The following is a 72,089-nucleotide window of genomic DNA, read 5'->3' on the forward strand; positions in this document are numbered from 1 at the left end:
CTAAACACCTGGTCAACAGTACTTGTCTTAATTCTAAATCCCGCTTGGTATTTGGAGAGGATTTTAGTTTCCTCCATCCAGTCTAAAAGTCGATTTAAAATATGTCTGGCAAAAAATGTCTGTAAAATGTCGATTAGACTGATCGGTCTGTAATTGGCTGGATTATAGCGGTCCCCTTTTTTAAAAATAGTAACTATTTCCGCCCCCCTCCACGACTCGGGGATAGAGGTCCCTGCCAGTATTGAATTGCACAAAAAATTGATGTATGGGCACCATACTTCAGTATTATAGATAAATAAGTCCCCGGGCAATTTGTCAGGGCCTGGTGCCTTACCCGCCTTAGTGGCGTGTATTGCACGTAGGGTCTCTTCTTCACTGAATTGGGATAGACCAGTACACAAGGACGAGCTATTTCCCTGTTCAATGGTACCCAAACACACATCTTCCGAGTCATATAACTTAAGAAAATGGTCGCACCATATTTCCTCGTCGAGATAGTAGTCCATATTGGATCGACCTGTTTTTTTTTTTTTTAGATATCAGACTCCAGAAGGTGCTTTGGTCATGCTTCCTAGCTGCATTTAGGAGATCTTCCCAAATTGAGTTTTCCCATTCTTTTTTTGCCCGGAAAAGAGAGTGATTGTACTCTTGTCTGCACTCTCATATCTGAATCTGATCCTTAGATTTGACAGCTTTAATTAAATTACCTTTCGCCATGCGACACTGTTTATTATACCATGGGGTCTCTAATTCAAACTGCCTACTTTTATTACTTTTATCATTACCACATGTTTTACTCAGAAGGGGGGTCAGGGATTCTACCAAATGGTAGTGCATGTTGAGGGCTTCCTGGGAGCCCAGAAACAAATTATTGTATAAAGAGATTGTGTCTGAAAAAGTATTATAAATACCGGCAAGTGTTTTTTTTTTCGCTAGAATATATGGCCACTTTACAGCTTTCCTATTATTGGAGACCTCAACATCACCCGCCTCCCTTGTAGGCTCTATTTCGGCAAGCGGTTTCAAAAATAAATTAGAATGTAACCCCAATTGTAATGGAAAATGGTCGCTTTCAGGCCTATTCTCAACTCGGAAGTCCAACAGTAAATACCACAGATTAGTAGTAACCAGCATAAAGTCAATGAGTGATTTGGAAATACCCTTACTATATGTGTAATTCGCAGGTTTATCGGAATCAAATCGACCATTACAGGCCCTTAACTCATTGGACATGGCTAGTTGGAAGATCTGTATAGCTGCCACTGAACTTTTGACTGTCTTTACACTATCTAGTATGGGTATACAATGAGCCCTGTCTTCGTCTTCTAAAAGATTTTCAAGCCCCAGTACAGGCTCGAATTGACAGTTGAAGTCCCCACCTATTATAACTTGAGGATTTGATTCTAATGTATCCAAATACGAATTGAACTGTTCTACAACCATGGATTCCTTGTTATGTGGGTTGGGCCTGTTGTAAATATTTATAATGTGCACGACCCCCATTTCCTTCGTAATCACCTTTACCCCAAGCAGATCATTAGAAGGGAGGCAAAGAGGCAGAACAACAACATTCAGGGTTATTCTTACCCAAATTATTAAACCCCCTGACGGTCTACCTCTTGTAGACAGAATTGCCCACAATAAAAAGCCTTGTAACCAAGTCTATGGATCATGTCAATTGCCCAGGTTTCTTGCAAGAGTATAATATCATGCTCTTCCATGAAAGAATTCCAAATACTATCACAAAGATTTCTCGTCACCCCTGCAATATTCCATGACAAAATTTTTACTTCCGACATCGTTTTGAATAATTCTGTGCTACTAGGAGAGTCATTCATGACCCTGTGTACATTTGGTAGTCCCCCCCTGATTGATCGAACCGTAGACCCATTACTAATAACTAATTCTTGGCCTTCCATACATACTGGGGAAGGCTCATGTTCGCCCGGGACAGTAAACACATCTATAGGTGCCCACCTTGGGCGTTCTCCAGTAATCTTAGTAGGAGTTAAACCAACCCATTGGGTTTTGTTAATTTCAATTTCAGGAACCACTGTACATGGTCTAGCACACCGGCCCGGCAAAGCTTCATTAGGAGGAAGAGAAAGCTTTTCCCCGACCCCGGACTCTCCATCTTGTCAACAGCCCCACCATGACCAGTTTGTGTTTGTGTCCACGCCCATATTCTGCGGCGGCATTCCACCGCCCGGTGTTGGAAGATCAAAAAACGAATACCTACTACTCCTCATAGCCTCGTGGGGTAGACCTCTATTGCTTGACACTGTTTGCTTTGGGTAAAAGTAACTAAGATCACGAGTTCCAATTCCTGGATATCCTCTCCGTTGTTCTTGGCTGTACACACGGTGGGCTACTGAAGGATCTTTAAAATTGACCAAGATATAGTCCCCCCTTATATCTTTTGTTCTAGTGCCCAGCCAATTAACTCTTCTAAAGTGTATGACCTGACAGTTAATAGTGTGGTGTAGAGGCCTGTTTTCTCTGAGCCAATACAAGGTCTTATTTTTAAGTTCGTCATAGGATTCCTTTCTATCTTGTTTCAAAGGAGGAACCCCAGTAAGGACTACCACGTAGGGATGGCAGCCAGGAGGAAGGTCCGCATTTGGAACATATATTGGCCCTATTGGACCTATGTTACAATCGGGTACTGGTTTCTTAACGTTGTTAGCTTTGGTGTTTTCGCTAGCACAGTTTGCACTGCAATTAGTAGTGCCTGCCCCTTCGTCAGTTCTTAGTGCCCTTAAGGTTTCAGTGATTGTAGGCACTTTCTCACTTGTTGGGGGATCAGGTTTCCCTTTGCGTGGTGCTGGTCTTGGAGGGGCAACAGTTGGTAAATCTGCGATATTTTGCAATGCCCCAAAAGGGGTTGGTGGAGAGCCCCCCTGTACAGCAGGGCCTTTTATCTGAGGAGTCGGAGCCTTCTCTTTCCTTGGTTGTCGGATTTTCTCGGGTGGATTTGTAGTTATCGAGCTTGTTTCTCCCCTTGGCACATCAGCCCCAATTTTTGGGTGCAATTTAACTAACGATTTTAGTGCGAAAAAATTATCTAGTGAGACTTGTTCGAATTTGTCCAGGCGATCCGAAAGCCCTTTCAGTCTTTCGATCACAGGAAGAATCAAAGTTGACATTAATAGTTGGATCTGTTCCATAAAGGGTTTATCTACGGGTGGATTTGTTAAGTGATTAACCTGGTCAGTATCAGATTGGCAACTGTCTTGGACATTTGAAGGTTCCACCTCTTGTTGGTCGCCTCCTTTCTTAGTCTCAGTCCCTGTAATTTTGCAAGGAACACCCTCTTTCGCATAATTTCTCCGTATTCTTTTGAAAACTTTTCTTCTATGGCCCTTACGCGGAGTAGCTTGTCTTTTCCTTTTTGATACTACACAGTCTGAGTTTACGGGAGAGGCTAATAGTTGTTGTCCTATAGGTGCATCATGTATCACTATCGTAGGTAGAGTGGGCGATATTGCTACTAATGAAGCTGGATGATCCGGCACCACAACAACACTACCTGGGCTCCTATTTACCACCTCAGGGTCGGGTAGAATTTCGGGATTTTCAGGACTTTCCCTGAGCTCAATTGCACAAGGCTGCATATTGCCTGGTGTAGTATTTAGCAGGGGTACAGCTAGGTTAGTGTTAACGGGAGATATAACCCGTGCCAGTGCTCCCAAAGAGGAGCGCTTGTGTTCAAGATAATCACGTGATAGTCTTCGCTCTGCTAAGATAATCTCCTTCTCCACAACAGAAACTGCCCTGGTTATAAACTGGTCCATAGTGCCTATTGTAGAGTCACCCCCTCTCCTCGTACATCTTCCAGAGCAAGTTGACATGGATGTATAACTAGACATATATTGATATTGATATCAACAGTTTGCCCGGCCAGTATATCTGGAAACGTCTGCGTTACCGTGATCTGGTGCTTAGGGGGGTGGCCTGTCCCGGCCCCTGCTGGCCCTGGACGGCCACAGACCGCCCGCCCTTTGCCCGGGCTTCGCTCGGCGTCCCGCTTGCGTCCCGCTACACGGTCCCCCACCAGATTTAATGGGTGGGAGGGCGGCTGTGGGCGGGGCACCCAGGGGGCGCTGACCGGATGTTGGTTGGTCACGCAGGGACTCCTGGGAAAGTGAGTTCCTGCCGCGCAACTCCCCTGCAGCCTCTCAGCACCTCGATGGACCTGAAGCACGGGGAAACAGGCAGCCTCGCCGGGCAGTCCTCCCACGCAGCGGCTCCCGCAAAGCGGGAGCGGCAAGAAGTAACGCCGGAACAGGTACAGATAGGCAGAGGCATTCACAAGTGTCCTCACAGCGTCCCAGGGAATTTTCAGAGGGTCACGCAGGTGGGCTGCTCCAGGGCCTTTTTCACCTGTTTGCCGGCTGGGGCGGGGCACGCAGGGGGCGCTGACCGGATGTTGGTTGGTCATGCAGGGACTCCTGGGAAAGTGAGTTCCTGCCGCGCAACTCCCCTGCAGCCTCTCAGCACCTCGATGGACCTGAAGCACGGGGAAACAGGCAGCCTCCCCGGGCAGTCCTCCCACGCAGCGGCTCCCGCGAAGCGGGAGCGGCAAGAAGTAACGCCGGAACAGGTACAGATAGGCAGAGGCATTCACAAGTGTCCTCACAGCGTCCCAGGGAATTTTCAGAGGGTCACGCAGGTGGGCTGCTCCAGGGCCTTTTTCACCTGTTTGCCGGCTGGGGCGGGGCACGCAGGGGGCGCTGACCGGATGTTGGTTGGTCACGCAGGGACTCCTGGGAAAGTGAGTTCCTGCCGCGCAACTCCCCTGCAGCCTTTCAGCACCTCGATGGACCTGAAGCTCGGGGAAACAGGCAGCCTCGCCGGGCAGTCCTCCCACGCAGCGGCTCCCGCAAAGCAGGAGCGGCAAGAAGTAACGCCGGAACAGGTACAGATAGGCAGAGGCGTTCACAAGTGTCCTCACAGCGTCCCAGGGAATTTTCAGAGAGTCACGCAGGTGGGCTGCTCCAGGGCCTTTTTCACCTGTTTGCCGGCTGGGGCGGGGCACGCAGGGGGTGCTGACCGGAGGTTGGTTGGTCACGCAGGGACTCCTGGGAAGTGAGTTCCTGCCGCGCAACTCCCCTGCAGCCTCTCAGCACCTCGATGGACCCGAAGCACGGGGAAACAGGCAGCCTCGCCGGACAGTCCTCCCACGCAGCGGCTCCCGCGAAGCGGGAGCGGCAAGAAGTAACGCCGGAACAGGTACAGATAGGCAGAGGTGTTCACAAGTGTCCTCACAGCGTCCCAGGGAATTTTCAGAGGGTCATTATTTTACTTATCTTGGCTTTAAAGTTCATGGTTTTGGCAGGTCTCTCCATCTCGAAAAACTCCATCCTTTCTAAAGTGCTGCCCGCGATGGGAGGTTGTTTCTGCTAAGGAATGCTTCTGTCAGTCCAGGGCAACTCCCTTAGACCAACCAGAACTGTCGACCTAACGTCGTCAGCTGCACCCCAAAGACTTTGGGCAATCGCGGCCCTAGCAGCGGAACCCGGATGGCGGTTCAAAAAACAAAAATAAGCAAGTTTCCAGATGGGAGAGCTGCACTTTCAAAAATAGCAATGAAAAAAGAAAGTTTTATTCATTTGTCCATAGGTCTCGGCCTCAAATTATAACGTTTTCTCCCAGGTACTGTTTGGTCTTGGAAAAGGAGTTCAGGTTCTGTAGTGCTAGTGTCCAATCGAACTGATGGTGATACAGCTGGGTGCAAAATGTTATCACTCTCTTGTTCAGTAAGTGTTCCTTTTACACGTGCATCACTGAAAGGCAGAAAACGTGGCACAGTTTCAGTTTCTGAGTCGGCGACACCCTCCTGGACCCACCGGTCGTATGGCAGAGGCAGAGGGATCCGCTTGCAGTGGATCCCGTGGATCCAGTTTTTCTTCCCCTCCACTCAAACAGCTGATCTTGTGGAAAGAAGGACGAGGTGCGGTCCGGTCCACCTGGGCTGGTCGTTCTTGGTTTGCTGGAAATTTTTTACAAGAACCCAGGATCCAGGGTTGATGGGGTGACCTGGAGTTTCAGGGACCGGAGGCAGGGTGTCATGGACCTGTTGGTGTAAAACACGCAATTTAGCCGTCAATTCGTACAAATAGTCAAGCAAAACAAGGTGTTCGATTTCACTGAACTTTGTGGGCCTTGGCACTCCCCATATGTTGGCCGGGCGGCCGAAAACTATCTCATGTGGACTAAGTCCCACTCGCGAATGCACAGTCATTCTGGTGGATAGGAGTGCTAAGGGTAGAGCATCAGGCCATTTAAGACCAGTGCTCGCTTGAATTTTGGCCAATTTTAACTTAAGCCTGCCATTATAGCATTCTACTAGTCCAGCTGATTGGGGGTGATTTGCAGCGTGGAACTTTTGCTTAATGCCTAGCCCTTCACATACTTTCTTCATCACTCGACCCACAAATTCACTCCCATTGTCACTCCAGACCATTCTAGGCATTCCAAATCTAGGGAAGAACTCTTTCACAAGGGCTTTCGCTGTGGACAAGGCAGTATTGTCCTTTAGGGGATATGCTTCTACCCATCTTGAGAAGTCATAAACAACAACGAGTACGTATTTTAAGTTGTTGCACCTCTCCATGTGGATGAAATCTAGCTGCAAAACCTCGAACGGATACGTAGGAGGCGCAAAATGACCAGCTGGAGTTGGGGTTCCCCTACCAGGATTGTGTTTCAGACACACCATGCAATTCTTGACCACATTCTCTGCACACTTAGGAATTCCTGCATTTTGCCATACTGGAGCCAACAACTTACAAATCCCTTTCACACTGATGTGAGCCATTCCATGAGCCATTGTAACCACTGCAAGCACATAAGCATCGGGTAACAACCATCTCTGATGCTCTGACAATTCAATCCAGCAACCATTTGCATCCATTCTACCGGTACTTTCTCTCCACATGCTCAACTCTTTCTCTGTGGCCTCAGCTTGAATAGACTTCACACTCTCTATCGTGTCTTCACACATTCCAACATCACCAACCCATCTTGCAGGGCCTGCAACATACATTCGGCTCATCACATTCCTTGCAGTTTCTTTCGCGATTTCGTCAGCAAATGCATTTCCACGACCAACATCATCAGTCACCTTCTTGTGAGCACTACATTTCCCAATCGCCACTTGTAGAGGCAACGTCAGTGATTCAAGAAGCTCATTCACCAACTGACCATGCTGAATCTTAGCTCCATGCGAAGTCAGGAACCCATGTTCTTTCCACAATCGTCCAAAACAATGAGCCACTCCAAATGCATACTGACTGTCGGTATAGATAGTCACTTTCATCCCTTTCGACAACACACATGCTCTCGTGAGTGCAATCAATTCTGCTGCTTGAGCTGAATTATGTGGAATACGTGCAGCTTCAACAATTGTATGAAAAGTCGTGACAGCATATACTGCAGTTGTGTCACCATTCGGAAGCTTGAAGCATGAACCATCCACCCATAATGTACCATCACACTTTACAAGAGGAGTGTCCCTAAGATCTATTCTCCCTTTTGTTTCTTCTTCTGTTCTAAGAAAACAATCATGCTGTTCTGAAACATCTAATTCCTCTACAATTGGCAACAACGTAGCTGGGTTGAGTGTGCTGCATCTTTTTATGTGCACATGACTCGCTAACAATGTCAACTCGTAACCTGACAATCGAGCACTAGTTAAGTGCTGTGTCTTGGTTCTGTTTAACAACGTGTCTACTGCATGTGGAACCATCACGACTAGCATGTTATTGATCACTAGACCAGCAGACTGTCGAATAGAAACAGCTGCTGCCGCTGTTGCTCTTAAACAACTTGGCAATGCTTTAGCTACCGGATCCAAAGTCGATGAAAAATATGCACACGGACGTTGCTTATCTCCAAACAACTGTGTCAACACTGACAATGCACAACCTTGTTTCTCATGGACATACAATGTAAAGGGCTTACTGTAGTCAGGGGTACCTAACACAGGAGCCGAACATAATGCTGTTCGCAATTCAGAAACACTTTTCTGACACTCTTCAGACCAAGGAACGGGATTGGGTGTATCTTTACACCTTAATGCCACCAAAGGTTTGGCTAATAACAAAAAATTTGGTATCCATTGCCTGTAATATGATGTAATGCCCAAGAAAGCACGCACTTCTCTCTGTGTTCTTGGCACACTCAATTTCGCTATTGCCTGAATTCTTTCTGGGGTCAGTTTCCTTCCCTCCTTCGATAAGAGATGACCTAAGAAGGTCACGTCTTGTCGACAATATTGCAATTTGGAAAGTGACACCTTGTGGTGCAAATCACACAGATGACGCAACAAAGACAACGTGGCTTTTCTACATATTTCCTCAGTATCTGCAGCGACAAGCAAATCATCAACGTACTGTACAAGAGTAGCACCATCAGGTAAAACAATCGTATCAAGCTGTGTTTTTAGAGCTTGACTATATATTGAGGGACTTTCACAGTAGCCCTGGGGAGCGCGTTTAAAGCGGAAGCTTCGTCCTCCTAAACTGAAGCCAAAAATATCCCTGCTCTCCTCAGCAATCGGGATGCTGAAGAAAGCATTCTTCAAGTCAATCATCGAAAACCAGGTAGCAGAAGCTGGAATCATAGTCAATAGGGCAGTAATGTCTGGGACAACTGGAAATTGTGGCACAACTATTTTATTCACCTCTCTAAGATCAATCACAAATCTGTACACAGGTGGCTGAGAGGGATCAGTTCGTTTTAAAACAGGCAGAACAGGACTATTGCAAACGTTGCCTCTGTTTCTTCAATCACATCTTTTTCAATCAAATCATAAATGATCGCTAGTAAAGCTTTTTCACCTTCACTAGAAATTTTATATTGGGGAATTTGTGGCATTTTAACATTGGCTTTCAATGTTACAATATATGGTGGTATTTCCAAAAGACCCACATCCTCAGCATAGTACTGAGCCGTCCTACCAGATGCGCTATTCTGCTGATCAAACTTATTCATCGCATTTTGAGGTGGAAGAGACTGTGTGTTCTGGGGGAAGTTTCCACGTCCTCTACCTCTAGATGCTTGTTGAACACCTCGACCTCTTACACCAGAAGCACCATTTGCACGCTGTAATAAAATAGGACAACTATACTTGAAATGACCCTCTTCCTTACAATACGAACACTGATTGGGACCTACAGGGACACGTGGTTGAGTATACTCGACTCGTTGCGAGTTCCTCTGATACTGTTGAGGCTGCTGATAATTATTCTGATAGTTACTCTGAGCACCACTATTTTGACCACCACGTGGCGGATATGCTTGCTGTAACAAAACTTTCGTTTTCAACTCTTTAGTTTTCTTTTCTGCTCTATCTTTCTCGTCTTTGTCTCTATTTTCGTAGTACTGTGCAATAGCCAATATCTGTGCTGAAGAGGAAACTGCCCAAGAACTCTCTGAATCTTTCAACTTGACCACTGTGGTCGACAAACGTGTCTTCAAACCTGGTGAAGAAATCTGACACCGTTTCATCTTTCTTCTGCTTACATGCAGACAACTTATCCCAATTTACACACATCGCAGGCATTATTGTTTTCATATAATCAATGATCCTACCAGGGAGATCTGCTACTAAAGGCTCCGGTTTAGCACCACCAATTTGTAGGGCATCTGCAGCAGCAATATTAGCCCATGAGTCACCCAACTCCTGATCATGATCTGCATGGCGAATCTTTCCCCATAAAGGCTGTGGAACAACGTTCCCAAACAACATGTCTATATCGGTTAAATTCATGATGCATGACCCAGCAGTCTGTGACAACTCTTTGTAATACCCTGTAGAGGGATCAGGTAATGTTTGTTTAAGGGCCAAAACTTCAGCTCGCTTCCATGGAACATGTGCCCACACACGCTGAAAGTGTGGCAGAATAGGTGGGTTAGCATTTGCGTCACCCTCTCTCCATTGTGGGGGAACTTCTCTCATGGGGTATTGTCTTCCCTTCTTTTTAACAGAAGAATCAGACTCAAACAACGACCTAGAAACACCTTCAGTCCTAAGCGACAACAACGTCGCAACTGCTTTCCTAACATCTGAACCCACAATTGCGCCTTTTGAAACTCAAACCGTACATGGCTCAACTCGGGCGGATTAGAGTCCAAATCATTTTCCTCTAAATCTTCACATAGAAAAGCACACATTTTCTCAAAAACGTATCTCTGTTTTGATGCTTCCCACTGTTGGAAGACATCCATAACAGAATTTAGATCATATATTGTCGGGTCAGTCACCCATCTATGTGCCAAATGATTTAACGTTTCTTTCTCCCTAGAATCAGGCTGTTGACTACATAACTGTTTATGCTCAGAGACAGGAGACGGACTTGCCGCTCCAAAGAAAGGATATAAAATACTAGTAACAGTACTAGCCACTCTCTGACGAACAGAAGGAGAAGTCGATGAAAAGACAAGCGGAAAAGCAGAGTGAGACGAGGCAGATGCAGAGGTAGTGTCAGGAGAAGTACCAGGAGTGGTAGTCGATATGGTAGTCAAAGTTGTAGGAAGTATAGGAAGAGCAGATGTCAAAGTCGGTGGCCCTTGAGGAGGCTGCACCGGAGGAGCAGGAGCCAGCTGAAGAGTAGCTGGTGGGTGCTGTGGAGGAACAGGAGGCATAACAACTACAGGTTGCGCAACTAAAGGTTGCGGGGGTGCCGTAGCATTTTGCGCATAGGGGGGTGGCAAACTTAACAAATGCGACATTAAAGGATCTTTTTCAAGCTCTTTTGCTGCATCTTGCTGAAGAGGCGGCAAAACTGGATAGCATTTATCTATTACCTTTTTACGTTGCCTGTGCAACTGCGCACTCATCTGTTCTTCTTCATTATCTTTAAACTGCATAGCAGCTTGCATTATCGAAATACCCCTTTCGCTCTTATTTTTCTTCTCTAATTTAATTTCCTTCTGTTTGGCTTCCTTACGCCATAGGTGGAAAGAGTCAAACATTGCCGGCCGGGCTTTCTTCTTAAAAAGTTTAACTTCGAGGTTATCTAAGATTTCCGTGTCAAAGCAAGCATATTGGGGCCATTTTAAAACACCATCTTTTCTGGTGTATTTGATCCACACTTCATTATATGTGATGGGGCCTACTCCATGTTTTACATATAATTCATAAGTTGGAGTTCCAATCGGAGGAACCGGACACGAGTCCTCCAATCGGGAATCCCTATTACTACAACAAAGACAAAACAAATTTCCAAGTCTGCTAAGAACAGGCATCTTCGCTCTCTAGCCCCTTCGGTGCTCATGACGGAGCGGTTCCGTCATGAGCGTCGGTTGAGCTGTGCTCATGACGGAACCGTTCCGTCATGACCATGCCCGTTTCTATTACGGCCCAGCACCGGAGGGGGAAACGCGGTCGCACGGAAAAGGCTAGTCTAGCTTCAAACTTCAAAGGATTATCGATTACGATATTCTCGTGAATACATGAGTCCTTCGGTTTTGGCACTTGCAAGTTCCAAACGAAGTGATCCCAAAGGGGATACCCAAACTAAGACCAACTAAGGACTGGGAGACGATCCACTTATAATTAACTGAGATATCGATGACGTCACCAGAAGACTCGTCTTATCGTTTCGCTCTAGAAAACTTCTAGGGTCCAAATCAGGGCGATAGCCAGGGCAGCAGTCCTTTGTAGCCGTCGGAAATCAGGGAACCTCGCAGCAAAGACTTTCGGACCACGTCGACATGCAGGGGTCGATGAAGTGGCGGCCTTCCTCCAGAATTTTCACACGAAGCTCCTCACGAACCTCTGGCTGGACCGGTACCACTGGTATCGCCCGACGTTGGGCACCAACGGAGGTACTGGGTTTTTCAGAACCGGTACCGAACCGGTAACCCAGTGGTGTCAGGGTACACACCCAAAGACCTTGAGTACTTTCCTGATTTAGACCACAGAAACTCAGAGTCTTCTAGGTGAAGTCAAGGATTGATTTTATTGGCTGCAACCAAGGTAACAGGCGTCCTAGAAGTACAACAACACGGGATGTATATTCTCAGGAGACTGCTCAATCTTACAAAGCCAGGCTTCTTTTTTATACAAAATATTGTGCTTCAGGCAAACATTCTCAGATTTACAGTACCCTATTCGCATATTTTCACTACAAAGAAAAAGCAGAGTCATGATGACAAGCCCACATTTCAGAACGTCCAGCCCACAACAAATTACCCGGCAAGGCCCAACATTTCCATCAGATATCGGTGGACCCCCAATAAAAACGGGCACCTCCCCATCATAAAGCAAGTGAGAGAGAAAAGAGAAGGGACAGGTGTGAGCAAGATTCGGCAGGGCGTGTGTGCGATGAAAAGGGTTTATGGCATGTTGTGCCTTGATGCTATCTCATTCGGCCACTGGGAGAGGAACTGACCAAACAGGTTCGGCCTGGGGCAATGGTTTCAGCTTGCCCAGGTCAGAGAAAAGTCAATTAAGCTGTACGTGTCCTTTGGAATCGAATTTAGCTGTATTATAAGCCTATGTAAAGGGCAACTCACAAAATGGAAGCCAAGGGTTCAGAACAAAAATGACGATTTCGAGGTGAAATCGTCACTCAAATATGACGAAAATGCTTGTACATAGTGTACTAGCCATTTTTGGTCTTTTGATACAAAAATCGTCATGCTACGACGAAGTTTTATTCACGAGTCCAGAATTTTCAGAACTACAGTTGTGCTAGTCGTTACATCTCCTTTCAGTTACTAGTGAATTGGAGCTGACAAATTTGCAACCCACATGTTTTTCGAGAGAGAAAGCCTGTTGTTTTATCTGCCCTGATGGCAGCACCTGCACATTTCCCACCACAAGCCCACTGGGGGAGAAACAAGAATGTAATCCATCTCACCTGGATTTTGTTTAAGTGTCTGAGGTTTTAAAGGTACTCCTTGTGATTCCGGTTTAGTTGTAGGTGAAGTTACCACAAACACTTTGTAGTCAGCTTGTAGACTGACTTTAAAACATACAACTTTGCAGCATGTCAGCTGACCCTTTACGCTCTTACCACCGCAACCAGCAAGGTGTCCCCCAGTATCTTAGTTTAATTTACTCTTTTAAGGGATCATCGATGCTTACGTTACCAATGAAATGTCTTCCATTTTGTCTGTCCCCATTTATCCTTTACTCCTGGTCTGTCCTGGGTCTGATTTGCCTTCTGTTTGCCTTCTGTTTTGAGGGAAAGGCATATCTGTTTTATTTATCTCACGCAGATTCAATGTTTAAAGAACTGTCTTTGAGGTAATTTTTCAAGCATGCATGGTATCCCTATTAGTGTGTGCATTTGGGTGTTTTAGGAAATTCTCACTAACACGTTTTCTTGGCAATGTCTTGCGTCTTATCCAAAAGAGGGAGAGGGCAATAGAAGTTTATAAAAAAGCAGGGTGTTCACCGATGACCGGGTCAAGGACAAATAGTGCTTCCTAGATGGATTCTTGTGGCACTGATGACTGAAGCTAGGTATGCTCGAGGTGACACCAAGAGAACAACAGATTCTTCTCCAGCCTCACTGAATGCTCACGAAATTGCTAGAATAGAGACAATTTATGTTGACATGTATGCAAAGAATGCTTGCCCACGGAGTATACGGCACTCGTTTTGCCACTTTTAAGATGCACACATCCTGATGTAACATTAACACTAACACAATTGTTCTTCATAGGGGATACAGCTCACAGAATAGTATTTTTACTGCACAGTTCCATTTTTCACAGCAAAACTTCACAAAGGGCAAACTTGCAGGAACATTTTATATGTCTTTTCCAGCTTCTGAATTATCAATCGACATGAACCTTTTATTTGTTATCCTGTGAAAAATATCTTATTGTTCTGAAATAAACTTTACCTGGGGCGAAGGAGCAGGCATCCTTCACACTTGCAGATAAAAACGAATGGGGCACATTTGTATTTCTTTTAGGGGACCAGGCGTTACTAGTCACTACTCTGTGCAACCGATCCAGGAACTTGCTCAAGAGGAGGAGTCTGACACCATCATCTTTGCCCCCCTTTACAAGTCGCGAGGTCGTACAGAAATCTTAAACAGAGGGAACATACTATGACTTCTGCAAGCCATCCCAAAGTTAGCTAATATTCGCAGTCCCGACCTATTGTATGTTGAGTTTTTACCAAATAATGGTCTGCCAAACCCTGAAGCCTCCAAAACCAGATGTAAAACACAAGAGATAGCTAGTAGAATTACTCAAGAAAGCAAAAGATTCCAAAGTTGGGGGATCACTCTAAAATCAGTGCTTAAACCACAATACCCAGCTCCATTTCTAACCACAGACAGTCTACCTAGATCAGTGACTTCAGTCCTAAGGGGAGCAAGGGGCCGAACTCCAACAGCCGGTCAATCCCCCCCAAAGGAATATTTGTCTACAAATGGAAGGCAAGGGCTACAACGCACTATTTTCCTAACGCACCCAAATTGACACAGGACACCGTTTCCATCATTCCTTCGATTGGGCTCCAACAAAGTTAAAATCTGCACATGGAATATTAACTGCTTAAACTCCAAGCTAAGCGACCACGATTTCCTGAACTATCTTAAGACCTTCAGCATCATTTTACTCTAGGAGACCTGGGAAGATAAACCCTTCGACCCACAGGGCTATACCTCTAGCTTTATCCCAGCTACTAAGGGATCCATATTTGGATGCCGATCGGGGGGTTTACTCCTCCTCTCTTGTATAACAAAAATTGGTGAAATGTACCCTATAAAAACACACATCACCTCTCCAAGCTGTATTCAGGCTTCAACCGTTAAGTTGTTTCTTAAACAGACAGCACAGAAGGTAATACTGATAAAGATCTACCTACACCCTAAACACAAACAAGAAACATCCAAGAAAATGATTATAGAAGTAACACGAATAATAGAAGAGGTGGATACAGACAAAATCATCATGGCAGGAGACTTCAACATGCACCTTTTAGGGAATAGCCAGGAAGATGACCTTACACAGGATCTGACTGGTATATGGGGAATCCCGACTCAAGGCCCCTTGAAGGAAACCAAACCAACAAAGAGTTCAAGCTATCTACTTTTAGAATTAGAGCACCTGAACTTGAGGGCAGTTAATGACTGCTTCAAGGAAGATAAACCCCCGGCACCTACATTTCCCTCATCCAAAGCATCCTCCTATCTTGATTTTACATTCACTACATTATCCATGTTTGACAGGATAGCCTCATTTCAAATAGGCAACAACACACTTAGCGATCATATGCCACATGAAATGACACTTCATTCTGCATCAACATTATTTCACGAGGCCGATAAATCCATCGTTTCAGTAGGAACAACAAACCTCAATCGTATTAGGTGCAACTCAATAAACATAGAAACAGTAGCAGCAGTAGCAAAAGAAGTGTTTAAGCAAGTACAGGACAACTTAAGTCAACCATTGGAAATTCATCTGTGCCCTTGGCAACAATTTTCCCACAAATAAAGGTCCAAAACCAAAGAATGTAAATGATCCTCCAAATACGACAGTAAAGAGCCCAGTCTCCAAGAAACTGAAGTCAATAATAAATCAGTTATTACGACAACTCCGGAAAGTTTGCAGCAGCCTCTTTGTGACTCAAAGGTCCTTTTTAAGAGAAGAAGATGGGTCAGGAAAATGACCCTGTATAATGAATTTTGGGCTGAATTGCTTCACAATGATAAACAGAAAAACAGTGCCAAATTTTGGCAATCCGTAAATAAAATATATCGGCCAAATCACAAATCAACTCACAGATCAAATAGTCATACACCCCAATGCTTAGGCCCTGAGAGTTCCAGCAGGACCGCAAAGGAGCCAACATTACTCTGCCTACCCTCCTCTGAGGATAGTGAAAGCTTAGTACTAAATCAACAACAATGGGTAACAACTGTAACCTCTGCACAAAATGCCGAACGGAGTCTAAGGGAGGGGCATACCACCTAACCAACCCAACAGATAACGAAACAAATAGCAAAGGGTCGACTGGGAGGAGCCCCCGGTCCCAATGGCATTCCACCAATGCTGTTTAAAAACAACCCGGACTACTGAAGCAACGCACTGGAACCTGTTTTTAAGTATGCACTTAGAAATTCTACAATTCCTGATTCTTGGAGAGGCTCAATTATAAGCCCAATCTATAAACAAGGAGCAAGGGCAGTGCCGAAAAACTATCAACTAATAACTCTGATCGACATCGAGGCTAAATATTTTGCAGGGCTCCTCCTAAACGATCTAACCACTTGGGCTGAAGAGAACCAAATAATACCGCTAACACAAACTGGATTTCGGAACCGGCAAGGAACAATAACAAACATAATGGTCCTGACCCTGCTCATGGACGCAGCCAAACAGGGAAAATATCCGCTTTTTTTCTGTTTCATAGACCTTGTTGCAGCATTCTATCACATTGACTTTGGCAAAAATTGGATGGCTGGGGGATCCCTTCAAACCTCTTACACCAATTAAGGAATTTACACACCAAAACAGGGGTCAGGATAAAGCTTGGTGAAGGTCTACAAATATAAAAAAAGAATCCCACATCAAAAGGGCTTAAACAAGGGTGTGTTCCAGCCCCCATGCTATTCAATCTCTTCCTAGCAGACTTACCGGGGAAGCTGAACAGCTGCGTAGCCCACACACCAAAACTAGGGAACGCCACTCTGTCAAACCTGCTGTATGCGGATGACCTAGTTCTGATAAGTAGGATCCCAATTGGTCTCCAACATCTATTGAATGTTACTCACAAATTCTCACAAGAAAATGCACTAATAATAAACTACAATAAAACAAAAATATTGGCAGTTAATTACCGTAAGAAGAAACACCTGGTTCCTCGACGGTCATCGGTTGGAACAAGGAGTAAGCTATAAATACCTTGGGGTAATACTGGACCAAATAACTCATCAAAACTGCAATTAGAAGCCTTGGGGAGAAAGGGGGTAATGACCTATTTAGCCATGAAGCCCCTAAAGAAGCTTTTACCGGACTTGACGTTTGACCCTTTGCTAGGGGTTTTGAAAGCAAAACTTCAGCCAACTATTTCTTACGGGAGCGAAGCATTGAAGGGAAAATATACAACAACTCTTGACAATATAATATCCAAAGCATACCGAGCAATCTTCCAACTCCCCAGAATGGTCTCCCCGGGCCAAATACGATTGGAATTTGAGCTACAAAAACAGTCCCTTTAACACATAGAAGCATATGCGAAATGTTTGCATAAAATTAAAGGCGACGAAAAGGGAACCCTGAATGACCAACTCTGGACGGAACTTTCCCACCCAGGAAAATCACCAGCGAGTCTTTATCTCCAGGAATCTATTATACACCTAGGTTTCACAGAGCTGTGGGACATCTAGGCAAACCATCTAACATTAAAAAATACTGTGAAAAAGGTAACTCGTTTACTATCCGCAATAGAGGACAAAAAAACATTAGCCAAACGATTGCACGACTGGATGGTCCTACACACATAACTGAAAATAGGATTAAAAATTAAAATCAAGGAAAAATTACTAAGACTCCGACTGGGGGTTGGCCCCTTCAATCACTTTCTGCTGCCTTGGGAGAGAAAGGGAGGAGTTGGGCTCTGTCGTTTATGCGGCGGCGGCATTGAAGACGCAATTCATGTTATATGCATCTGTAATATGTTAAAAGACATAAGGATCACTCTTCTAAAGCCAGCGTTCAAACAGTACGGCGCCAGACAATGCAGACAAGCGTTAATGCTGTGCTTTAACCCTGAACTGGTACAGTTAAATTGCCGGCTAATTAAATTCCACGACATAACCGCAAAAAGAATGAAGCACCGGACCGAGTGGCAAAAGACTATTTATTACAAGAACCAATTTGAACTTTACAAGAATAGCCACTGTCGAAATAATAATAACAGTCAACACAGCTAGCGTGCCGAATGTTTTAATGATTTGAGCACTATTTTAAAGTGATGTAAAACCTTACAAGTTATTCTAATTATCATTGCACACAAAAAGAAGGGAATTTGTTTGTTTTTTGTTATTTTTTTTTTAACCATGATTTTATCGAAAATTGTAAGATATTTTACCTTTTGTATGCAATGGTTTTAATTAATCAAGCACTAAATTGCAGACATGCCCTAACACAAATGTTAATACAACAAAGGCCCCCACTTACTGAGGGGGAAATTACATTTGTGTTAGAGGCCCACAAAGTGTACAGATCAGAGGTATTCTACTCTTAAACATAAACGGACTATTGTTAGTCAAAATTTCTGTAATACTTTAGCTAAAACTTTTCAATCAAAGGTACTGAATGTATATGCAAATTTTTCCTCAAAATCACCTGAATTTACAAATTATTACACCCCCAAATCAGAAATCGATACTCACGGTTGCTGTTCTAAGTTTACAGCGCTATCTCCAGAGCAAGTCTGAAAACCGATTGGCTAGCATTAAATCAGGCTTCCCGGATGACCCTTGCCACTAAAGTACTGCAGCTTGCAATTGAGACCATTGCTGCACAACTCACATTTATTTTTAATGAAATTATCAGCATGGGTATCTTTCCCAAATCATGGGGAAAAGCAGCTATTCTCCCTCTTATAAAAAAGGACACTCTCACAACAATGGATCCAAAAACTATCTTCCTATATATTGCTTGCCTCTGCCAGCTAAAATACTAGATAGCACTCAATATTCTACTCTCTGCTTTTATAAATGGAAACAGTTTGCTAGACCACTCACGGTTTGGTTTTCAGAGCCAGCACAGCACACAATCCATTGGCAAATCATGAACACATGAACTGGTTCCAAGGCAGTCTACAGAAAAAGGTGAACCCACTGCTATCATTATGAGTTCCTGAGGCAGGGACAATAACATGAATGTGAAGGAACCAAAGTCAACTCATAATGTTTTTTAGAAAGACATACTTCTAGTGTATTTTTTATATTTCAAAGGCTTTCAATAACACAAGTGTAGGGTGAATATCATACAAATATTTTATTTTCACTCATCAAGATATTAGAAACACATACTATTCCTTGTCATGACAAGGCAGAAGCCGGTCTGCACTGCCACTGTAATTTGTGTTCTGATCTGGGGTTTGCATCTTCTCACAGTTATCCTCATCCAGAACTAATAATGCATTTCAGCAACATATTTAAATTGAATGGATTCTATATTTTCAGAACATTTTTGTTCTAATGCTGTTATATGATTATTCACCTGCATGAGGAGGCCTGTTGGGTTGTTTAGCAATCAAGGGATTCTCGTACATACTGTGTTCCCTTCAGTACCATCACCGGTCAAACTCTGATAATTAAATTTTATCTTTTGAAAATACACACATATGACGACGGGTTCACAGCAAGAGCATAGAATTGTAACCCTTTCGCTGCACGCCCTTTACCCCGCCCCCTGTGCCAAGCCGTGTTTAGGCTATTTGGGGTAGTTTGCGCTTAGGCCCTGTAACTTTTTGACCACCTACGGTATCCACACCACATTTGTGTCCTTTTCTTCCAACATGATGGGAATTCTAAAGCTACCCAGGGTTTCTGGATTGCCCTGGAAGGGACCCAGAAAGTAGCCCAAATATAGCGCCTTTTTTTTTTTAATGGGAAAAAAATAGCTGCAAATGAAAGCGTATGTTTTTCCCCCTGCAAATGGTATCAACAAAGTATTTGTGAGGCTAAAATAACAATTTTTCCAGATTTCAGGGACTGAGAGACGTTTGTCTGAAAACCAAACATTTTTACAGTTTTGGCATTTTACTGGGCCATAGCCTATTTTTGCAATTGTTTTGCTTTCAACCTTCTTCCAGTTAATGGTAGAAATGGGTATGAATGCAATAATGGATCCTGGAAAGCTATACATTTTGGAAAATTTGTCAAAAGTTCTGAATTCAAAAAGGGGTCATTTGTATAGCTCCTTCAAGGTTTCTTTATAGAACCTAAAAGTTCAAAATAGGCAAAATCGAAAATGCGTTGAAAAAAACAGCCATTTGTGCCAATGTTTTCATCTGTAACTTCTTCTAATTATGAAAGATGTTTGAAATAAGCATGGGCGGTATATGGGAATTCGCAATCGCGATTCGCAAAATCCGCCCAAATCTGCGAGATTGAGAAAAAAATGTTTTTGCGACTTTGCAAGATTTTTTTTACTAGTTCGGGAACGCGAACTTGCGCATGCGGTCGCGAACATGTTGTTTCCACTTAACTAGCCTGCGCGCGATGCCTTTTTCCTGTTTCGGGTCGCAATGACACGTTCGCTTTCGCAATTTCCTGTTCCGGGTCACGGTGACGTGTTCGCGTTCGCAAGTTCCTGTTTCAGGTCACAATGACATGTTCGCGATCGCGGCGTTGCTCAGCCAGCTACCAAAATCTCACAGCGCACGCGAACAGAGAGGAAAACTCATCAGCGAACGCAGAATCATGGTAAGTCATTGCCCCGTGCGCGAGATTGTATTTTCGAAGCGCGTACAAGAAAAAAAAATCCACCAACTCGCAAAATTGCCAAATATCCACAAATTCCGCAAGCGGAACACATTTTTTGCCCATACTTAGTTTCAAACAAATAAACCGTTACATCCACTAGACCTTTCTGGTTGTGGGGGTATATATGACTTGTAGGTTCACCAAGAGCCCGACTAACCAAGAGCCAATGATTGAGCAGCGAAATTGGACCAAAATATAGAGTTTATAAACAGTAGCTATTTGCACATTTCCGAAATTGTAAGTACCCATAATAGCATGCATATAAGTGACTTCTTGTTTACACATTGTCTTTCATTTGAAAGGGAGTAATGCATCAAAAGTCAATAGGTAATAACAGTTGCTTTACAATTCTGTGTTACCCTAAGTTTCCTGATAAAAATGGTACCTCACTTGTGTGAGTAGGCCAGGTGCCTGCTACAGGAATCGGCTCAAAACCCAACGTGGACACACTTCATTTTTACAGTGAAAACTGACCCTTTTTTTGCAAAGTGCCTAGCTGTAGATTTTGAACCCTAGCTCTGCTGGCACCTTAGGAAACCTAGCAAACCTATACATTTTTGAAGAGTAGACACCCAGGGAAATACAGGATGGGGTGACTTGTCTGGCTTTCACCAGGTTCTGTTACCCAGAATCCCCTGCAAATCTCAAACTTTGTAAAAAAAACACATTTCCCTCACATTGTGTTGACACGTGGGTAGATCGAAGCAGCTAGCAGGTTCTAAATACACATTTATTTAATCCTCTTTCCTTATATATTCATTTAATCTATGCATTCTTATGACAAAAAGTACTGTCAAGTTGCCTGCAATCATTATCAAAACCTAATATAAGCCTACATTACACAGATTCTATGTTTTGTTCCTGTAGTGTCAGGTGAGGTGAATGCATGAGGACATGAATGATGGGATGTTTGAGTAGTTAGATTACTAATATTATATACAATGATAAGGAATAATATGTGTTTTTTAAACCTTATTAATTATAATTGAAATATTTGTATGATATTCACCCTGCACTCATGTTATTGTGAGCCCTTGATATCATATAAAATAAAGTAGAAGTATGTATTTTTAAAAACTATTTTGAGTTGCCTTTGATTCCGTCACATTCATCCAAGGCACCCTACCACATACAACAGAAAATGTCAGACTGGGTCACCTCAGTAATTAGGAGGTAACATGGCCAGTCCTAGCCAGCTACAGACCATATCCGCATATAGGAGTTCTCACAGGTGCAGAAACGTGTAGACTTTATACAGCTATAATTACACTATACAGACAACTAATACAATTGGCTATGCAAGCCATAACATCAACCCCAGCAAAGGCTGTTCAATCTGCACAACCACAATTGGAGATGCCCACAATTAGTCCAGTGACTGTTAATGCAGTTATGTGTAAGGTTCCCCTTAGACCAGAGCAGATTCCGTTCTGGATTGCACAAAAGAAATCAGCTTGAAGCAGCATTTCCCCATACAGGACCCCCAAGATAAACATAGAATTCTCACAACATGCCTTCCTTTGGAGATGGTTCCCCTGGTAGAAAACTGTGCCATGTGGGGCACAGTAATTGCTGCTATTTATACAACATCAATAGCTGTTGCCCATGCCCTGGATCAGGGAATGAAACTTATTAGCTATTATGCTACAGTCTCCTGAATTATTTCTCGTTTTATTGAAGAGGAAGCAGCAGCATTTGGCGGTATAGCAATGTCTCACCCAGATACCATTAGTGAATCAGGAGTGAGAACTGCCAAAATATTATTATTGCTCAAGCCTATACATCTAGAGGTTGAGATAATTTGGGAGCCAGGCCTAACAAACCGCAAATTAAGTGTAATTATGAAAAAGATAACTCCAAAACAGGCACCACAGTCTTTAAAAGAATGCTGGGACAATAAGAAAAATAAAGAAAAGATTAAATTACAAGGTGGATCTCCTCCACAGGAGTCTTCTGAGATGAGCTACAATTTGCATAACCATGAAACCATTAAACAGCTTTAAAGATATAAGGCCACAGTAAAAACTTCAATTTGAAAAGAAGAAGGTGGCTGAGATAAAAGACATGCCACACATATTGAGGACTCTGCTTCAGAACAGAGTTGGCTCTGACTCTGCTAGACAGCACAACAGAAGTCACAATAGTTTGCTAAATCCTCTAGAGTGTCTGGCGGCAGTAACAACTAGTGACTATATTCAGGTACAAACACTGGACCAGAGACTAAGGGGCTCATTACGTTGGCAGGAGGACCGCCACCGCCAGCCATGCTGTAGCAGTCGTTCCATCATCGGACCGCGAATTTCCCCCACCACACTTTGATGGCAGGGGATCTAGACTGTGACCATGGCGGACGGAACGACCGTCCATCATGGAATCACCACAGGCAATCGGACCGAATGCCTGGTGGAGGGTTCTGCATGCATAAAATGGTGGAGGTGCCTAGCAGGCACATCCACCATATTATGATGCAGGCTGTGAGCCAGCCTTTCCATGGCCGTGACACCATCATAAAAGGCTGGTAGGATCCTGTTCGGCGGCCCGTTGCAGGCCCCTAATGGGGGGCTGTATGTGCTTAGGTACCCCCTACATTTGAGTACACTAAGTGGAAGGCACCGTGTGGTGCCTGCCACGTAGTGCACTGTAATGCACAACATGCATTTTCAACATTGTGGTGGGTGCTGCTGTCATTGGAGAGTGACACAGTGGACTCTGAGAAGGAATAGATTGTATCTACTTTTCTCAGTGATTGCAATAGTCAGGCTAAGGCGATCCTGGATTTCAGGGAGCAACTGTGCCTAATCGACATATGGAGACATACGTTCTCAAAAACCACTGGGTATATCCATTATTTGGCTGTACACAACATTTACACCCACATTGAATTTTGGTAAGTGTCCAAAACCTTACCTCGCCAAGTAATTAAATGAGATCCTCTTCCGAGGACCTACTATGACCACTCACCAATAATTTTAGATTGAGCACTTCCTCCTTGAACATTTGAGCTATTCACCTGGTGCTCCCCTCCCTATTCCTCATTAGACCCCGTTTTAAGGCAGAACTTTATAATAACATAGGCACAGTCAACAAGTTTGCGACAGTTTGAGAGACATTTAAAGTCTCTATCAGGGGGGTCACCATTGCAAAGCACGTATGGGTTCTCAGGTCTTTGAGAGGTAGTCTCATGAAACTGGAAGCAGACAGTGCACAGTTAGAGAGGGAACATCAAGGTTACAGTGATCTCCAAACCCAGCATGACATCAGGACAAAGCTTAAGGAGAATTATGACATGGTGGACAGTGAAATTAAACACATAGGTAATTCTCAACTGCTAGGATGTATGGGGAAGGTGGAAGACCTGGAGCTACTCTGGTAGGGCTGATGCGGTCTAGGAGAGACGTCGGAACAATCACAGAAATACTAGACAAAACTGGACAGTCCCTCTATGACAGTGAACAAATAGCAGATAGATTTTGCAGATACTATACCGCTTTGTACAATTCATGAATTATTGCCAACTATGAGGCTATACTTCATTACTTGGAGCACACACTCATGTTGTGGCTCACCCCTGAGCACAGAGAGCACCTTATGACCCACGTGGAGTCTGCTGAGATCCTTGAGGTATTAAAGAACATGCGAGCTGCGGATGCCCCTGGTATGCATGGCCTCACTCTCTTTTTTTACAAGACATTTCAGGAATTGCTCCCACCCCACTTATTTACATTATACGAGGACATGGGTGATGCTAACGGTATGCCATCTTCAATGCGGGAAGCATTGTTTTTCACTCTTTTGAACCATGTAAGCAATTCAACTTATGTTCCTTCTATAAATCCTTGTCACTTTTAAATGTTAACACCAAGATTTTTGCAAAAATATTGGCAAATAGACTAGCTTCATTGGTCCCATTTATAGTCAGTCCTAAACAGGCTTCATGCCAAGCCATTGTCAGGCGCTAGGCAATGCGCCTACCTCAAGAAAAGACTACATTTCCCATGATTCTTGCCGGTGAAGTGGGCGGGGCCTTCCCACCATTAAAGGTGTGCGCGTTCCTTTGGTGCACGTAATCTGTCTAATTTCGTTGCCCTGAGGACTTGAGGATATCGGGTTCCTCAATTCTTGCCTCGCTTGGAATTCTGCCAGTCCTTGGGGTTCGGAGATGCTCTTCACGGAACCCGTGTTACAGTATCCAAGAGTCTCTCCTCAGAAGCGCTGGGGGAAACTTCGTGGGTGGAGTTGGCCTTTATCGCGCTGACGTAAGTGCTGAAACACCCGCAGAGGAAAGCGCTGTGTGTTTCTCAGGCCGGTCAGCTCCTCAACCTCGCGCTGCGGGAAGCGCTGTTTTGCTAAAAGAGTACTTGACTTTGGTTCGGATATCGCGCTGACGTAAGTGCTGTGTTGCTATGAGTATTTGACTTTGGTTCGGATATCGCGCTGACGTAAGTGCTGTGTTGCTATGAGTATTTGACTTTGGTTCGGATATCGCGCTGACGTAAGTGCTGTGTTGCTATGAGTATTTGACTTTGGTTCGGATATTGCGCTGATGTAAGTGCTGTGTTGCTATGAGTATTTGACTTTGGTTCGGATATCGCGCTGACGTAAGTGCTGTGTTGCTATGAGTATTTTACTTTGGTTCGGATATCGCGCTGACGTAAGTGCTGGGTTGCTATGAGTATTTGACTTTGGTTCGGATATCGCGCTGACGTAAGTGCTGTGTTGCTATGAGTATTTGACTTTGGTTCGGATATCGCGCTGACGTAAGTGCTGTGTTGCTATGAGTATTTGACTTTGGATCGGATATCGCGCTGACGTAAGTGCTGTGTTGCTATGAGTATTTGACTTTGGATCGGATATCGCGCTGACGTAAGTGCTGTGTTGCTATGAGTATTTGACTTTGGTTCGGAGATTGTGCTGACGTAAGCGCTGTGTTGCAAATGAGCACTTGACTTTCGATTTGGTTATCGCACTGACGTAAGCGCTGTGTTGCTAATGAGTACTTGATTTTGGTTCGCATATCGCGCTGAGACTCAATTGCTTGTTTGGTTGCTTCTAGACTACTTTTGTGTGCTCAGAGAAAGGGTGCAGGTCTGCCTTCCCATTTCACCACAGTCATAGAGAGTCTTCTCAGATCTCAACAAGTATTGGTCAAGGGAGGAAACATTCCCTACTTTGTATGTTCATTAGTTGTACTTTGTTCTATATCTACTTCCAGCAGTTCGCCTGGAGAGGGAAACTACTGCTAGAGGATTGCTTACCTTATGCTCATATTTTCCTTTTCATGATTTTAAAAGAACTGTATTTGGAGAGCAACCTTGAATTCCTTCTTTATGATTCTTCCGAGCATAACAGCACTTTCATGGGGTATGTATGAGTATGAGAGTTGAGGTTTCTGATTGGCAACAGGAATGATTGGGGTTTAATGAGTGTCACACTTTCTTGTAGTAGGTATACAGCAAATGGTATTGCAGAGCAGAATCTCTATGAGCTGAATGTTGATATACAGGAAGACAGACTCCTTCCCTATTGAGTTCGCAGGTAGGCGACAGTCATAGCAAGATCATGTGAGAGTAGCCAGAGTTTTAGGAGTTGTACTAACCTTGTATTCTTTTGTTACAGGTATCCCCATCCCCGCTGTCCCCTCCCTAATCCCTTTCCCTCGCCTGATTGCCTCATTAATCTGTGTCACCTTAACCAGAGTTGGGGACGTCGTGAGGTGGACCCCTTTGTGCATCGTCCGCCACATAAGGAGTACACATGGATCTAACAGCCATAGCATAAAGGTTCATCTTACAACCCTATTCTTTATAATACAACACGTTGACCCTGAGGTAAGGGGAGCTACTTTTTTTTTAGATACCAAAAAGACGTTCAACTTCGTGGAATGGGCCTTAATGTGGATTGTCCTGCACCGCATTGAAGTTAGGGAAATATTTCTGCAATTAGTGAATGTGCTAAATATGGCCCCTTTGGCTTAGGTTTGCATTGGTAATTTGGTTACAGACCCCTTATGATTACTATAGGTACGCGATAGGGCTGCCCATTATCACCTTTGCTATATGTGAATAATTCAGAGCTACTGGCCTGTGCTTTGAGAGAATTTCATGGTCATAGGGGGCTGCATCTTCCTGATTACCACCTCATCAAATAAGATTATATGGAAGACACGTTATTGTATATTCACAAATTAGAGATGAATCTTTCTCCTGTTCTCATAGAGGTGACTCTTTTTGATGGCCTTTCTGGATTGTGCCTTATCTGGGAGAACATGATAATATTTCCTCTCACTCCATCCATGAGTCCCTCGACATTTGAATTTCCCTTGCAATGGAAATCTGACTCAGTGTGGTACCTTGGCATCCGAATGCAAACTAGAGACTGATGTTGATTGCTGGATTAGGTTGCCCGTATTTTTAACCCCTTGCCTGCTTATGAAGTTACCTAGCCGTCATGAGCCACAGGCAGCTTGTGCTCATGCTCATGATGGCGCAGTTTCGTCATGCGGCTGCGGCTCTGCCCACGCAGCATTAATTCTTCGTCTGTGTCTGTGAATTAATGAGTGGGTGGGGCCGTGATGGAACCACACCGTCATGAGCACATCCCGCCCTTGACTCATGATGGCGTGGTTCCTTCTCGAGCATGGCAGCGACGTGCTCACCCTCCACCCACCAGCGCTGTGGCAAAATTAGCACCGCGGCCAAGGGGTTAATGGGGCATATAGCCCTAATGACAGTGGTTATGCTTCCTAGGTTCCTGTCTCTGTTTCAAAATATTGCAATGTTACTCACAAGGTGATTAATTGCTACCATATGCTCACTAATGATTAGGTTGGCCTGATTGGTAAAAAAACATGGTTAAGTGGGACATTCTTACTTTGCCTATAAATATGGTGGGGTTGAATACACCAGACCTGGAGCAATACTATAGGGCAGCTCAGAGTTTGCATGCTCACTACCTGCTTTATAGCTCTTATAACTTGCTGCATCTGTACATTGAGAGGGAAGAGGCTGACCCTTTTTCCCTCTCTCAGACTCCTTTCTGTGACCCTTTGAGGTGTCACAGTGTACTTGGCTCAAATAATTCAACAATACATGCCTGGCACAATTCATTGTCCAAAGTACACCCCGTATGTGCATTTTTAATTGGCACAGTATGCCCAGACATGGGTCCCTTGTTCACTTTGCCACTGGATTCAAGCTAGCCTGGCTGAAAAGGGTTGTTACCCCAAAACTGGACCCAGGGTTCTTGTTTCTGGTCCAGTGAAGACCTGGCTTAGCAGTTCGGACTGGATTGTTCCCCTGAGGACAGGGTCAAGATTGATTTGCATATGGCTGGGTCTGAACTGGGGTGGTGAAGTGAGCTAAAGAACGATGATGGATTCAAACTAGATCTGTGACTGGTGATGAGTGTCTGAAATGTTTCAGCGATCCTTCAAACATTTCCTTGTGTTTGCATTCTTTGCCCTAAGTTGACAGGGTCTGCCCAGACGTTTGTCCCTTGCTCGCTTCACAACTGGATTCAAGCTAGTTTGACTGATGTAGGTGTTACCCCAAAACTGGCCCCAGGATGGTTATTTCCGGTCCAGGAAAGAATTGGCTGGGCAAGTTCTGGCTGGACTGTTCTCATGAAGCACAGCGTCAAGACTGATTTGCATATGGATGGGTCCAAACTGGGGTGGCGAAGTGAGCTGAAGAACGATGATGGATTCAACCCAGATCTGTGACTGGGTGTGGGTGTCTGAAATACTTCAGCACTCCATCCATCATCTCCTTGTGTTTGCTTTGTTTACCTTAAATTGGCAGTCTATGCCCAGATATGGGTCCCTTGCTAACTTTGTCACTGGATTCAAGCAAGCCTGGCTGATGTGAGGTGTTACCCTGAAAGCGGTACCAGGATTGTTTTTTCCAGTCCAAGGATTACTTGGTCTGGCTGTTTGAGCTGGGCTGCTCCCATGAGGCTGAGAAAAATGAGAGTTTTCCCTATTTAACCCAGAAAGGATTGGGAAATATCACAATCAAAAAAAAGAGAATTCCTTTCTGTGTAATACAGTTTTAAAGCATTAATATAGCTTTGTAAACAGTGGCATTTATTCAGAATAATTATATCCCCGACTCACCATACATTGCATTTAGACCAAAGCATAGCATTTGGTGTATCTAAATAATTTTTATTAAATAGGTACTTCCATATACTTAGTATAAACAAGTTATCACAAGTAAAAAACAAAAAAAACAAAAATCATATAGTTCTTTTCAGATCAACAATATGCATATATTTACTAGACACAATACATGATTCTTAATACATAATAAAAAAATTAACCAATTAAAAACAGTTTGTCGACGCGTTTCGGTGCTTCGATGTTTGGAACACCTTCCTCAGGACTATATTAAAAACATCTTCTTTATTTATTGCAATTTTATTTTGCGGTACCAGTTTTGATCCGGAAGTTGAGGTAATAATAGATACTCAGAGTCCATTTATTGACTCGGATGGTCTTGCACAAACTATAAAATCCTCTGACGGTAGAGCTGAGTTGAAGGGGAGTATCTATTTACACAATTATAGATTGTATCATATTAGCTACTAGAAAAAAGGCCTGGGATACATCCCAAGGTCTGCATCTTACTCCTTCTTTCAACATATCTACACCTCACAACTTCACATTTCACCTAGCAATGTGTGCAGAAGCATATTAGGAGTCTTGAGCTGTTTCCTGAAGTCCTCCAAAGTTGAGGAAGTGTGCAGGTGGAGTGGGAGGTTATTCCAGAACTTTGTGGTCAGGTAGGAAAAGGAGTGGCAACCACAGCTTCTCCAACATATGTGGGGTATGTGGGCCAAGGCTAGAGAGGAGGATCAGAGCTCTATTGGTGATTTGTGGAATGTCAGGCAGTTGTTGATGTACATGGGTCCGGACTTGAGGTGGGCTCTGTAGATGTGTGTGAGGAGTTTGAAGAGGCATCTTCCTGGATGGACAGCCTGTGGAGGGCGCTTAGGTGGTGGTGATGCTGTTTTTTCTGGGGAGATCAAGGACGAGTCTTGCTGACAAATTCTAGCCTGTCTGGAGGTGGTTTAGGAGCTGTTTGGTCGTTCTGTCATGGAGTGCATTGTCGTAGTCGAGTTGGCTGGTAATTAGGGCCTGGGTGACCGTCTTCCTGGTTGAGACAGGGATCCCTCAGAGGGCGTGGAAACAAGTGGAGGGGATGGTGTTGATGTGTTGCCTTATGGTTAGCTGGGTGTCTAGGATGAATCCGAGGTTGGATGAGTGGATGGAGGGGGTGGGTGTGGGACTGAGTGTGGTGGACTGCCAAGTGTCACTCCACAGGAGGGCTTGTTCCTGAAGATGACAACCTATTTCTTGTCTGAGTTGAGCTTGCACCAATGCCCTTCTCCTGTTCCAAAGAAGACTCTAAATTATCAACATTATTAAAAAGAAAAAAAGATTAAAGACAATATTGAGGAATAGAATGTTATAGACGTATTCTTAGCAACCAACTTTACATTGTGCTTAATGTAGGGGGCAGAACTGTATCAAATGTACACATATTTGATGCTGTTCCTCTCTCCCCAAGTGGTACCAAAAATTAGGATGCCTTATGCCAATATGCATGCTCTTGCACTAGTGAGGGCGTGTGCTTAATGTTAAGCATAGTGTTTATTGGAAGGAGACTCTTCCTGTAAAAAACACTGTGATTTTGCCAAGTTGAATACTTTTTGAAGTTTCTATTTGTAGTGTTCATCACACATGTGAAGTTGAAAGAGGTCTGAGAAAAGAAAAGTTTCCTTAAACGTTATTCCTTCTTCTTGCAGGCATACATTTTGGGTTAAAAGTTGTGTTTATCATTCTAAAAAAATTGTGATTTGCATCCAAATCCATGGATTGGTGGGCTGCATCATTCAAGCAAAGTAGCTCAAAGCACTAGCATTCATTACTTCAGGACTATTTTAAAACACAAATGCAGGTTTGTACTGTACAGTAATCCCAAGTCAAGCCTTTGGACTTGTTTGCATCAAAGGCTGGATGAATAGCTGCAAACTGTCTTTAAATTATAAACCTATCCTTACTAGTTGGGACAGGGGCTCAGAAGTGACTTCATACTCACAAACAACACTGTACAAAATGCCTCATTAGGAAATGAGTTTACCTCTCGGGGAATGACATCAAATGTGCTCTATGTGTGTCATTTTATATTTGATTGACATATATATTTAGAATTAGAAAGTGACTCTCCTACCTGCCATGGTTGGAAGTCCTTCTCTAGACTTTCACTCTCTGAGGAGTGTCCTGAGTGGGCCTCGGATGAGATCATGTTGTGTAAGGCGTGAGCCACGGCGTAGACCGCAGTGTGAACACTGTAAGTAATGTAGAAATTGTAAGCATCGTACTTAAGGGGGTGCACATCTCTCATTGTCTCGTTCCCTGTACAATGAGGGAAGTAGGCTTCATAGACAAAAGTCCTATTCAGCAAATCAGGAGAACAATTGAATGTTAGCACCCAAAGCCACACAACCATGTCATTGTCTGAGAAATGTAAAGGGTTCACACTGTACAAGAATTCTGTCAGTCCAGGAATCTGTCCCTTAGGAATGGAAAATTCCAGTGCACCACTGAAAATATTCATTCCACGGTCATCTATAAAATCTTTCAGATGTGATGTGGCTGCATAAGTGATCCAAACTATAGTAGGCAGACCTTGCAAGTGGTATAGGAGGACTGGTAACATGTAAGCATGTGAACAGTGAACTATCACCACATTGACAGAAGAAACAGTGATTGTTTTAGAAATCTGTTCCTGCTCAATGTCCCAGGGCTTGCGGACTCTTAGTAAGAAGGCCACACAGCCCCCACTGTTGCTGATCTCTCTCTCCAGCTCTTCACTGGCCCTCCTGCCACTGTCATCATCTGATGTCAGGATCCCAACCCAGGTCCATCCAAAGTGCTTGAGCAGCCGGGAGATGGCACTTGCCTCGTGGATCTCATTGGGTACAGTGCGGTAAAAGGATGGGAAGCGATGTCTGTCACTGAAGATTGGATCCATGGCACCATAGCTGACCTGAGGAAGACATGGACATGATCTATTAGACATATTGCACCACCGTGCACTAAAACGCATCAGTGGCCAAAGGTGCGCGCCTTGAGGATCTCATTGGGGACAGTGCGGTAAAAGGATGGGCACTGATGCCTGTCATTGAAGATTGAATCCATGGCACCATAGCTTATGTGATGAAGACATAGACTTGAGACATATTGCACCACCCTCCACTAAAGAGCATCAGTGGCTGATGGCCCATGCCTCATAGCTCTCATTCAGGACAGAGCTGTAAAAGGATGGGAACTGATGCCTGTCACTGAAGACTGGATCCATGGCATCACAGCTGACCTGAGGAAGAGATAATATTAGATATTAGACTTATTGCACCACCCTCCACTAAAGAGCATCAATTGACGATGGTGCGTGGCTTGTGGATCTCATTGGGGACAGTGCAGTAAAAGGATGGGAACTGATGCCTGTCATTGAAGACTGGATCCATGGCACCATAGCTGACATGAGAAGACATAGACATGAGCTATTAGACATATTGCACCACCCTCCACTAAAGAGCATCAGTGGCGATTGGCCCATGCCTCATAGCTCTCATTCAGGAAAGAGCTGTAAAGGAATGGGAACTGATGTCTGTCACTGAAGACTGGATCCATGGCACCACAGCTGACATGAGGAAGAGATAATATTAGATATTAGAAATATTGCACCACCCTCGACTAAAGAGCATCAGTGGCCGATGGTGCGTATCTTGTGGATCTCATTGGGGACAGTGCGGTAAAATGATGGGAACTGATGCCTGTCATTGAAGACTGGATCCATGGCACCATAGCTGACATGAGGAAGACATAGACATGAGCTATTAGACATATTGCACCACCCTCCACTAAAGAGCATCAGTGGCCGATGCTGCGTATCTTGTGGATCTCATTGGGGACAGTGCAGTAAAAGGATGGGAACTGATGCCTGTCATTGAAGACTGGATCCACGGCACCATAGCTGACATGAGGAAGACATAGACATGAGATATGAGACACTTTATATAGCGATGGGTGTTTCAAGGTGTTTTTCAGAGAAGTGCTCAGTTTTTGCACCTACAACAAAACCCTTCAGTTCCAAAGTGCTTCTCATTCCAGTACCAGATGTCTTCTACCTCCTCACGGTGAAATGGACACCCTGCAGAAACTAATCATGTTTCCTTTTAATATTTTTGTTTGATTGTGCTGTTTGCTGTTTTTACTTGTGTTAAGGATACAGCCTTAAAAACCCCTGCTAAGTGAATTGCTGGAAATCATGCACTCGGCACTAAAAATCTGCACTTGGAAATTACGAGCCAGAATATCAGTTGCTACTTAGAATAACCAGCTGCTGATAGACTGTTTCACATTTGGCTGAAGCAAGGCATTTTCGAATGGGCAACTATTTTTACCCCTGCCAGAATCACTCCCACTAGATACATCTTTATAGGTGTAGTTTATTTTGCACACCCTGTATCCCACCCTATGTATTGGGAGATGGGCTTTGGACATGTGTACAGGGCACCCAGAGGGCGTGCCGTTGGCAGGCCGAAGTCATATCTGTCCTCACGCATTGCCACATGGACCGCACACACCGCCTGCCCCTACACTGGTTCTTCCTCGCAACACAGAGCTCTCCATGACCTCAGCACTCAGGTAGAGTGGAGAAGTTACACAATAAACTTCTTGTCCAACTTCACTTGAAGGGAAAACATGGCGGCCAGCTAGTGGTGAATCACGGGTGATCCTGGAAGCGTGCAACAAAGTTGATCCGATTCGAAAGGCAAGCAGCGGTGCAAGTGGTGACACTTGCCGTTTTTTTCTGGTATTAACCGAGCAGGTCCAAATTTGTGATTCAGTGAGAACTTACGGGGTTTTGAGCATTCCAAAGAGCTATTGGAGCCTCCACTGAGGTAAGGAGTGTGGATCAGCGAGGTAGCAAGGGAGCAAGGCTGGAGGCAGAGTCTGAGAACACGATGGAGCAGCCGTGGAGGAGAGTGGCACTGGGGTTACGGAGGGGGTGTAGTGCTGCTGTCAGGGTCCTCTTTCAAGGTAGCAGTCGAGGAGCCAGTTGGCATAGTGGGGCCAGCGAGGAGCATGCTTGTAGGAGTGGAGTGGAGCATTCATTGCGTGCTAAAAATGCTGAGGTACAGTTTTACCCTTTTCTTCAAATGGCCCAGGAGCAGGGGACTAATGTAAAGAGTGGATGTAAGGTTGGTGAGGTGGCCGGGCTACTTACTGGTTCTCAAGGTATTCACTGAGAAGTGTTGATGGATCTTTTGCCTAGGTCTGGAAAAAAGCAGGGGTGAAGAAAGTGGAGGAGGAGGTGAAGGTGGTGAAGCCTATGGGCCGATGATGCAGTAAAGGGACCAATGTACCTACCAAACTGGCAAGAGGGAGTTCTTTGGAGCGCAAGATTAAGGTGACACCGACCCTTAGGACTTGTTTTAAGGCATTTTAATCCCATGTCAGCAGCAGTGGCGGAACTGCAACAAAAACAGAAGTATAGTGATTATTCAGGAGATGGGGGCAGTCCTGAGGGGATAACAAATCCAGAAGACTGGTCGGCACATTTAAGCCCAAACCGAATTCAAGTGATGTCTGTAGAGATGGGGGAGGTAGTGGGAGCAATAAGGGATAAAGTTAGTCTGAATGATCCAGAGGGTAGTTTTAATCCTCCAGCGGAGTCTATTTGGTAAGAAGGAGGGAAATGCAGGTATCGGATGAGGTACAAAGCAAGTCAGTGCCCGGGAAGGACTATAGATTGGGGCACGAGGCTTTAGGGGAAGAGGGAGCAGCCTTAGGGAGTCGAGATCCTTCAATAGGTACATTGCTCAAAACCCTTACCCTTGCGATGCGAGGAAGATTCAAGACTTCAGAGCTGAATCAGAAAGTCATTAGGTCTGCATGTGAGGTGTTAGAGAAAAAAATGGATGACCTGAGTTGAAGAACATTGGCGGTAGATGGCTAAGTTAGGGACGTAAAGGAGGAGATATAGACCAACAGGAAAAAGATCGAAGGGCTTAGTGCTAGGGGGAGAGAGCAGGAGGAAAGAGTAGAAAGATTAGAAAACGTTCAAAGAAGGAACAATTTGAAGGTTTTAAAAGTTCCTAAGGGTAAAAAAGGAGAAGGTATTAAAAGCTTTGTGGTTCAGTTGCTGAAAAGTGAGCTTCAGCTGAAACAGACTGAGGAGGAAATTGCCATAGATATGTAGAGGATACATAGAGACCCTTTTAGATTAAATACAATTATATCTAAGCCTAGGAGAATTCTTGTTAATTTCCTAACTTATTCCTGAAGGAAAAGATCCTAGCTAAAGCTCTGAAGAAGAAAGTGTTGGAGGTGGATGGAGTAAGAATTGAAGTAAGATCAGATCTGTCAGTAGTAACAGCTAATAGGCAGTGGGAGCTGGGGAAAAGAATCAAGCCGCTAAGGAAGCTAGGTGCTTGCAGTGTTGTTGAATAATAAGATGCACTCCTTTCGGTTTGTTGAGGAGATTGATAGCTTCATTGAACAACTCGGGGCTGGGAATCATTAAGAGTTCACATTTTGGGAAGCAGTAAGATGGGTCTTTTGGTTATGTGGTATATTTTATGGATAAAGATTTACTGCTTTGTGTATGTTTCAAATTTATATGGGGGTGTATAGTTGTGTATGTAAGTGCGCTGCATGCTGAAGGGTAACTCATCGGGCTTTTGCCATGGGAAGTTGGTTAGGGTTTTCAGTGGGGGGGGGTGCAGTGTGGGCTGCACAGGGAGGGGGGTTTAGGGGTAAAAATGTCTCATTTGTCTGGTTTTCATCAATAGTTTATGGGCAGAGAGGGTTTTTAGTAGATGACAGGGAATGGATTTAAGGAATTTAAAATTCTGTTGTGAAATGTAAAAGGTCTTTGGGTGAAGAGTAGGAGAGATAAAAAAATGCAATATCTGAAGGACTCTCCTGCACAAATCATTATTCTACACGAGACACACTTGACAGAGGACAAGAGCAGGGCACTCTTTAAGGCGCAGAGATGGGTTGCACATGTTATGTTATGTTAATTTATTTTTCTAATGCGCACAGCTACCCAACAAGGGTTTCCCAGTGCAGGCCATAAAAGAGACTCTGGAAATCTGAAAATTGGAATTGTTTAGTGAAAAGCCAAGTTTTTAATTGCTTGTGAAAATTGGGGTACAGCTTCTCCTTCAGGGGGGCATTTCCACGCCACAGCAGACCGGGAGACCGGGACAACTTACCAGCAGGACGCCGACAGCTTCTGGGGCCCTAACGCTGTGATCTCGCCGTGGTCGCTCTACTCCACCTGGCAACTGGCGGCTGGAGACTACAGCTCCCAGAGTGCCTAGCACCAACTTCCTGCCGCAGCGCGCCCGGAGGCGCTACAAAAGCAGGACACTCCCTCGGTGGAGCGGGGGGCATTTCCACGCCACAGCAGATCGGGAGACTGGGAGAACTTACCAGCAGGACGCCGACAGCTTCTGGGGCCCTAACGCTGTGGTCTCGCCGCGGTCGCTCTACTCCACCTGGCGACTGGCGGCTGGAGACTACAGCTCCCAGAGGGCCTAGCACCAACTTCCTGCCGCAGCGCGCCCAGAGGCGCTACAAAAGCAGGACACTCCCTCCGCGTCACGGGACGCGCGCGGGCGACGCCGGGCTGAGCCCAGGCAGAGGGCGGGCCGTCTGTGGCCGTCAAGGGCAGGGAGAGGCAGGGCAGGGCCATGAATCCTGTCCTTTATATTCTGCAGTGTTGACTTTGGACCTATTCATCTCATAGTGAGTACCTAACACCCTGTTTAGTCTGCGTATTCATTGTTTCCATTTGACACCCTCCCTGCGATAATGGCTAAATTGCGTTCAGCTAAAACACCAGCCCTGCTCGGGCCCTTGGATAACTATATGGTCAAAATGGTCACTAAAATTAATTCTGCACGTCGTTTGTCACTTGGCATGGCCAGCCCCCTGCTTCACCACCAACTAACCTTCTTGACCTAGATGATATTGACAATGTGAGTGAGACTGTTCCATCTGTTGTTCCCTTGGAGGAATCAAATTTAGATACTGCTTCTACTTCAGTGGACATTCCTAGCTCAGATTTACTGCCACCTTCTCCCGCGACAGTTCCATCTTTGGTCCGCCGCCCAGTTAGGGCATGCAGAAGACTGATAAATAAGCGTGGGGGGCAACGTAAAATGAAGAAAACTGTGACCTCTCAGCCCACGCGGGCGGAGATGACAAACGATAACAGTAACGAGGGGGATACTGAAACTGTTAATAGTGATCACTTTCAGCTACTTGTAGATACGCTGACCATTAAACTGGAGTTAATAATTAAACCTTTAATGGTAAAAGTTGACAAAGTGACAAAAGAGGTAGCTAGATTAAGTACACTTATGTCCCCACCTGCACAAGCTGTCGCAGAAAATAGCATAAATGTAAATCTAAGGGATACTTCTGAGGGTGCTGTAGTTAACGGCAGGGGGGTCGAGGACAAATTAAATCAAGTCTCAAAGGAAATCTCCAAACTTGGGTGCCTTTTATCCACTCATCTGTCTCGGACTAAACCCCCCGAGACCATCGCAACGGGGACAGCTGCCTTGGTAGCGGCTTCTGGCTCAAACAGCAGCAGGGTGGCTAACGGAACACCTATGGGGCCACCTATGGGGCCATCTATGGGGCCATCTGTAAGCACTGCCCGACCTCTGTCAAAGCCTGACTCTATAGCTCCCATTTTACAGAAGAAAACTGTAGCCAACAAGCCAGGTGAAAAAATGTTGGAGGGGGCACCGGGGAGGAAAAAACCCGTAGTCAACTTACCCCCTGATTGTGCACCATACACAGTAGTGCTGACTAATGTCCCGAAGGTTGATCCAAAATCATTTGAAGCCCGTGAAGAGCTGAGCAGCTCTTTAGGTAATAAAGTCATTGCATTGTTAAATAAATACTGTGGGTTCCCCATTGCTTTCTGGAATGATATAGTGTCAGTGCGTAGGGTTGATTGGATTGGCTCCTCAAGAAAATCATGTAGAGGCGACTGTGTTATTGTAAACTTAAGACATCCACAGCACGTCGCAACCACATTGTTAAGGGCAGCCTCCTTACCGGTCACCGAGGATAACATATGTGTTCGCCCACTGGGGTATTTTTATAATCATCTTAGTGCGACCCCTAGTCCAAGCTCTCATCATGGCCATCCGACTCCTACCTATCCTACACAAAGGCAGGCTTTCTTTCCTAGGATGCCACAAGAACATCAACTGCCTGTGAATATGGACTCATATTGTTATAATCTGTGTAGGCCTAATACACAATCTGTTCCAATTCTGCCCTTGTTTAACCGGTTCTCACCGCTATCATCTTTAAGTGACAATGATTGACTGTCTACTACCGAGGGCTTATCAAACCAACACTGTCGAATAATGACTTGGAACATTGCTGGTATTAGGGCCAAAGCCGGGAATGATGAATGGATTAAACTTTTGAAGTCCTTTGATATTCTTGCGTTCCAGGAAACTTGGGACTTAACTAACAGTTTTTCCTTGGATGGTTACACACATTTTTTCGTCCCTGCTACCAGTGGTGGGGCTGGTAGACCAAAGGGGGGTCTGTTAGCTTTGTTTAAAACATCCCTGAAAGGGGTGTTAATTCAACATAACTCAGGCTCTCAAAATTGCATGATAATTGAATTTAGTCCCCCTTCTTTTTCAAATATTTTGTTCATTAATTTTTATAATTCTAGTCCTAATGATGATACTAGGCGGAATTTGGATATTATTGAATCTTTTTTGTCAGTCTATAGAAAAAAGGTAAAAGAGTTTGAAATCATCTTTTTAGGTGATTTTAATATACATCCCTGCAACCAGCCATGCACAAGTCTTTCAGAAGAGGGGCCGCCCCATTCATTATCTACACACTTTGAGCATTCCAACAGGGGTGAGGCACTTGAATCTTACTTGGATGCATGGAATTTGTATGAATCTAGTTGTGGGGAAGTCGATAGTAGAACTCCTACCTTTAAGGGCAATGGCGACGGTACCGTAATTGATTATATATTTATGTCTTATCAGATTTTAGAGAGGGTGGTTCACTATGGTACTATGGTCTCAGTATTTAGTGACCATAACCCTGTAGTAGTAGAGATTTTGTCAACTGTCTTTTTAAATCAGGGCAGGCCAGGAGGGAATAGAAGTCAAGATGTGGTGTTAAAGGAACAAAGTCGCAGACTGAAGTGGTCTAGCGTTGTCCCTGAGAACGTTCTTCACGCCGTTCTTGATAGCACTGAAAATGATGTGTTAATTTGCTTGGACACAAGGGCATCAAACCCTGAAGTAATGTCTGCTTTTGATAATATTTGTAAATCTATTGACATTACTTTAACAAATAACAAAAAATTGTCCAGGTCCAAGGAGAAAAAATGGTTTGACCATGCATGTTCAAGAGCTCATACTGATTTGCTCAAGGCCCTTAAAGCGATCCCTAAAGATCGCGCACTAATAACATCACTAAGATCCTTATATAAAAAAGCCATACAAAATAGGAAAAAGGAGATCAGGGAAACTGCCTGGTTACAACTGTCCGATCCTGAGGTCGTTAAAAACAGTGCTGACTTCTGGAGGGTAGTTAACCAGCCTTTCTTTTCAGACAAGGATCAAGCCTCCCTTGAATTAAACATCCCGGATGGTGATTGGATTAATCACTTTCAGGCAATATACTCGAGCAGTTTAGATGATGATCTGTCACTCAGTTTGCCTTTTTCTCAGGAAGAGCAGGGTGTTGTTTTTGAGGCATCGGAAGTTGAAAAGGCCATCGATCAGACCTCAAAAAATAAGGCCCGGGGCCGGATGGAGTCCCTGCTGACTTCTTCAAAACTGACCCAAAACTCTGGTCGAGGGTGCTGTGTGGGGTTTTTAATGCACTAACCAGGAACAGTATTCCTGTATCCTGGAAGGAGTCTGTAATTATTCCCGTCTTTAAGAAGGGTAGTAGGGTTGACCCAGCTTGTTATCGGCCTATATCTCTTATTGATTCCTCAGTAAAAATCATGGGCAGGGTCATCCTACATAGACTCTAGACAAGGCTTGACGATAGGGGGGGTCTTATCTAATCTTCAATACGGCTTCAGATCTAAACGAGGTACTATGGACCAGTGCCTTAATCTGCAGTTGTTAGTAGACAAATATACCAGGGCAAAAGATGGGTCGTTATATTTAGGGTTCATGGACCTATCTTCGGCCTTTGACCTTGTTAATCGTACTAAACTATGGCACATTTTGGTCGATTTGGGTCTTGACCGGGCACTGGTAAATCTCCTTGCTGATCTCCACTCAGATATCCAGGCATCTGTTAGGGTTGATTCAGGGGGGCGACGAACTAGTCGGTTTAAGTCCAAGAGAGGGGTGAGACAGGGGTGCATTTTGGCACCCCTGCTCTTCACAGTTTACATCAACGCCCTCGAATCTGAACTAAAGACAGCAACACTAGACATACCACGTATCGGGGAGACTTGTGTTCCTGTCCTCCTATACGCGGATGACGCTGTGCTTCTGTCTCGTACAGGGTTAGGGCTTCAGCGGTTATTAGACGCGCTTGGCCTCTTTATAGCCTCACTAGATCTTAAAGTAAATGCCAAAAAGTCACAAGTGATGATAGTGGGTAAAGGCGCACGCTGTAAGAAAGCTAAAACTTTCTACTGCAGTAAAACAGAAGTGCAAAGAGCATCGACATTCTCATATTTGGGGGTCACTTTTGAAGACAAGGGAAGTTGGGACCCTCAAATAAGAAATCGAAATAGTGCCCTAGTAAGATCATCCTCTGCCATTTTAAGTTTTAGCAGAAGGCTGGGGGCTAGGCCAATTTCAGCCCTTATGGCAATTTACAATGCTAAGTGCCTGTCTGTTGCCACCTATGGCTGCTCCTTATGGGGATACGGACCGATAGACTGTCTTCAAGTTTCAGAAAATACATTTTTCAGATCAGTCCTGTCTGTGCCCCAGTCTACCCCTTCCTACTCCGTTCATTCTGAGATTGGGGCCGATTTTATAACGGACAAAATTCGAGTGGCCCCTTTAATCATGTGGCTTAAAATTTGGCTAAATAACGAACTATCTTTAAATCAGGCCATCCTGAAAGATTGTCTCTCACTTGATAATGCCTACAAAATCAAGTGGTTAAACTATATTAAAAATGGCTTCAGCGCCCTGGGTAGACCAGACCTCTTTTCCTCACCGGACTCAATAACCCGGAATGATATTGTTAAAGTTAAAAATGACATGCATATGAGGCTGTCCTTAATAAGAGAGGAAAGGGAGCTCACAAAACCATCTGTTAGAGCGCTCCTTTTGGTTGCAAACCCGCCTGGCCCAGAATTTTACCTTACTTTGGTTAATCACCCTTTTCATAGGTTTTTATTAACTCGTTTTCGCCTAAACATGATTCACCTGATATTAGGTCAGTTTACTACGTGGTGTAAACCAGATGAATTTTTACCCTGTTCTTGTGATAGTATTTCTACTCAAGACACAATGCATTTCACCATGTTTTGTGGGCACTTTATAGTTGAAAGGAGGAAATACCTTGTGCCAATTCTTAAAAAGGCAGGGTTTCTGCAAGTTAGACCAGCACTTCTCTATCTGCAGTTATTAAATAACCCTAGCATTGTCTCTCATGTGGCCAATTATTTAGTGTGTGTGGTGCGCACAAAGAAAAGACTTATGGGGAATGGGTAATTGGTCACATGGTTTTTGATGCCTTACACCTTGCACCTTACTGGCTAAAATGGCACTTTATATCAGGAATTAGGCTGTTGGAGGAATGATAATTTTTAAATATTTTATGATGAAGTACTTAGATGATTTTAATATTTTTTTATTTTTGTTGTCTTTGTCTTTTTACAAACATGCCGTGGGCTTTTTAATATTTTTTAATATTGTATAATGTCTGTTTTTACTGTTATTGTATATTTCTTTCTGTACCGTGCCTTTTTTTGATATTCATTTATCGAAATAAAGATTTTTCACTGACTGACTGACTGAATTTAAAATTCTGTTGTGAAATGTAAAAGGTCTTTGGGTGAAGAGTAGGGGAGATAAAAAAATGCAATATCTGAAGGACTCTCCTGCACAAATCATTATTCTACACGAGACACACTTGACAGAGGATGAGAGCAGGGCACTCTTTAAGGCGCAGAGATGGGTTGCACATGTTATGTTATGTTAATTTATTTTTCTAATGCGCACAGCTACCCAACAAGGGTTTCCCAGTGCAGGCCATAAAAGAGACTCTGGAAATCTGAAAATTGGAATTGTTTAGTGAAAAGCCAAGTTTTTAATTGCTTGCGAAAATTGTGGTACAGCTTCTCCTTCAGCAGTACATCAGGTAGAGAATTCCACAAAGTTGGCCCAAGAAGAGAGATGGAGCGTCCTCCCATTCTCATTAATTTGATCCTGGGAATTTAGAATTTCTCTTCTGGGGAGGAGCGAAGCAGGCGAGAAGGATGGTAAGGGCGTACCAGAACTTGTAGGTATTTAGGAGCTGAGCCAATCTTAATTCTGAACATATAGCACAGGGCTTTAAATTTAGTACGCTGTTCCACCCTGAGCCAATGTAATTCTCTCAGGGCGTTAGCCGTACGGGACATTCTAGGAAGTCCATACAGCAATCTGGCAGCAGAGTTCTGCACCACCTGAAGCTTACGCACCACATCCCTGTTTGAACCCAGAAAAAGGATGTTACCATAGTGCAGGCGAGATGTTACAAGTGCCTGGACTACTGTCCTTTGGGTATCAACAGGGAGCATCCAAATGATTTTTTAAAGAATTTTAGGATGGTAAAACAGGTGGCTGCGGTTTGTACTGCCTATTGTTTCATTGACAATTTAATGTCAATAATAAAGCCTAGATTGCGGACCTGAGAGGAAGGCGTGGGTAAGGGCCCCATTTCAGCTGGCCAATGTTGAGGGCCCATACAATTTACACGAGGCAGACGGCAGTTACCAAAGGGTTTGCAGTACTAGTTAAGTACGGCATGAATATTTTGATAGCAGGCAATGTTTTGAGTATTGCAGGAAGGTGGCTAATAGTTAAGCTAAGAGTTCTTGGGCAGATCTTCAATCTGGTGGGTTATTATGGTCCAAATCAGGATGCACAGGTCCGTTGGATGAAATAGCAAATTAACTTTTGAGTTTCTCTGGTCATATGATTAAGGCAGGGGACTTTAATACAGTTTTGGACCATAAATTAGATAGGTCTTTGAACAGTAGAACAGCTGTAAACCCCAAGATGTCAGATCAGGTGAGAGGCTTGATGACGCAGTGGGGTCTCTGCGATATATGGAGATGTAAGGTAAGCTACTGTATGGGTTTCACATATTACAATAACAAATACAAACACAGGTCAAGGATAGACTGTTTTTTTGGTGGACCGAGCAGTGAAAGATTCTGTTTTGAAGGTTAAACATATTGGGGTCACCTATGAGATCATTCAGCTATCTTTCTTCGGATGAGGGTGGGCGAGGGGATTACCAGTGCCATATGGAAGCTGGATCGCACAATTTTGTCTGAAGATGAGACGATGTAAATTTGAAAGAGGAATCCCAGGAATTTTTTTAAAGGAATCGAAGCTCAGCAAAGATTGGGATTCTATGGGATGCCTATAAGGCCTATAAGGCCTACTTAAGGCAGACTAGGTGTTTTGGCAGCAGCAAAAGGCGAATCTATCCTCAAAAGGTGTTGGAGTTTAAAGAACAGATTCAGTGGCTGGTAGTGGTTTTGATTACCGCTGGGAGCCATGAAAAGGAGATGGATGAAATATAAAATTTAAAAGTGAATCTATCAGGAGTTCTGAGAGATACAGTCAAGGAGAAATGGGAGTCCAGCCCTCAATCACATTTAGAATATGGTGAGGGCTGTAGCAAGCTTCTAGCTTGGAAGGCAAAGAATGATCAGGTCAGAAGTGAGATTAAAGAAATCAAATGTGAAGATTCAGGTGTGCTCCTTAGTGATAGTAGAGAAATTGCTTCAGCATTCTAAAGAAATTTTGGTAGGGTATATAAGGAAGATCTTATAGTTAGAGAGGAGGAGGTGATGGAGGTGTTGAACAGGGAGATCTCTGTTGAAGAATTGGAGGAAGTTATTAGAGGGGGCAAAAGGGCAAAGGCTAAAGGGACATATGAAATTCCAGTGGAGGTTTATAGAACTTTGGCCAGTGCCATAATTCCTGCTATGAGGCAGCTCTTTAATGGCATCTTCCTTTCATGCTCTGCTATGCCGGACTCTTGGAAAGAGGGTAATATAGCTTTGATTCCTAAGCCTAGGAAGTCATTAAAAAATGCTCACTCATACAGGCCCTTTCCTCTTTTAAATGCCGATTGCAAGCTGTTTACAAAAGTCATAGCAAGGAGGTTGAATGGGATTATGTTGAATATGGTTCCCGAAGATCAGAAGGGTTTTATTAGAGGAAGAGCATTGTAAGAACCTCAACATGGAAGGAGCGTAGAAATTACAACTAGAATAATATTGAAGTTAATTTTCTTTATTCTGAAGCTTTTGTAGGTGTCAGTCAGCTTCCAGAAGAAATGTCATCATTTTTTATACAATAATCAACAGATAACAGCCAACGTGTTTCGTCCCCATCCGGGGCATCATCAGGGCTGTAAATAAGGAAAAAACATATAGCGTCACATAAAGTCATATCACATTGAATACAAAATCCCAAAACATAATTTCTCCAAATGTTATACTTTGCATTTGGTGTATGCTAATACTAATACCATATCCAAAACAGAAATAACACCATTAGTTTTAGTGTCATTCTGTTGAAATACTTGTTTGATCTGGCACCCTGGGCATGGTTTTCCTTGACTTTTTTTGCTTTCTGACCTCCTGTTTTGCTGACTTTATTTTTGCTGGTTTTAGGATTCTGGGCACTTTACAACTATTGCCTAGTGCTAAATTGCTTGTGCTGTTTTCCCAAAATAAGTTAACATTGGTTTATTCACAATTGGAAAATGTAATCTACTTATAAGTCCCTAGTAAAGTGTACTAAATGTGCCCTGGGTCTGAAAATTAAATGCTACTAGTGAGCCTGCGGCACCGATAGTACCAACCACTTCAGTCATCCTTTAAGCATGTGTAAGGTCTGTTGATGCAGAGCCTGGGTGTGCAGTTTAAACTGCCATGTTGACCTGTCAAGATAATCCACATTATATGCCTAAACCATCCTTTGTGATATATATACGTCTCCCCTGAGGTTGGCCCTAAATAGCCACCTTGGCAGGCTGCAGTATATTTGAAAAGTAAGATAAATACTTTTAAGTTTTATATGACCAATTTGAATCAATAGTCTCTGCTCTTCATTGGCATTTTTCCCTTCTCTTTTTGTTTTTAAACTTTTCAAATTTCACTGATTGGCATTTATTCCCCTAAAATAATGTCTCCGACTCGAGTTCCTGTATCTGCACTTGCAACCATGGAGTGTGAGCTGGCCCAGTTGGAGAGTTAGACCGCCCCCCAGCTCAAAACCTTCTGCAAGTGGTTTAGGGTTTCCAGAGGGGCTTCACCAAGAAGGTGGAGCTATAAAAGTCAATGAGGGCCTGTTTAGAGGACCCAGGATTTATCTGCGACCCCAGAGGAAGAGGATGCGGTGATAGAGGATCATGACATAGAGCTGGATTCACTGGCGAAGGGAAACATCCATTACAATGCAGTCATTACAATGACCTACCTTTACAACGCAACTGTTACAATGCAACTGCCTTTACATTGCATGCCATTACAATGCATGCTATTACAATGCATGTCACTACAACGCATGCCATTACAACTGATGCAGCGCTACTCTGGAAATGTTTTCTAAAGTCATATCACCTTTCCCTGAAGTACCAAATCATACATTTACTCATCAGTGGGGCCGATAACACTGCGAGTTATTCACAATTCACTTTCACCCCACTTCATGGATGAGTGAGATTCAAAGTGCCGAGTGCCGAGAGAGGCTGAGTGCTGGGGGCGATCTGAGGAGTGGGGCACCGCCGTCCGAGGAGCTAGCGGAGAGGAGTCCTGTGGCTGGTGGGATCAGTGGGACGGAGGTCGGCTGGAGCCTGCCCTTGCCACGCCGGGAGCTGGAGCCATCTGCAAACATCGGCTTCGACGCTCACTCTGGATGACGACAGGTGCATGCTGAGTCTGCAGGCGAGGGGAGCTTTAGCGGAGCCTGAGTGAGCACCGTCGCACACGCCAGACTGACTGGGTGATGGTAGACCCGGTGTCTGACTCACAACGGGAGTGATCTCCCTGCCCTGCCTGGCAAACTGTTCGCCTGGCTGTTCGTCCCCTGCCTGCGGCCACCAGGACACCAGAGGAAGCTGACACCAGAGGAAGCTGACGCCTTGCTGTAGGGTGGATGGTCGATCCCCCCCCTCCCCCCCTTTGTATCCAACACCCAGCTGCATTAGGAACAGACAGACCGACTGGTCTGCAAACGCTAGCGAAGATCGTCTTTGCCGAAGTGACAGCGACAGCTAAAAAAGGTATTTGCTTTGCCCCACGCGTTTTATTGGAAATGTGCACATTCTGCCCCACTCGTTTTGTTTTACAAAACCTCTGTTGTTCAAAATGGCGGGGGTCATAAACTGAGTACCTAATCCCCTCCTGTACCGCCTGAGCCCACGAGGCCCCTCAGCAGCCCCTCTTAAGATAATAAAAAACTGAGATAAGACTCCCCTTGGTATGCAAGTTCCTGCGCCGGCCGAATAGACTCTGAAACTACTCTTCTCTGCTCGGATATCAGTAACAACAAAAAGAGGACTAATCGATCCTCTCTTCCTTGCTCCAAGCAATAACAACAAAAAAGGACTAGCGTCTCCAGACCTATCTGGCGGCCATTTTAGACTGACCTCTCTCTCTACTCAGCGGCCATCATGGACTAGTCATTGCCTTTACTGCAGTTTTTATTTTATTTTATTTTATCTTATTTTATTATTACTGGCTTCCTACATTATATGCATTGCTATCACATTACTATCGTATATTCTAGTGTTATATCTGTTATTGCTGCAGTTTGTATGCACATTTATGGGATGCAGTAACTCATTAGTAGTTTAGCCCTATTTTAGCATGTATTTTATATGCGGCAAGCTGCACATAACTCACCTCTATCCCCATCATTCACTGTCCGCTACCGCATTTATTTATTTGTTGGTTTTTCGATGTAAGCTACATCACGTTATTGCACTGATTATTACTACCTCATTCAACTCGCTCTGTCATGTAAGCTGCACACAGCCACTTTCTACGCCTAGACTACACTGCTGTTACCTCGTACATTCTAATATGTAACTTGGCTTCCACCTAATCGGTCCTACCTCTCATAGTTGGTTTCAAGGTGTAAGCCGAGTGCTACTTCATATATAGGATACTTGTGGTAAGATGCACCTACGCACTGTCTGTTCGGGGATCACACCGACTTCTACTCCTTATATATTTGATCACTCACTAGTGTCGTCCTTGGCCCTGTAACTAGCGGCTGACAGTTTGTACTATCGTCCTACTTCCTACACTTAACACCACAGCCTCCCCAAAATGGAGCTCAACGGCAAGCACACTTTTAGAATTAACTACCCCTCCACTCCTCTCTCCAAAAATGCCACTAAACGTTTTAAACACAGCTTCTTGAGGTCGCACCCTGAAACACCCTTTACCGACACTTACTTCTCATCGGGCAATGGAGCTCTGAATACCGATATCATCTTCCACACCTCACGCAGAGCCCAATGGAGAAAAACTTTCCTATCCCTACTCACAGTCTCCACCACCAGGAAAACAACTCATGGCTTAATTCTCACCATCACACCTTCCCACCTCTTCCCTGGCAGGTCTACCATTACTATCTACAATAACGGGATTGTCCTAATCCAATCCACGGACAAGAACCTGGATTTACTAGACAACCTGTTCCCCAAGTTCAAAGAGCACCTCTCCAAGCTGCGGACCCCTACACAGAACTCCACCAGCACTAGCACCCCTGACGTCGCAGCCACCACCTACTACACTTCTACCCCCAGCTCCCCAGTATATGGCGCACCTGTTGTTAACGCTCCCCACTCCCCAATGACAGTCACAAATATCTCCACTGCACATACTAGCAGCCCCTCTAACATGACCCTTCTTATCCCCACCCACACCCCCTCCATCCCTCTCCCCCCGGACAGAACATCCCCCACCCACAACACACCACCATCTGAACAAGCCACCGTCCAAAGTTTATCCACCCCCCACTCCCATCCCCCCCATGACAGACACCTCTCCCTCCCCATCTCCCTCTCCACCCCCACCCACGAGTCTCTCACACCTGACACAACAACTCCCACCCACAACACGCCTACATCTGCACACACCATCACTCGGAGTTTATCCACCCCCCCATCCCCCCCATTCCCCCCACGGCAGATACCTCTCCTTTCCCTGCTCCCTCCCCACTCCCACTCACAACTCTATCTCCCTCCCAACAAAAGATACAGAACTTACCTCCCCCCTTACCTTAGCATCCCCCTCTCTCCCACCTCCTACTCTCAGCCCTCACTACCCTCCTGTCTCCCCCACTGTCTTCAGCCTTCACTCACTCTTCTACTCACCAGCACCGTCTCCCACTGAAGTCACTATCTATGCCTCCCAACCACAGCCTGCCACACCTCCAATACCCTCACCCCTCGCCCACAAACACGTCCACACCTTGAATACCATCCCACTCACTAGCACCGCGGAACCCCTCAACAACGCCAGTATACCCCCCCGATACCCTGCCTGCTCTCCAGCTCACTACTCCACCACTCACCAACGGCTCTCTCCACCAACACCTTCCCCAATGACCCTCCTGACCTGACTTTATCCACCCTCCAACAAGTCAAAGAGGAAATATTACAAATCAAAAAAGACGTCCACGCAATCAAAGTCCTTCTCTCCTCACAGCCCAGTCTACCTCCCACCACCCAACTACCCTACAAACGACGCACCCTCCCTACATACCCTCGCCCCCGATGACACCAGCAATGGCCTACTATCCCCGCTCGCAATAATTCCCACCGCCCCCGTCGTGTTCTCAACCCCTTGTCGGACCGCGACCTATGCTCTCTCCTACGCTCTTATGGCCCAGGTCCGGTAAAAGTCTTTTCCAACTCACACATCCCCATACCCACAATTCTTACTAACCCTCTGAGGCTCCCAACACTCAACAACAGAGGCTCCGTCCCTAACAACCTCAGAAAAGTTCCCCTCACACTAGAAAGCTCGACCACCCTTCTCTCTCCCAAACTCAAATGCATCCTACTAAACTGCAGATCGGCCCAGAGACATGCCTCCGACATCGCGGATCTCGTCTCAGATAGGGAGCTGGACCTAGCCATTCCAACGGAAACGTGGCTCACTGAAGCCTCTACCCCGATTATGGACATACTAGTCCCCCCCAACTATCACATCATTAGGCTGGACAGGTCTCCTGGCAAGACGGGCGGGGGAATTGCATGCATTTTTAGGAGCAACCTTTCCGTTACTCAAGTCACCTCCCCCTCCCTTTCCTCCTGTGAACTCCTCTGCCTCGACATCACCAGTGAGGGCAAACAAGTCTGTGCTTTACATCTCATCTATCACCCGCCTGGTGACAATCTCATATTCACCCAACAATTCATGGACCTGATCACTTCCAATGCCGGTCGGCAGACCACTCAAGTATACCTGGGTGACTTCAATCTCCACTGGAACGATCAGAAAGACACCGTGGTGAATAGTCTCAAAACTTTCCTCAATGCACTTGACCTCACCCAACTATGCGATAAACCAACACACGACAAAGGCGCGATACTCGACCTCATCATTGCCAAAGAGAACACTATTCAACTGGAGGCGATTCTACCCTGCGATTGGTCAGATCACCACATTATCACCTTCTTTATCAACGAAAAAGTTAAACCTAACCCTACGCAACCAATCAAATCCAAAACATGGAAAAGGGATTTGAAGAATCTTAACCCCTCCACACTACCTCCCCACATCGGCAACCTCCTCCTTCCCCCTTCAGGTGCCTCAGATGTTCAATCACTGACTGACCACTACCTTGACTCTATGAATACAATAGTCAATGAAGTCGCCCCTCTGCAACTGAAGAGAGTCTCCACCAAAATTTCTAACCCCTGGTATGATGACAGGCTCAATGACGAAAGGCGTAATATGCGAATGGCAGAGCGCACCTGGAGATCGGACCCTTCAGCACTGCATCTCAAAAAGCTTAAGAACAAGAGAAATGCCTACTTTAGGAAAATAAAGCGCACAAAGTCTGACTTCTTCAGCCGCCAGTTGGACCAAGCGAAGAACAGGCCAAGAAAGCTGTTCGAGCTAATCAAGACCCAAACAAAGGCACAACCCACGCAATCAAACAGCACAACAAATGACACCCCACACTGTGAAGCCTTCTCTGCTTTCTTTAAACTAAAGACTGACAACATAAGAAATGACCTCATCATGGATGTAAGCCGATACACCAACCACACCAGAAAGGCAGACACTCAACCTAAAAACAAGGCATCCTGGCAGTAGTTCGATACCTATTCGGAAGAAGCAATACACAAACTGCTCTGCACCTTGAAGCCCTCTAATCACCTCACAGACCCTCTACCTGCTAATGCTGTAAAAGACTTTATCCCCCTGCTCCTCCCTCTCTGGACCAAGATCATCAACAGCTCTTTACAACAAGGCCACATTCCAGACTCCCTTAAGGTGGGGCAAGTCACGCCTATACTCAAGAAACCTACAGCTGATCCGTCTGACCTAAACAACTATCGGCCCATCACCAATATCCCCACACTGGCCAAACTGCTGGAGAAATGTGTCCAACTCCAACTAACAAAACACATTGATCAATTTGACCTCCTCAACCCTCATCAATCAGGCTTCAGAGCGAAACATAGCACTGAAACAGCTATGACACACATAATTGATGACGCCCTCCAAATTCTGGATCGCAATGAGTCCTGCCTCCTCATCCTTCTTGACCTCTCGTCTGCATTTGACACGGTCAAACATGAGAATTTGCTGGAGCTGCTAAGTACTAGAATGGGGTTATCGGGAACTGTTCTCAAGTGGTTTTCGTCCTTCCTTCACAACCGGTCTCAGAGGTTCAAGATCAACAATGTGCTATCTACACCTGTGCCTGTAGATCTAGGTGTTCCACAAGGATCCACCCTCTCCCCTACACTGTTCAACCTCGTTATGGAACCGCTCGCCACCTTGCTTCAAGCATCCAATGTACAATTCCATATGTACGCCGATGACACACAACTCTATCTAAAGTTACAATCCCCGGAAGATATCAAACATCTGAATTACACGCTTATTAACACCCAAGCTTGGCTGGCCGATAATCACCTCAAACTAAATGCTCTGAAAACTGAGTTCCTACTCATCTCACCCCCGGGGAAAATCTTCACCACCCAAACCTGGCTCAACAACCTAACAGCACTCAATGTCCAACCTACCATCGTGGACTCGGCGAAATCCCTAGGCATCACACTCGACGCCAAGCTCAACATGCAGCAGCACGTCAGCAAAGCCACAAAAGCAGCTAATTTCCAAATTAACACACTGTGGAAAATTAAACCCTTCCTCCCGGCCAAAGACTTCCAAACTGCTGTACAAGCTTTAGTCATCCCTCGAATAGACTATGGAATTGTGGCCCTCAGCGGTCTCCCGCTATCAACAACAGCACCCTTAAGAGCCTCCCTGAACGCTGCCGCGAGACTCATTACTGGCTCTAGAAAGCATTTGCACATATCCCCAGACCTAAAGTCTCTAAAATGGCTGCCTTTTGAAGCCAGAATACAGCTAAAAATTGCAGTTATGACACACGCGGCCGTGCACCACAAGGCACCTAACTACCTAGCTCAAAAGCTGTCTATATCAGGAGGTTCGAGATCCAATAGGAGCACAAAAAATCTTCTCCTGAAACCTCGTAGATTCCGGAAAGTGAAAACTTACAAGCGCTCCTTCTCAGGGATGGCTCCCCGGATCTGGAATGCGCTCCCTCCTGAAACCAGGCTGATCTCCTCCACTGCACTCTTCAAGAAAGAGGTGAAAACCATCCTTCTGGCCAAGATCTCCTGATCGTTATAGATGTTGGTTCAGAGACTCTGCATTGCTTTGTATCACTGCTCACCCTATCCCCTGGCACTATATTCTACTTGTTGGGGGCACTACTACGCTACTCTCTTACTACCGACCAAGATATGATACACGTTGGTTTACTGATCCACCTGTACACCTCTGTAGTGTGATCAATGACCTGTGCTGTTCCTATATTACTCCCTTACCTGATTGTATATGGATTGGTTTTATGTATGTTTTTATTATCCATGTTATTACCATGTTATTGACTATTATACTGTCTCCCATTATCTCTGTTGACTCCTACTGCCCCTTCCCTGTCTTTGTGAAGCGCTCTGATATCTGTAAGGATCCTGTTCGCGCTATATAAAACTTTGAATAAATAAAAATAAATAAATAAATAAAGGATAGCTGCTGGATCATAGCGGAGTGTCTAAATTAAAACTAAATATTTATACTATTTACACCTGCAGTTTAAACATATTTTATCGTGGTTTATTAACAAGACATTTATTCAGACACACCACCCTCAGGGGCGACAGATCTGCTAGTAGAAATTAGGCTGAGGAAAATACAAGACCAGCTTAATTCTCCATTTATCTAATTTTTATTCAAAACAAAAGTTAGCATGTCTGTTCAGTTTATTTGCTTTATATATTTTCTTTATTCATCATTACTAATAAAAAAAGAACATTTAAATTCAGACATTTATTTCAAAGATTCAGAAATAGACATTATTTTAGGATAAAAAGACATGAATATTAGCAAAAGACAGATACTTCCCAAAATTAATTTCTCTAATTTCCCTAACTAGTAACCTCAACTAAAAGTTCAGTTTTCATTCGTAAATAATAGAAATTCAGCAAAGAGTCTGACATCCCAAGAAAAATCAGCATTCCGACAGCATCTCAGGATGAAATCGAGAGAGAGTTTTTTCTTAAGTAAAATCAGGGGTTTTTATACACTATTTCACTAACTTTATCTATCTAAAAAGTAACTATCAACGCAAACTCAAATCCTGATTGGACCATACGAGGGTGGATGAACATCACCTCATCAATCTAATATTCAGCTTGTGCTGATTCAGCAGAAATTAAAGAGTCTATTGTCTTTATTAGCGTCCGGCACAGTCATGTCCGCAAATTGTAAGTTCAGACTTTATTTTTATTCCCACGTTATACAATAGAGACGTCCATATTTGTTGGCAGTCATCGGACTTTCAGGTCAAGTCATCCTTGAACTGCTTTCGTTCAAGCACAGGCAGCTCACATTCATTCTCTGTTTTAGCCCCGCGTGCGCAGTATCTTTCATTGTCGCAGTAATCGATAGTCTTCATTTTTTAGTAGGCCTCACGAGCCAGAATGGGAACTATCATAGAAACAAACACAAATAAATGTTAATTATTGAAATATAGCCCTTCTGTTTACCTCCCCCATACTAAAGTGTTCCCTGTTAGTTGTTACCTAGCAAATAAGCAACACATATGCCAATTATACTCACTTATCGTTCGGTTCTTGCCACAAATACATGTCAAAAAGCACATTTATGCCGCTTTTGATTATGTTGAAGCTTTTGCATTAATTTCACATCACGACAACAACATTAATTAGTCAGTTATATTTTTGTCATTCAAGCAGATTAGTATTCCCACGTATATTTGTGTGTGCATACTATACTATGTTGGTTAATTATACAAAATCACACAATTAATAAAGATTACTCATATGAGGAAATGATTTCACGAGAGATATACAAAATTTTGCAACTCCAGCTTGCTCCATCAACTCCCTCCTTTGGTGATTTATCACCAAATATCTCACACAATTTTGCAAATGTTATCCAAACATGTTTCAAGCTCTTCTGGTTAGTACAGTTTATACTCTGGTATCTTCTTCTCTGTTTTCTTTATAAATCTTTTCTTGGAATTCCTCCATTTCTATATCACAAACTTCCTTTTCCCTTTCTCGTTTTTCTTTAATTACTTTCTTTAAAGACTTTCTAACATTCCTTCTTTGTCTACATATACAACACAATCTTATCACAAAAATTGCTAATACTATTACTGTTACTGGAATTAGTATCTTACCTATAATTGAACTACCTATTTCTTGAAACCAATGCTTAATAGCTAAAAAACTTCTACTAAATCATTCAAGAACACCATCAACCTCCAGTGGTATAATTTCCTTATGCAACTCTGTAATGTTTGTAAGATACTTCTCAATGTTTTGACTTTTGTCGGGAAAATAAGTACAACAGTGTTGCACTTTTAAGATTCCACAAACTTCTCCTTCTTTTGCCAAAATGATATCAAGCGCAAGACGGTTTTGCATCACCATAGCTCTCATAGCAACCAATTCAGTGTTTACCATTAAAAATCCTCCTGCAGTATCTGTAGACAATTGGTCTACTATTGTTGAATGTTTCCGAATTCTGTTTGCATTAAAAGATATTCCCACTACTGGCATCAATGCTCCAAAAATATCACCTATTATTTCTACTACACTTTCTCTCTTTCTACGACTTAATGATTTGCCTAACTCATGCATTCTATCAGTACCTCTGTCTACATGAAATATTTTTGGAAAGAACAGGCCCACGTAGCATGTTTCGTACCAATGGTTCGGTAACTTGTAGTAAGCCTTGTTCCCACAAATAAAATATATGCCAGGAAAAACTGGATCTCTTCTTCCTTTAAATCCCCATCACCCTATTATACGATAGGTATCTTTACATCGACTTGCTCCCACAAAATAATTGTCATGCACACTGTTGTCTCTCCTAATACAGAACTTTCCCAACAATGGAGTGTCTATATTTATGGGCACATTCACATTTCTGTCATCAAGATTTTCATCTTCAGACTCCCAAAATTTTGATTTAGAATGTTTCACTTTTTTTGCTCGTTTATGAGCAACCCTTCTTTCTTCAACCATATCTAAAAATGCTTTCTCTTCATTCTTCATTTTACAGGTCAAATTACTTTTAAAAGCCTCCTCGTGTGACAGCTCATCAATTTCTAAGAAAAAATCGCTCATTATCTTTGCAAGCTTTACTCGATTCATAGAGTTTACAACTTTCAATCTTGCAAATGTATCATCTGAATTTGAATAAAAATATTCTAACTTTCCTGTCTCATAAAACAAACTTGCAATCACACTACATGTAACTCCATATGTAAGTGGAAGATGGTGATAAGTCACCCCTTCTGAAACAGATGCAGGTAACTTTACACACATGTAATAGTCACTTGCGTCCATGGTCCTAACATACTCAGATAACAATCTAGAAAGACTTATCTTGATGCATTTTTGGATTATACATAGGTTGCTTATTCTGTGCATTCGAACTCACATTTGGTTTCAACCTTGTTAGATTTTCATGGACAGGGTTAACAATAGCTAGAATTAACCATATCAGCATTAATAATCCAGTACATATCAGGCACATTCAACACCATTTTCTAAAAATAGAAAATTTTCTTTTGTATTCATTGCTAGCCATTTTTTCTTTTTTAACACAGTGATTTTTGTCTAACAGATTTTCTTCGACCTTGTGTCACCTATAGACTTTTGCCTTTCACTTACAATGTTGTCCTTATATCAGGTTTTCAGGGTCTATTTTTACAATATACTTTTGATCAATTATCACCTTTTCTGTGTTTCAGTCTTTTACTCACTCTTCCCAATTGGTTTTGGGCAGTACAAATACTCTTAACTACTATTTACTTCTTCGATAGGAGATGATGTATGACCACTCAGGCGATTTGTATTTCTGGTTTGGTCGTCTCATTTTTTTTGGGCCTTTGAACAACTTCTATTCATTTTCCCAATGACTCTCTTTGACTGGTTATTTCAATTACTTCATCTTCTGGTTGTCTTAGTTTGCTAACCAGTTTAAATTTCAGTCCATCATTCTCTTTAGGCCAATTATCTCCTTTACTGGTTCTTTTTGTCTTTGGTTCTGTGGTGTTATATTCCACTCTCCAAGCTCTTTTCCATGGAGCTTTTTCTCACTGTAGCTTCGTCTGCACTGTCATCAGATTCATTTGCAGTATCTTCGACAGTTTCATTTATGACAAACTTTATAGTGCCTTTTTCTTTTTCAGTATCGGTTTTCTCTTTTGACAGTTCTTTCACTCTGTTTGGAACATTTCCATAGCTGGTACTTGGAATCTCATCCATGTCGTGAGTTACTTCCTCTTTTCCAGTGTTAGAATTTTGGTTCCTGCTTTCAGAGCTTTCAGACTGTTCTTCAGTATTCTCTTGATCACCAGTTTTACTCTCACATTGTTCAGTGTCCTTACTGGTCTCTGTTTCCACCAAATCTCAACTTTCAGGTCGATCTTCAGAATTTGGCAATTCAACAATTTCTCCTTCTCCTTCAGATGCAGAACTTGCTTCTGACACTTCCAGATGTCGACGTTCTTATCGAGCTTCAGTATCTGGATTTCTCCCTGGTTCACTTTCAGAATCAGAATCAGTTGTGCTTTCACCTTCCTCGTTTGGATTTTCAGGCTCTGGCACATGGATTAAGTGACTTGCATGCACCCACCTCTTTACTCCAGCACATTTAACTGCGGTGGTGTTAACTAGAATAATCTGTCTGGGTCTCCGCCAATGAGGTACTAGGCAGTTTCTGCTCCGATGTACCTTTATCCGAACCCAATCTCCAGGGACTAGATCATGAGCTGGATTTTTCTCTTTCGTATTTGACTCAGTTCGCACCTGATGGAACACAGAAGTTACCACGTCAGATAGGGTTTTGCAGTTATCCAGAATGATGTCATCATTTATAGTCAACAGTTTATCAACTGGTACAAATGCCTGTCCCATGACTCTGCCCATCAAAATCTCATGTGGACTCAATCCAGTCTTTCTGTCAGGTATACTTCTTCTGTTGCCAAGCACATTTTTGCAATTCTATATTTTGATTGTCCTATTCACTTGTTCAACTACCCCTGAAGCCTCAGGTCTGTAGGCACAATGCAGTTTCTGACGGATGTCCAAGCCTCACATATCATCTGTAGTAACTCATTCAGAAAATGAGTTCCTCTATTAGCTTCAATTGTTACTGGAAATCGGTATCGTGGAATGATTTCGCATAAAAGCAACTTGCAACAGTTAATCCATCATTTTTCTAGGAGGGGAAAGCCTCCACCCACCTAGAGAACAGGCAAATCACTACTAAAACATACTGAAGCCTATTACAGGGTGGAAGTTCAATAAAGTCTAATTGCATTCTGGTGAACGGACCTCCCTCCTGTCCCATGGTTCCCAGACTCACAATGGTTTTCTGTTTGGGTTAAATTGCTGGCATACAAGACATCTTTGGCACAAGCAATGGACCTAATGAAGTTATCAGGTTTGTCTTCAACATTTCATGATCGAAAACCATTCTGAGATAAGCATTTGTGTTTTTCATGTGTTTGCAGACGGATAACTGTGTTATTGTTATGTTTTACCAGAATTCGTAGGCATTCTGAAATCAACCAAACTTAAAAAAAGCAGGTCCTTCCGATTTTATTGCCCAAATATGTGATTTAAAATTGAACAATGTATGAGTTATAAGTTTTCTTACTTCTATAAATAATATTATAAAAAATAAATCTGCATTGTGATAGTCTTATAGTCTTATAGACGTTTCTTTCTGAACCCCATTTCTCATTTAAATGCTCGTTACACGTTTCAGCCTCTATTTCAGATACAGAGTATTTAAACTTGTCCTTTAATCTCCCTTGCTATTTATTTCTGAATTTCTAAATCATAGAAGTTCAAAAAGGGTTCTATCAGATCAAGCCCAGGAGTTTGTGAATGAAGTGAGTGACCAATCTTGGCCTAACATTTGTATAATACAATACTCTTTCCTATTTTGCTGTCCAAATATAACCTCTGATGATTACTTTTCATCCCCAATCCTATCGAGAACAATTGCTTTTATGAACATTAAAATTAAACTTGGACATATGTACAAGATATACATTTGTAACTCTTTTTCCGCAGGAAATTACCAACATTGAAGAAAGTATATCCTCCTGTTCCAGTTCATTTAACCGATGTCTCAAATATGGGATGAACTAGTTGTATGAAGCCAGAGAGATTCACAAATTTTTAACAGACAACTTTAAGGTAAATACTCACAATACGACTACTCAATGAAGTTAAAAAGTAATGGATATAAGTACTTGAGGGGTTTTCGGTGCAGATAATCTCCAATTCACACTTGTACAGATAGGTCTGATACAGGGTAGATCTCTGAATAACTAAAGGATGATTAGGTATTAGGATGGCATACAGAGCTCCCAACCTTCTTACTTTTTTTCTTAAAGGGTTCCAAATTGGGGACGAATATTAGGCTGTGCAGTAGAGGTTGACAGTGTTGCTCCACTGATACTTGGGCCTCCTCATGAAGCAGGAGGAGCCTCTCTCAATCTCTTTAACTCTTCCCTTGCAAAGTTGACCGGATTCTTAGTCTGCAAGTGCTTCCGCATACTTGCAGTTCCACACCAGTCCTCTTTATTGGGGTCTCCTCTTGAAAGCAGTCTTGCATATGCGGCAAGTAACTTTTCTTGCATTCACCTTTTTTAACCCCTTCCATGCTCATGACGGAACGGTTCCGTCATCAGCGTCGGTGCTCCGGTGCTGATGACGGAACATTTCCGTCATGAGTCAATATGATTTATGATCCTTCAGCACTGCAGCGAAATTCGCGCAGCACTGAAGAGGTTAAGACTTGTGAAAATTAATTTCAAAACATTCAATAAATACGGTGTCACTATGCATTGTGTCAAATGCTTTAATAAAAATATGCAGAAAATGTTCCCTTTAATTGCTGTTAGGGTCTTTACAAGAGAATTTGAAAGGAGAAAGTAGGAGATGAGTAACAGAGGTAGGACGTTATATCTCAAACTGCAAAAATTGATAAAAAGGGTGCACCAAAGTCTGCGTGTACAATGCCAGTGGAAGCGTTTCAGGCACACAGCAAACATTTAAAAAATATATAAATATCGTCAAGTGTTACTTTCACTTGTAATGTTTGACCTTATTTAGTCACATCAATCTAATTTTAAACACTAATTTTCTTTTTTGTTTTTGCAGATTAACTACAATACTTGTTTTGCAGTCCATATTATATGTTGTTTATTATATTATTTTGTTAGTTATAGTTCTAGTTATTTATTGTGTTGTTATCTTTTAGTTATAGTTCCAGTTATTGTTTTAATAAAAGTTAATTAAAAAAGTACACACGTCTGTGTTTTTTTGTGGGGGTAGCAGTCATCAATAGAAATGATGTTTATAATTTGAAGTATAATTCTGAGGCTAACTCATTAGCAACATAGTGTGGTAAACTTTTAACCTCTGTGCTCACGTAAGTGTTCCATGAACTGTTACTATGGTAAGAGGCAGAAAGCCGTTTGGGGGTAGAGTTATTAGTTACTGGCTGTACAAAAAACGTTATATTTACCTAGGATCTTCTACATCACAGAAAGGAAAACAAAGTAAAACAAAACACTGTGTAAAGGATTTACAACCCCCTTGCACCACTTTCGCGTCCAACCCCCCCACAACATTACAAGTATGTGGGCTTCAACGACCCCCCTCAAGCCCCGAGAACTACCACCCCCTGAAATTTGTGTACTACGGGAGGCAAACTGGTTGGCCTATGTGTATATTTATTCACATGCCACCTTGTGTGATGCACCACTAGGATGCAGGAGGCCTTCAGCCCCGGGAGCCGCAGCATCAACCTGACCGAGACCCAGGATAAAAGCTGAAAGATCAGAATCAGAGTCTAAATATCCCGAACCCGCTGTTCGGAGTGAAAAACCCCAAACTGCGGCGAGTCCAGAACCGCTCCGATGAAGAGAAGCTTCTGAGAGGGGCACAGATGCGACTTCGGCACATTGATGCCCAGCAGGTGCAAGAGGTCAACCGTAGTCTAGAGGTGGGAGACGACTGTCTGGGGCGAGCCAACCTTCAACAACCAGTTGTTGAGATAGGGGAAGACTGGAACTGCTGATCTGCGCAGATAAGTGAATAAACATGTGAGTAAATCTTTCTACTTTTCTACGAGACTATAGAATATTGTCCATATACCACAACAATCTGCGTTTCAATATGCATGGCATCTATTAAAGAGATAATGTGCATTTTACAGATGAAGGAAACCGAGTCTTCCTCATGAACTTTAGACTCTGCATCGGTACTTACTTATAATTACTAAAATCTCTCAACAAACACAAGGGCTCTTTGTAGAACCACCCAACACCTATACACATAAGCTTGATATATATATCTAAAAAATACATGCTTCATTTTTTTAAGCGACCAAATGCATGGATCCTATGCGCATCTTGCGACTTTTTTTGTAAAAAATGTTCTTACTTTTTTTACCCTATGGGTCCCTATGTCACCCCCTGAGCAGGCTTAGGGGGTAAGGGTGTGTCTAACCTACCCCTGTTCACGTTTTGCCAACATATTTCACAGACTTCTTCACCCTCGCTTCTACCGAGGCACAAAATGGCTGCCAAGAGTTCCTGGTTTCGAATGTTTACAGCCGCTTGACAGCCAATTAGAATTCAGCTCGTGATCAGAACGGTGCGCTTATCCTACGAGGCTAATCCTCGCACAATCCGCGGATCCTCCATGCCCATAGATATTTAAATGACTTTAACCCTAATTTTCAAAGAAACTACTGAAAAGATTGACACTAGATATGCCAAAGGCACAAGTTGGAACTGAGGACTACCTCTCTGCCAAATGTGGTGTTTTTCCATTCAGCCGTTCAAGCTGTAGCCATGGCTAAAGGTCCAATGAGAAATTGCATGGGGAAAACGTGTTTTGGGACCCCCTTTTATCTTGGCCCCTGCTTCACCAATCACCCCCAAACTATCAGGGAAGGAGCGGAACTGAGCTGGCCAAAAGTTTGGAAAATTTCAATAAGATTCACCAATCAACCGCAAAGTTATTGGCAATAGAAATGTTTTGTTTTTCCTATGGATAATAGGTCCTAACTATAACTACTTTCTGGCGACTGCCAGTAGGTAATATTTATATATATTACCTACTGGCGGTCGCCAGTAGGTATATATAGTTAGGATTTTTTCCCTATGGGATTTTTGAAAATTCTATGTCTAATAACTTTGGCGTTTGTGGACGGAATTGGCTGAAATTTTCAGGAAAATGGAACATTTTGTTTCTGAGCAGCCCCTGAAAATTTGGGGGGGGTTCGTCAAGGGGGGGCCGAGAAAAAAGGGGCTCCCAAAACGTGTTTTTCCCATGTTAATTTGCATAGGGCGGTTGGCCTCACTTTTAGCCCGAACGAATGAATGGATTTGCACCAAACTTGGCAAAATTGTAGGGACTGTTAGCCCGATGTGCCTTTGCTAGGTCTCAATATATGTGCTCCAGTGGATTTTGAGAAATTAACGTTCAAAAAAAGATATATATCTGTAAGCGCGCTCTGGGCAGCGCTCCGGTTCGCGTACTTGACGCGTAACGGAACTTCGCGAAGCGAAGCTGATTGGCTCTCCGGTGTCTGTCAACATTCTAAACAGTCCGGAGCGGCCGCCATCTTGTCTCTCGGTAGGATCGAGAGACAAGAGGAGGCCAAAACAAAGGGGCAAATGACCATAAGGGGGCATAGTAGACCCTCCCTGACCCCCTAGGTTTGATGTGGAGGCTTTAAAAGGGCCCCGCAGGGCAAAAAAAAAAAAACATTTTTTTTTTTTTTTGCGTGGGGAGCGTCCGGTTCGCGAACCGGGAAGCGTTCTGGGGAGCGTACTATAAGGAAAAAAGAATGATAGACTTTTCAAATACTGAATGTTAATTGATTGTTGGTTTTGTTGATTATTTTTTTATTTCTTTATTTTTTAAGCAACTATTTATTATTGTGATTGTGTTTCAAAATTTAATAAACTTTCTAACATTTCACTGTCTGAAATGTCATTATTTTCATTGAACATAGTTTGTAATCTCTGAGGGTGTAAAATGTCCTCATTTTGAAGGAGGTCATCTACTGCTTGCACACATTGCAGTAGTTCTTGGTCCCAAGTTTCATCAATAAATTCTATATAATTTGGATCAATTATTTCTTGGCTGCTCTCTTGCAGGACAATTTGAAATGAAACTTTGTGTTCGCCTTCCATTTTGCCTGAAATTTGGATAAAAAAAAATATATTAATAGAGATAGGGCACTGTTGGGATTAATTTTAGATAGGCAGTTTTTATCAGTGAATTTATCTTTGGGCAGTGTATAGTATCAGAGTGGAAGTAGGAATATAAAAAAGTGTATGTGATTTAACGTAAGTAAATTCATAATTATACAAGAGAAGCCTAACTCCATCCATAACTATAACAGAGAAATCTATCTAAATCTGTAACTACTACAGAGGGATAGTATATAACTATCAGAAAAAGTTTACCATATTAACTTATAGTGCACAATATACTTCAGTTTTTAAAATAACAACTTACCTTTACAAAGAAGTTGAAGTGATTAGTGAAAATCCAATTGAAATGTACACCAGGAAGTAGTAGTCAAAATGGCTGTGTTCCCTTCTCTTCCTTTAAATATATTCAGGTATATAACGAATCAAATGTCAGGTAAAAAAAGTAGAAAATGAAAGTAACATTTTCATTGGTTGTCAATTCCAACACTTCAGATGTGTTTTGTGAAGTAATTTACCTCACGGTATTTAGAGAGGTCTACAGGCTAAATGGCTAAATGGAATTTCAATCAAATTTGTGAAAATGATAGGGATTGGTATGTAGTATGAGCTAATCTATATTTGGTGAGAGTGTCTCCAGTCGTTTTTCTGTAAATTACTTTCCCACCTTTTTTTATGGTGCACTTCCCAGGGAGCGACCCGGTACACGAACCGGCGAGCGCCCCGGTACGCGAACCTGAAGCGTAACGGGAGTCCACCATTTTGTGTTTCGGTCGACTTAAGATACAAGATGGAGGGCAAATAATGTTCAGAATGGGTAGAAGGGGGCACGGTAGACTTATCTTGACCCCCTAGGTTTTCTGAGGGTGGCTGAGGAGGCTTATATGTGCGAAAAAAACAATTTTTTAAAAAAAATTCGCGAGGTTAGCTTCCGGTTTGCTTACCGGGTAGCGCCCCGGGGAGCGTACTTTGTTGAAAATTAGTGAAAAAGTTAGAGAAAAATAATAATTGTGAGTGATCAGATGTAGGGTAGCTCTGAGAAGAGCTTTTGGGTTTATGGTACATTTAGGTACTTATAAGTAGGTACCAATGCACAGTCTTAAATTCAGAATGAAAATTCTGTTGCCCTCATCTGAGAAGTGAACTCCATCTCCTCTGTAGATATCTTGCATGTAGAAACGCAAGTTATTGTTGTACATGGAGCCCATTCCATGGTCTCTCATGTAAGCTGAAACAGATTTGTTTACATGCTTCCTCGACTTCTCAATTTGTGGACAAAATTGGTTTGACCACCTCCATTTCTGTCTTTGGCATATATTTGAATATACCAAGGCAGTTTGAGGAAAAAGTGCCATCAATTGCTCAAAGGTGTCCTTTAAAAGCATTTCCAGACCTACCCCAGTCAAAGTGCCCAAATCATTACCTCCACAGTGCACAATTAACAGGTCAGGTTTTGGCAAATGCATAAAGGTTTTCACCAATGGTATCAATTGGTGACATTTTAATCCTCTGTGGCCAAACCACTTAATTTCCACATCTTGTAAATTGAGGTTAGGTAAATTTCTGTTCTCAGCATACCTCTGAGCCCAATAGATGTAACTATGTCCAACAATCCAGACAGAAAACATAGTGAGAGAAGGTTCTGCTGCAGTCAGATGAAGTGTGGCAATGAAATGGCAGTTGAAAAAATAAGAGTTTAAAATGAAAAAAATTGTGGAGTTTCTGTGTTAATGAAGCAGTAACAGTGATTGGTTGATTTTGATTGCTGAAAACAGAAAGTTAGGGTGCATGGATGAGTTCTTTGAAAGATGTATTTTGAATGGTCAATAAAAAATCATTAAATGAAAGATTGCACTGGATATGCAGGTGCACTGAGAGTTCAGAGTTCAATTGAAACATTGTTGTGTGAACTTGCAAACACCAGAGGTCTTCCAAGAGGTGGTTGCTATGCAAAAAAGGCAGAGAGGGCAGAGGGGGGAAGTGTTTTGATTTGAAAAAAGTGAGGGAAGAGTTTTGATTGGGTGACATGAGAGATATGTGTGAAGAATTACAGCATTTCTGTGCTTTTGATAGCTGCAGACTCTGGAGTGCATACCTTTTGCTCTGCTGAAGACAAATTGGTGTGTTTCTGAGACTATTTTGAAACTCATAAAGTATTTGCTAAGGTGAGAAAAGATTTCTTTAATTTAGATAGAGAATAGTGTGCTTAAAGGAGAAAATTATGAAGAAAGTTGTGTTTTTAAAATGTTGCTTTGTCTCAAGTGTTTTACAAATAGATTGTGTTTCTTTGAGAAATTGTAATTGGAGAAAATGTGAAGTATTAGTACTGACAGGGTGTTTTTGTGCATAGGAGCTGGGGAGTGTTTTCAAATTATGACTTGAAAATCGTTTTTGAGGAAAAGGAATGGTTTTAAAATTTATGACAAGGACATAATGGTGTATGCTTCTTTATAAGGCATTTGAGTGTCTCTGATGTTATTTTTCCCATTTTAATGTAAGACCTTTCCCTGTGGAGCAAATTCCTTGTAAATATGCTCCCACCTGTGCATGGCAAATTTAGATTTTGATTGTTTGCGTTACATAGCCATGTTAAAAGTGACCCACACATGCTGCAAAGGCAATCAAAAAACACTTTCATGTGTCTTAAGGACATTTTAAGTCATTTCCCCATGTGGAGTGTTTTCAAATTATGACTTGAAAATCGTTTTTGAGGAAAAGGAATGGTTTTAAAATTTATGACAAGGACATAATGGTGTATGCTTCTTTATAAGGCATTTCAGTGTCTCTGATGTTATTTTTCCCATATTAAATTAAAAGACCTTTCCCCGTGGAGCAAATTCCTTGTAAATATGCTCCTACCTGTGCATGGTAAATTTAGATTTTGATTGTTTGAGTTACATAGCCTGTTGTATAGCTCCTATATATCCTTATATCGTGTTAAGTTAGCATAGGTACATTTCGGATTTAAACGCCATTTTTCCTTTCTTGCAACTTCTGCACACGACCCTTAATTGTTGACTTAGCTTTCAACCTAGTGGTTTGCCGTGGTGTATGTGAGAATAATATGTTATTGCTCTGATATCAGTTTTGTTTAATAAACCATGTCTGCACGGAGAGTGCTGAAGTTTCAGGAGCAACACGATATGGAATTGTTATGAGGTCTGATCTCCACGCCTTCATAGTCATAACACAAGTGCAGCCTTTGCCAACTTGGGCTTGAGGCGGGATTGATATTGCTTTGCACGAGAATTGTTAACACACTTGATGCGGTGCACATGCAGAGAGAGCTGGTGTATGCTGATGTGATTCCTTCATGCTAGGACACTAAGGTATGGGCCCGCCCTAAAACAACCCAAAGAGACCTTCTTAGATAATAATATAATATATGTGTTAGGGAGGGTGAGATATAAGTGTTGTTAACTCTTATTCATTACAGCATGTTAACATGCTGTCATCATTCGCTTTTTATGTCTTAGTAACTATGCTGATAATTTTGCTACTGATAATAAGTATACTTGTATTATCAAAGATACTGCGCCTGAGAAGACGGCATTAGTAAATAAACATTTCAAATGCACATGTGTCTTCTTTACTCCATGTTCTGGTTTGTAATGATAATATAACGAAAGAGTGTTCATGAGTCCCACGTACCCTGAGGTACTGTAAGTTCATGTTCTGGTTTGTCTAAACATTGGGTGTTTGATATGTCCAATGAGACACTGTAGCTAGCTCGGTAAGGGGTGAGTTGGTTGCTAAGGTAAGTTTTGGGACACCCTAATTTGCCGAGGTTCCACTCCTCTGTGCACAGTTCTGTGTGAGTACAGAAACCCTGCAACATGGCGCCCAACGGTTTCGGTGGTCTTATATCATGACACTCGAGTAGTTTATCGTTCATGCCTTAACCCCTTCACGTCCGTTTCCGGAAAACGGGGTGTCGGTGGAACCTACCTATTTTTTGAAATAGGTCTTTATTCAAGCTTGATTCTTTCTTAAACGGTTTCTTTGAATTACTACCCAGTTGTGCTACAAAGTATTCTTTGTGTTTTCTTATTTCCAATTCTGTAATGGCGGCAGCGGTGGCTATTGCGCAGCATAGTCGCGTAGCGGTACGCAACCATCTTCAGACGTACCAAGTCCCAGTAGATGGGATGGCTGTGATTTTCGTGGTATGTGCAGATCCGGCGTTTCCTTACGAGTTGTTTTACTCTTGGGTTACGTTTCCGGCTGTGGACGCTAATTCTGGTTTGTTCCACTCCTACACCGCCTCGGATGTCCCGGCTGAATATACGCCGTACAGGGCATTGGAAATACCTATTGATCATTGGCAGCATCGAGTTTGGTTTGATGGCGCCCTCCCCCACTCTATGTCCCCTGCGAGGTTAGGCCCACTCTCAATTCCAGGTACTAATTGGCCTGCGTTGGGTGGCTTTACCCCGCACCCGAATCACGGGGCTTGCACCCTGGCAGAAATTCGCAGGCTGCATGTAGTTTCCATTTCCGTGATTCGTGCTTTAGTGCAATACATCGGTCGACATCTTCCTGGTGGTCCCCAGGGGGGTGCGGCCGCTCCCCTGGAACGAGGCGGAATGCGTCTCAATCCAGTGATGGTAAATTCGGTTTTTGGTGCGCGTCCGGTTGACAACGATGACTTCCCATTCTGGCTAGCAGAGAAGTTTGATCAACTGGAGGCGGTTTTTCCGAATTCTACTCCTGCTGATAAACATAGAATGTTGACGATTACTCTACCGAAGGATATTACTCCTGAACTTGCTGACTGTGACAGCTGGGGAAAAACATTTGCGGCAGTGTATACAAGGTGCTTCGGCACCCCGTCTATGACTGCCCTGCCTGAAATCGTTAGACGTGTTCAGAATGATCACGGTCCAGAGGCAGCGGTTGAATTGGGTATGCGCCTGTGTGGTTCTTTTGAGATTGTAAGTGATCTCATTCTCTCCAATGTTAAAGGAGATGCAGTTAACTTTCAGGTGTCGAATGCTTTGGCTGCTCTGCCCGATGCCGACAAACCCCGCCAGTTAGCAAAAATTGTGGTGGCCGCTTATAAAACGATTGGCCGCACAAGTAGAGGTCTGAAATATTTTCCAGTGAAGGAGAAAAAACAACCACAGGGACAATCTGCAGTGACAGATGCCCAGCCCAAGTCCAAGAAACAAAATTGGCCTAAAAAACAGACACAGGGGAAGCAGACAACGCAGACTCAGGGTACTTTTCCTGCAATACAAGCTCCTGCGCCACCCGAAAAAGTTTATGATTTGCGCGACCGCGCGATGATTAAATCGCCTGATCGTTTTCAGGGTTCTGATCAACGCTCTCCTCGTTCCTTTCAGGACACATCGGCCCCGAAGACCGGTGGAGGAGGAGGGGGTGGACGTGGACGTGGTGGCCAACAAGGACGTGGCCAGTCCCGCCAGACGGACGGCGCAGTGAAGCAGGAGGATTCTACGCCTAGGCGTCCGCAGTTTGCGAAAAAGAAAGTCGCAGCCTTAACAGCGCATCGATATGCCACAGATAGTGAGAACGCGGCTTCGGAATCTGACGTGGGCTCTGACCTTGCTGGACAGCGCGGCGGAGATAACCATAGTCAGAGAGGCGCTGCGTCCACTACTGAGGGTGACAGCGACTGATGTCTACGTTGTGATAGAAACAGCGGATACGAGACTTGCTCCCCCTGAAAGACTATATGAAATTGTCCTGTTAATTGAAGGTGACATACAGCGTACCGTTAAAGGTGTATTTTGGGAGAATCTGTCTTCTACATATGATATTTTACTTTCGGAGGCTGACTGGCCCCCACCTTTTGTGCTCGCGGCGCCGCGAGGGGAGGAGGTAATCCTACCCAGTTTCGCGAACACTGTCTCGAAAGAGCATGCGCAGCATTTTGCAGAAGAGTGGGCTCGGGCTCTCGCGCCGGCTCTGTACCGTAACCAATGTGGTTGGGATAAATTGTCGCCTTGCCACGAAATTCCGTTGCGGTCTCAGCCGCAGCCTCAACCTCAATATCCCATTCGGCGTGAAGCAAAATCTTCCGTCGCGGAAATCCTTGAACAATTGGAATATCAGGGAGTTATTGAAACGTGTGTGTCACCGATGAATAATCCCCTTTTTACTGTGAATAAACCTGACGGATCATATCGTTTGGTTTTGGATTACCGGCATTTAAACTCGCATTGCCGTAACTGTGCAGTACAGAATACCCACGGCTCTGCCCTAGTGGATAGTCTCGTGCGTAAGCGTTTCAAGACAACGCTTGACATATCCAATGGTTTTTATGCCCACAGATTGGACAGCTTTAGCTCCCAATGGACCAGTTTTACAAGCGCTGGAGTCCAAAAGCAATTCCGGCGTCTTCCAATGGGCTACAAGAATAGTCCTGGTGTATTTACCGCTCGAATTGTCTCTATTCTGGAGGCACTCGACCCTGATGCTTTTTCGTATGTGGATGACATATATCTCACAGACGACGATATTTGGGAGCATCTGTGTCGAGTAAATTCTCTTGTTTGCAACTTCGCAGACATGGGTTACAAATTCAACTTTGCAAAATCGCACATTGCTGAACACACAGTGTTGTTTTTGGGCTATGAGCTCAACAATGAAGGTAGAGGTTTGGCTCCTCACTTCTTGGAGAAGTGCGCACAATTGCGCGCACCAACAACTCTGAAAAAATTACAATCCTTACTGGGCTTTTTGAATTTCGGCAGAACTTACATTCCGGAATATGCCCAGCGTATCAAGCCTTTGTATGCTTTGATACAACCAACTTTCTCAAAATCATGCTGGCTGCCTGAGCATTCAGCCATTTTGCAATCCTTGCAGGCTGATCTGCTCGCTTCTAAATATTTACTGACTCGTGATAACCACACCAACCTGGTCATAAGAATAATTCCTGGGACGGTGGGTTTCACTTACCTCACTTTTAATGAAGGTGACACAGTACCTATTGCTTACAAGTCACACTTGTACACCTCGGCTGAGATGCGGTTTCCCACCATAGAAAAGGTTTTAACTGCTGTACAGATGGCTATTCTAAAGGAACGAGCTCTGTCACAGGGGAAACGCATGCTAGTGGTAACACCCTGTCCTCATTTGGAGGCAGTCACGAAAGCGAGTGTACCAAATTCAAAAGCTTTGCACCCTCGGTGGATTCAGTGGGCTGCGTCATTGTCATCCTCGGATGTCATGTTTATTTTTGACACTTCCTTACGGTCGCAGGAGTACTTGCAGTATGAATTCGTTCATCCTGCTCCTCTGGCGATGCGACCTTTGGAGGACTTCCATTGCATCATTTACACTGATGGGTCGGCGCAGGTTGCGCATGGCTCTAAACATGCCTACGTTTCCGCATGCGCCATTGTGGTCGGTGCTATGTTGAATGATGAGTTCATTTCCAGGGAGGTACACACGTTGCCCCTGGGCGATTGCACCGCACAATTGGCAGAGCTTCGTGCTCTCTTACTAGCTTTGGAGTACGCAGATCCAAGTGTTACTACTCTAATTGTAAGTGATTCTTACTACTGTGTCCAGTCTTACAATGAAAACTTGGTCTTTTGGATTCAAAATGATTTTCATGATTCCAAGGATAGCACAATAAAACATAAAATGATCTGGGTTCGAGTGGCAGAGCTTAAGGCTATGTTGCCACTCGTTTATGTGATTCATACTCTCGGTCATCAGCGCGTGGGAGTTCACGCTGTTGGCAACTCGCTTGCTGATGAAGCAGCGAAATCAGCAGTATCTACATACTTAGTTGCAGCAGTTACTAGGTCGAAAACCAAGATTGATAGCGACATCTTGGCAGCGATTGCTGCCTCTGAGAAGGGAAGTAAACATCCTTCGGGATTCCCTTCGAAGTATAAATACCACTTAAGTCCCGAAAAGGTTCCTTTTGTGACAATACCTGATGTTGGGGAACGGCTGATTCCCAACTCTGATCGCAGAACAGACTTGATTACAGCGGCTCATGAAGGTGTGGCGTCTGCGCATGCGGGCGTCTCAGCCACTGTAACGCAACTACAACGACGTTTCTGGTGGCGGGGACTGTACAAACAGACGCGTGATTATGTCCTTCTTTGTGACATATGCCAGCAGATTAAACCTTCAACTGCTACGCGTCCGCCTCAGACTCAGTTGTACATTTCTAATAAACCACTAGGCTGTGTTTATTTAGATCACTGCGGTCCATTTTCATCTGATACTGCGTATAAATACATCTTAGTAGCAGTTGACTCATGCACACGCTTTGTGTGGTTATGGCCACATCGCAGCGCTGATTCCCGGACTGTCATCAGAGATTTGCGTATCTTTATAGGGATTTTTGCCTGTGGTACCTTCCATTCGGATCAGGGTCCGGCTTTCGCCTCTAAGGCGTATAAGGATGCCATGACTTCGATGGGGGTCCAAGTCAAGTTTTCGTCACCCTACAGACCCGAGGGTAATAGTGTAGTTGAACGAATGAACCGTGATTTAAAGCAATCTTTGACAGCCCGAGTTATAGGCACTGGCAGAAATTGGCTGGCTCACCTCTATGGCGTGCAGCGTGCTCTTAATAATCTCCCTAGAAGGTCTCTGGGTGGGCGGACCCCATACGAAATGCTCTTTGGCATCAAGATGTTCGTCCCTGACCTTGACGGTCTAGACTCGGTGGTTCGCGCCACTTCCTTTGACGCAGATGAACATTGCAATGTTTTACAGAATCTACAAAAGACGAGAGACACTCTTGCAAAGGAACATTTGCCCTCCACATCGGATGATGCGTTGCAGATCCCGGTAGTTGGCTGGCTACCCCAAGTTGGAGAACTGGTTCGAGAGAAGATCGACAACAAGAAAGAGTTTGGTCCCTCCTATCGAGCTCCGGTCCCAGTGCTTGGAGTGAAGGGCACAAGAACAGTCATTTTACCACCACTTCCAGGTCGTAAGGAAAACAGGTTTATTTCTATTGACAATGTCAAGATACACAGAGTGGCCGATTCTTCTTAGCATGACACCGGCTGTTTCCTGTCCTTCCATTGTGAGAAATTCAATTATGCCCACTGCTTCTAATAATGAACCTGAGGTGGCCATCGATTTACCTGCTGTTTCCACTCCATTATTGACTACTTTACCAGGAACTAACCTTGATGAGACAGACTATACATACCCCACTGATTTGTCCATGCCTGACCTGCAAGCTCATTTAGCCACGGAATCCAGATTTTCATTTGACTCTGCTTCCCTTGCCTCGAAAAAACCCTCTAAAATTGCATTATATGCTAGCCTGTTTAAAAAACATTTTTTGATACCTCCTTGGATATACATTTGGCTGGTCCTTTTTTCAGTTTACCTTTTTATGTCAATTGGTTTTGTGTTTTATTTTTTTCGGATTATGAATGGACACTATGTCGAGGAGAGAACTTGCATTACTCATTTGAATGGAACTTTGGCCCCACTTTCCTCTTCACATTCTACACACAGATTAAAAAGAGACTTGACTTTGGTTAACATCACAGCGTGGCCTGTTCTGGATGGAATCGCGTGGGATGCAGTTCGTTTTCAGATTCATGGTCCAACGGAAGTCGTTAATGTCCCTAATGTACTAAGAGTTAATATGGGGGATGTGGTGAAACAAAACATTCGTTCTGATGATTGGGATGTTAATGCTGTGGAAAGTTTGTTTTCTGATTTGAAATATTATGCTGCTTTTGATGCTGAGGATTTATATTTAGAATCTGCTAATTATGGTGAATTGTTCTGTTACCAACATTATGGCAATCACTTCTTACACAAGACATCTTCCCGAAGGGATGCGGTTAATTTTACTCAGTGGGAACATTGCCCAGCACCAACACAAGGGAGTTCAGAAACGTTTCTTAAAAAGTATACTTATTTCACTGACTTTAATCAGTCCAATCCGGAGTCCTTTTATTTTAAATTTCACAAACAGCCACTGTCCAAGGTTCGACTTACAAATACAAAATTGTTATATTCAAAGGCCTTCCTGGATCAATTAGTTACTGGAGGGTATGAGTTATGGAAGGCTACCATAGACCTTAAATCAGTTTGGGGCTCAAGGGCCTGGCAGGTACAAGGCACTGAGGCTTTGCACCGTGCATGTCTCATCCCAAATCATATGTGGTTTTTGAATGAAACCATTTCCCAGACCACGTGCTTTGGATTGGCTACATCTAAAAGGTTAAACACCCCGTCTTTCCCGGAGTTGGAGGAATATGAGAATTGGAGTAATTTTACTAAATTGTC

Source organism: Lissotriton helveticus, chromosome 10, assembly GCF_964261635.1.
Source record: "Lissotriton helveticus chromosome 10, aLisHel1.1, whole genome shotgun sequence".
Taxonomy (NCBI): Eukaryota; Metazoa; Chordata; class Amphibia; order Caudata; family Salamandridae; genus Lissotriton; species Lissotriton helveticus.